The 72,089-nt window shown below is 34.8% G+C and overlaps 3 protein-coding genes across 3 annotated transcripts; 1 reads left to right on the top strand and 2 right to left on the bottom strand.

Annotated features, from left to right (window-relative positions):
* Positions 1–16,007: 16,007 nt before the first annotated feature.
* Positions 16,008–21,125, bottom strand: LOC141713089 (uncharacterized). The gene is made up of 4 exons (XM_074516330.1): positions 20,342–21,125; positions 19,596–19,921; positions 18,534–19,164; positions 16,008–16,150 (listed from the first exon to the last, which is right to left on the bottom strand). The coding sequence occupies exons 1-4, from the start codon at positions 21,123–21,125 to the stop codon at positions 16,008–16,010; spliced, it is 1,884 nt and encodes a 627-aa protein (XP_074372431.1).
* Positions 21,126–33,142: 12,017 nt separating this feature from the next.
* Positions 33,143–34,609, bottom strand: LOC141713081 (uncharacterized). Its single transcript, XM_074516317.1, has one exon. The coding sequence runs from the start codon at positions 34,607–34,609 to the stop codon at positions 33,143–33,145; it is 1,467 nt and encodes a 488-aa protein (XP_074372418.1).
* Positions 34,610–35,824: 1,215 nt separating this feature from the next.
* LOC141713072 (F-box/kelch-repeat protein At3g23880-like) lies at positions 35,825–38,093 on the top strand. The gene is made up of 2 exons (XM_074516307.1): positions 35,825–36,875; positions 37,864–38,093. The coding sequence occupies exons 1-2, from the start codon at positions 35,825–35,827 to the stop codon at positions 38,091–38,093; spliced, it is 1,281 nt and encodes a 426-aa protein (XP_074372408.1).
* Positions 38,094–72,089: the final 33,996 nt, after the last annotated feature.

The raw sequence follows: 72,089 nt of genomic DNA, 5'->3' as shown, positions 1-72,089 counted from the left end.
AGATCTGAGTGAGATTTCTTTGGAAAGGCTCTATGGTGTGTTAAAGACTTATGAGTTGGAGCAGATTCAGCAGAAGGAAGTCTACGGGAAAGGAAGAGTGGTCAGCACGTCTACTGCTCTAGTAGCTGAAGAACAACAACAACAACAATCTCAACAGTCAGAAAGAATGGTACAGTCTTCCAAGGTTGAAGAAAATGTGATAGTAGCAGAATTTGATCCTCCTACTACAAATCAATCAGGAGATGATTTTTATTCCTTGGAAGAACTGGAGCAATTGGAAGATGAGTCAATGGCCCTAATTGTCAAGAGATTCTCCAATGTCAGATTCAAGAGGAATCCCAAGTTCAAGTACAAGTCCAACTACAACAGATTCCAGAAAGGTGGATCTTCATCCTCTAACACCAGCAGTGGTGGGTACAAAACATGGATGGTTGATCAAAGCACCATTCGATGCTTCAACTGCAATGATTTGGGACACTTTGCCACAGAATGCAGGAAGCAAAAACAAGTTAGGAAGAACTCTTATGATTCTAATCAGAAGAGTAAATCTGAAAGGGCTTACCTGGCAAAGGGAAGAAGCTGGGATGATACTGACAGTGAAGATGAAGAAGTTGGGAATCTTGCTCTCATGGCTAGTGATGCGAACACCTCATAGTTAAGAAAAGAGGTAAAATTTAATGATGCTGAATTAGTTTATCATCTAGGAGGTTCCTTAGATTGTGCTCGTCGTGATAATGAAATGTTAAATCAACAAATCAAAGACCTTGAGAAAGAGGTCAATGAATTAAGACTTGTGCACATTAATCAAGATAAATTAAAAGAACAAGTATCTTTTCTAGAGAATAGAGTTGATTGTTATAGACAACTCGAAACTATTCTCAAAGACAAGATCACCGGTCTTGAGGCTAAGGTTAAAGCTTACTTTAATTCTTGTTCGAAGTCCAAAGAGTTTTACAACAAGCAAGCTGTTAATCAAACATCTGGAATATGTTATGATTACAATGTTGCTATTGGAAAATTAGGCATAAACTCCCCTCCTCATGTATGTACTAAAGGTAGGGAAGTACCACATGTGCTTAAGGGTGTTGATGAACCCCTCTATAAAGAATCAATTGCTGAACCATTTGATGAGACCTCATTTATTATTCAAAAAGAAATCCGTGCTGAAGATCTTGCTAATGAGAAAGCTGTTTCCAAGTCAAGTGTGTCAAAGGTTCCAGTCAAAGTTGTGAAAGCAACTGAGACTAACTCAGACACACATTAGTTGGATAAAACAAATGCCATGTCTACCATGCATAAGTTGCCTATTGTTAATCCCTCTCATAAAGCATGTGGTGTTCCTGATTGTATGTCTTGTGCTTTTAATTTGATGTAAGCTTATTTTAATGGTAAGCATGTTTCTAATGATAAGACTACTCTTCGTCAGCATGTGAATAATAGGAAACATGATAGGTCTAAGACTGCTAGTCCTCCTAAAGCTAGAAAGGAGACATTTATGCCTAAGCCTAAACATAAATTTGTCAAGGCTGTTCACAAGGTCAAATGTCCAGTCATTGAGAAAGCTGAGAACATTAAAGTTAAGGATGTTGTTTTGCCTGATAAAGGCCAATTTTACTAGTATGTCGGACCCAACCAAGCTTGGGTTCCGAAGAAGGTCTAATCCATTTATATTGCAGGGCATTAAACAGGTACAACCGGTAGTGTGGATTCTTGACAGCGGATCGTCAAGACATATGACCGGAGATAGAGCCCTACTATCAAATGTGGTTGAGAAAGCTGGCCCAGTGGTTACCTTTGGAGATAACAGCAAAGGTTTAACTGAGGGATATGGCTGTTTACTAACTGGAAATGTTATCATTGAAAATGTTGTGCAAGGACTTGAACACAATCTGCTTAGCATTAGTCAGTTCTGTGACAACGGCTACAATGTTTTATTCGACAAGCTGAAGTGTCAGATTCTGCACAAGAAAAATGAAAAACCCTCCTTGATGGGAATCCGGAAAGGAAATCTGTTCGTACCTGACATGAACTCTGGAAGCAATCCTGAAGTCAATTGTTTCTATGCAAAGGCATCGTCTGATGAGAGTTGGCTATAGCACAAGAGACTTTCTCATCTCAATTTCAAAACAATGAATTCTCTTGTCAAAAGAGAATTGGTCAGAGGTCTGCCTCAGCTGGAATTCTCCCCAGAAGGACTATGTGTGGCTTGCCAGAAAGGAAAGTCAAAGAAAGCAAGTCACAGAGGCACTGACACATCCTCCATAACTGGTGTTCTACAATTATTGCACATGGATTTATTTGGACCAGTTAATGTTCTTTCAATGTCAAAGAAGTGTTACTGTCTTGTGATAGTTGATGACTATTCCAAGTATTCGTGGGTTTTATTCCTTCACTCTAAGGATGAAACACCACAAGTTGTGATTGATCATATAAAGTTGATCGAGTTGGATTCTAATGTCCCTGTTAGAGCAATAAGGTCAGATAATGGAATAGAATTCAAGAATTCACTTCTCAATGGATTCTGTACAGAAAAAGGGATTACCAGACAATTTTCAGCTCCTAGAACCCCTCAGCAAAATGGAGTGGTAGAAAGGAAGAATCGTACATTGATTGAAGCTGCAAGAACGATGTTAAGTGAATCAGGTCTTCCAATGTACTTTTGGGCTGAAGCTGTCAATACTGCATGTTATACTCAGAATCGAACTCTAATCAACAAAGACTTCATGAAAACTCCTTATGAGATTTTGAATGAACAGAAACCTTCTATCAAATACTTTCATGTATTTGGTGCCGGATGTTTCGTGCTCAAGGATGGAGATGATCGCCGTGGTAAATTCGAGGCAAAGGCATATGAGGGTATTTTTGTTGGATATGGAAGAAGATCATACAGGGTGTATATCATTGATCAACACAAAGTAACTGAAAGCATCAATGTTACATTTGATGACACTAAACTCCCTAGTATTCAAACTGAAGATCCTTCTGAGAAACTGAAATTTGATGATATGTCAGATTCAGAATCAGAACATGATCAAGAACCTGAGGTTGTTGCTGGTGAAGAACCTGTTAATCATGATGATACTCAAGGTTATGGTGATGGAAACTTTGGCAACAATGGAGATACCACTGCTACTGACGGAGAATCTTCAAGTCAACATGGCAACAACTCAGGGGGAGATGCTGAAGGATCAACTAGTAGGTTACAACATCCCAATGAATTTCAAGGCGAATCATCAAGATCAAATCTTCCAAGACAGACTGTCTAGAATAAAGCTCATCCTTTTGAGTTGATTATTGGTGATCCAGATGTTGGAGTCAGAACTACGTGCTACTCAAAATGAGTGTCTGTTCTCAGGATTTCTTTCTGAGATGGAACCTAAGAAGATTGAGGAAGCACTGACTGATCCAGATTGGGTGATTGCTATGCAAGATGAACTCAATCAGTTTGAACATCAACAAGTCTGGAAATTGGTACCTAGACCTACACACAAGAAAGCTGTTGGTACTCGGTGGGTATTCAGGAATAAACTAGATGAAGATGGTGTGGTTACAAGAAACAAAGCAAGACTGGTAGCTAAAGGGTATATTCAAGCTGAAGGCATTGATTATGATGAAACCTATGCTCCAGTGGCTAGACTAGAGGCCATCAGGATATTTCTGGCATTTGCAGCATTCTCTAACTTTAAAGTTTATCAAATGGATGTCAAGAGTGCCTTTTTGAATGGAAAGCTGGATGAAGAGGTATATGTAGAGCAACCTCCTGGTTTTGAAGATCCAGATCATTTGGATTTTGTCTACTTTCTTTTCAAGGCTATCTATGGACTCAAACAGTCTACGAGAAAATGGTATGACACTCTCTCTGAATTTCTTATTGAAAATAGCTTTATTAGAGGTGTCAAAGACAAAACTCTCTTTTCTAAAAAGCATAAGAATGATACTATATTAGTCCAAGTCTATGTGGATGATATAATATTTGGGTCTACTAATGATAATCTCTGTAAGAGATTTGCTAAGTTAATGCATAGCAAATTTGAAATGAGCATGATGGGAGAGCTGAAGTTCTTTCTTGGATTACAAGTAAATCAAAGGTTAGATGGAACTTTTATTTGTCAATCCAAGTATCTCAAGGAACTCCTCAAAAAGTACAATCTAGAGGATTCTGCATCAGCAAGGACTCCGTCAACTACAGCTGTCAAGCTTGGACCATGTGAAAACTCCATTAAGGTAGAAGTCACAAGCTATAGAGGTATGATTGGCTCGTTACTCTATCTTACTGTAAGTAGACCAGATATTATGTATGCTACATGCTTATGTGCAAGGTTCCAAGCGGATCCTAGAGATATTCATCTCGTTGCTGTTAAACGAATCTTAAGATATCTTAAGGGAACACCAAATCTAGGTATTTGGTACCCTAAAGAATCTGGTTTTAACCTTGTTGGATATACAGATTCAGATTACACAGGCAGTGTTGTTGATAGGAAAAGCACCTCAGGGAGTTGTCAATTCCTAGGTAGCAGACTAGTCTCATGGTACAGCAAGAAACAGCAAACAGTTTCAAATTCAACGGCCGAGGCTGAATATATTGCTGCTGGAAGCTGCTGTGCTCAGCCATTATGGATTAGGAATCAGCTACGGGACTATGGCTCTGTATTGAACAAAATACCTATTCTATGTGACAATACAAGTGCAATAGCCATCACCAACAACCCTGTGCAGCATACAAGGACCAAGCACATTGACATCAGGTATAATTTTATTAGAGAGCACATCATGAATGGTATTGTTGAACTATTTTTTGTTCCAACAGAAGAACAAATAGCAGATATTTTCACTAAACCTCTTGATGAATCCACATTTACCAAATTAGTTGGTAAATTGGGCATGTTGAATAGCTTTAGTGATTAAACTTGTGAATATCTGAAATCTGTTCTTGAGTGAATTTACAAATGAATTTTTCATAAATGAAAAATTCATTTGCAAATTCATTTTATCATTTTCCATAATACTTGCTTATTTCTATGTAATTTGTATTATCTTATCTTATTTATTTATTCAACTTGTTAATTTTAATGTCTCAGAATATCTTATTTTCTCTAAAAATATTTTTCTATGAATTTTATTTGCTAAAATTCAAAAGAAATCTATTTTTGGACTGAAAATATAATTATCTTTGAAATATTTTAATTGTGTAAATATTTTCTGCCATATCTATATTAGTATTTATTGTAGTTTTCTGTAATTTTCTTTTAATAAGTTCTGTATTTGTTAAAAACTGTTAATATTTGTTTTATATAATATATATATATATATTTGTTTGTTTTAATTTGATACTTGAATGACAATCGACAAGACAATTGAAATTATCTTGCTGAAAGTCATTTCAGTATATTTATATAAATATTTAATTTATTTTATACTAGAATGACAATCGGCAAGACAATTGAAATTGTCTTGCTGAAAGTCATTCCAGTACATATAAGTGTTTATTTTTAATTCAATTTAATTTTATAACTGGCAAGACAATCGGTATGACTATTGATTTTCATGCCAGTAATAAAATTTATATTTGTTTTTATTTTATACTGGTATGACAATCGGTATGACTATCAGATTGTCATACCAGTTATATTATTACTATGTTTTTTTGTTTTGTTTTCTCAATTTGCCTGGTATGACAATCGGGAAGACAATCGGTATGACTTTCCTCGATTGTCATACCAGTTGTCTACTTAATGTTTTTTTGTTTTGTAAATCATTCAGTTCAGTTTTTGTTCAAAATTCCAACAGTCTTTTTTTTTCTCTTATTTCTCTCTCTCTCTCTCTCTATTCGATCTTAATCAAAACGCCTCCATTGTCTTCTTGCTCGAGTTTTTACTCAGCTTCACAAAACTTCACTCATGTGATATATACATACACGTATATACATACAGAAGTGCTGCCCAATTTTTATTTTTTTTTTAAAAAAATTCACTTCATTTTTGTTCCCTTCAAAAATCAGTGTTTGTTTGCTTTTGGGTATTTTTTAGTTATTTTTGTTTTGTGTCTTGTGCGTTTTTCAGATCTTTCATTGTGAGTTAAGAACATTAACGAGATACATTACTTTCTAATTTTTTCGGATATAATTAATTTAATTCGAATTATTAAATTAATTTAATTAATTCGAATTTTCTTAATATTACTCTTAAAATTCTGAAAGTGTGTGTCTTATTATTATTATTTTTAAATGGCTCTCAATTTCCAAATTGTTTTGCATAATCTTGTTGGTTATTTTAATCCAGATAAATGTGATGTGGAAAAATTTAAGCCATAGATTAGATTTTTAAATGACCATTCGATTGTTAGCTCTGCTATTAAATCAAATGTAATTTTAAATGTTGATCTGCTCAGACTGATTTGCACAACCTCTACTGTGGCCGATGATTTTAAATCTTTTTCATTCACCGTGGCAAACACACAGTATGTAGTTGATGAAACAGTCATCAATCGTGCGTTAAATTTTCCATTGGACAATTTCTGTAATTTGCCCTCTGAAAATGATATTTCAAACTTTTTCGATGCTATTCACTATCAGGGGGTGATTAACTTAACCAAGTTGTCTAAATCCAATTTGGTTTCTGAATGGGACATTTTCTTCGATACACTTTCTAAAGTGTTTGCCAACTGCACTAAATCCAACTTTCACAACATCACTTCCACTCTGCAGTATATTGGTCTTGCGGTTGTTTTCAATCAAAGGATCAATTTTGGCAAACTACTTTTACCCATTCTTCTGAGACGTCTCACTACTGCTTTACGTGATCATTCTACAAATCGCAGGGTTTCATGCTACTACGCTCATTTTCTCATGCTCATAGTAGAACATCTTCTCTCACCTGAGCATAAAGCTCTTTTTGCTAACTCTTCAGTAACTGAACCCCCTCCAGTAAGCAAAAAGATTTACACTCGCCAAGACACAACCTTTAAATTCATGCAAGTTCCAGTACTTGTATCTGCTTTCATGGCCACTTACATTCCTTTACCTATCTTCAATCTTCCCGGTCATGAACAACAAGCTCAACCTCCAGTGGTTCAAACCACCCAGGCTCAAACATCAGATGTTCTTCCTCTGCAGGTAATAATTCCTCAAACTCAAACTATTCCTCCTTCTGTTGAAAGACCCCCAGTGGTTGATAGGACTGACCATGAAGTTGTAGAACCACAGCTTCAATCCCAGGTCATAGAGCCAAACACAAAGTCATAACCTATCTCAACCTCTCCCCCACTGTCTAAAATGTTGCCTAGAAGGTTAGTAGGAAGTAGTATGTTGTTGGATGTGAATGAACCCTCAGCTCTGCCTCCACCCAAGAAAAGAAGAATATTTACTGAGGCATCTGAAAGCCCATCCTTGTCCTCCCAACAAGACATGGACTTTAAAATGGCCACTGGAAAGTTACTAGAGACATTCTCTCAACATGATGAATCTATTAAAATTCGCCATAGGGCCATGGCATCCTGTACCGAGTCAAGCACAATTCCATTACTCACAATGGAAGCATACAGACCAATAGATGATACTCAGGACACAGAGCGAGGATTGCACATTGAGTCGGTTAAAGTGCCTGCCATAGTTACGGCATAAGAGCAGTCACATGCTTCTGAGGGAAAATCTGACTCTCAGCCACCTTTAATAGAGTCATTTTCTCCCCTCCCAGATCCAACACCTCTGGCTCCCTCACGGGATTCTCCACTCACAGATTTATCTGGAGAAAGTGGAGGGCAACTCGGTCAATCTATCCCTGAAGCAATTCAGACATCTATTTCACATGAAAAGATAAGTTTGACTGAGGATCGGGACTCGCGAATTCCCATTGCACCACCACTGACCTCTCTTGAAGAGGCTAGGGTGATTTTAAATGCAGGTACAGTAGATCAGCATCAGGAAGACTCCTCACGAGCAATTATATTGAGAGATACACAAGCACGTGAGTTGAGTGAATCAAACAGGAGAGATATTCAGGTGAGCGCACACACAAACACAAACACTGAAAATCTGTTAGCTCAAATTGCTGATCTCAAGGAACAACTTGCAAAAAGTCAGGCTAAAGCTAAATCATTCAAAGCACAAGTGGTTGAACAGTCTTCTTCTTCCACCTCTGTCAATAATCAGCTGGCTCTCATCAGGACTGAAATATCAGATTTGAAGACATCGGTTGTACCAAAGCTTAACTCAATCCAGGCATCTCCAACGTTATCAGCTGAAGACATTTCAAACTTCTGCTCTCTCCATACAAGAATGACTTCTCTTGAAGACTTGGTTGAAATGAATCATTCACTGGATTCCTCCAGATTTCTGAAGATAGAGACGGGTATGGAACATCTGAATGAAGGGATGAAGCACTTGTACTTCATGATCAAAAATTCTCACTGCCCTAATGAAGAACAAAGGACTTTCTTTGAAGGGCCGTCTGATGGAGGCTCAGGCTCTGAAGGTGATGGAGGTGATGGAGGTCATGGAGGATCTAAGGGAAAGTCTGTAGAGGATTCCTCAACTAAGGGGGAGAAGAAAGGGAGAAGTGAAAAGGGAAAAGAAAAAGATACTTCTGCTGAAGGAATATGGAAGCCTGATGATATCTACTATAGTGGAGAACATGATGACTTTGATATTTGTGACGTTCCCATTGAACCAGTCTTGGAAGATAAAGATAAAGATGGTTTCTTTGAAGCTGAGGAGGAAAGTGATTTTGGAGAATGGGAAGAGGAAGCTCCAGTGGATCTTGTGTTTGAGAAAGAGTTTCAGCAGCAGCAGTCAGAGTTGAAAAGAAAAGAAGCTGAACTCGAAAAGGTATCCCAGATCATTGACATGAGGAAAGACATCCAAAGAACAGAAACTCTTCAAAAGCAACGTCTTCATGACATTAAAGCTAAAGAAAGGAGAAGAGATGTCAGACTGAAGATTGGTGAGAAATGGGATGAAGCTAGGAGAGTACTTGATATGCCTCAGCTAAGCACAAACAATGATAGACAGTTTCTACATCTTCTGGACAAGCTGGAGATCTCTAATCCAAACAATGACGTGTACATGAATGCTGTAAATACTGAAGTCTCAAGGATCACAACTGCCTTTGACATATCTCTAAATGAAATGAGCATATTTGTATATTGTCAGAGCGAAGGATCTTTCAAAGTATCACTTCATCTGTTTGAGAATCGTTCTTTATCAGAGATTTGGGTTCTTCTCAACAAAGTCAAGAGAAGCTCAGAATTGAATGAAGTTCTTCGAGAAAGGCTCAAAGAGTTTGCCAGCAGAGCTAGTCCTCAAGTGGTCAACAATCCTCATCAGGTAAGATTCTTTAAGTCTGACTGTCTTCAAATCTGCCAGCTCGATTCACAATCTCTTAAAGACTACCCAGCTAGGCATCTTGTCTGGATGGAACATCACTTATGAACTGCTGGATATTCATCCATGTTGAAAACTCAAGCAGCTGATCTGATTCAAATTTATTTTGAAAAGAATATTAAAAGGTACAATCAGTTCAAGAATAAGCTAAAGTCAGTTGGAGTTCAACCAGTCAGACCAGCCAGCTTCACTTCTGAAAAGGATCGTGTCTTTGGCAAGGAGTTGCTTGAAGATTTGGAAGAAGGTGAATTTGGAAGAGAAGACAACGGAATTCAATAAGCTCAAAACTTAATGTAATATGATTAGGGCTTTATGAATCAAGATAGACTAATGTAGTTATATGTTCAGTCTAGAGGAACAACTATCTTGTATTCACTTGTAAATTTCTTTTGGAATCTGGAAAATGTTAAATATAATCCTGAACTTTTCTGTTATTTACTTTGCATTACTGTTTATATCTTTTTCTTATTTGTTAGTTGAGTTATCCTCTAGGTATTTGTTGTTATTGTCTAACAAACAAATAAGGGGAGATTGAAAGGCATATGTCATAGCCTATTTGTTTATTCGAGGAATTAACTCAACTCAAATAAGGATATAACAAGTAAATAGTGGTTCTATCGTCAGAGAGATCTCTCATAGTAACATATGTCAAAGGATTAAGTAACATTGTTCGTCTACAGACTTGAGGACTTAATTCACTGTAAGAAGCTCAAGAAATTGATCAAGCCTCAGTGATATAAATCAAGATTGTGGATTTAATCAAGTGACATAGATCTCGTCAGGGTATCAATTAACTACAAGGATTTAGTCTGAAGAAAATCAAGAGTATCAAGGTCAAGGCATGAAGAAACGTCATGGAAGTTAGTCACTCATGAACCAGATAGTACATCGAGTGTCAACATTGAAGTGCTGGAATTGATTCATAATTGACAGTGATTTTCAGAAGATTTTCAGAAGAATGGTTGCTACTCAAGATTAGTATTAATTCTCTATTAATTAATTAAGTCATATAATTTAATTAAGAGAATAAATTAAATCTGCAAAGATTAATTTATTGATTAATTGAATTAATTGATTAATTAATTCAGAATTATTATTTGATTAAAATCTGTTTTAATCCAGCAAGACTATCTTTTGTATTAGCAAGACAATCAGTATGACAATCAATAGTCATACCGAAAGTCATGCTAGTGCATTTAGATTGTCTTGCCGAAAGTCCTATCTGTTCAATTGATAGTCCTACCGAAAGTCCTACCAGTTCAAAGGATTGTCATGCTGAGCTAAATGGATTGTCTTGCCAATTAATTAAAATCACAGGATTCAATATAAAGCAGAGCAGCTGTTTTTCAACAAAAAAAGAGCATTGAATGTAAAACACAGAAGAACACAGAACAAAAGAAAAACTGCAGAGAACTTATTGCAATTTCACAGATCATTTATTTCTAGTATTTATTGTTAAATCTAATCCACTAGAAATCCTTTTCTTGTTCTTGTGTAACTATCTAGCGGATCAAAATCCCTAGAACTTAATCTCAAATTACATTTAGCATTTGATCCTTTTTATAACAAAAATAGAAAAAGTTCATGTCGAATTTATTCTAGATTTGGAATAATTTATTTGAGATTAATCCCTTGTAAACGATACCGTTGTTGTAACACCTTTCAAGTTTAATAATAGTTTTATTTAACTTGAATTTTGTTTCACTTTTTTATTCCGCATTTTATTCGATTAAACAGTATTGTTTGTATTCAACCCCCCTTCTACAAACATATTGAGACCTAACATGGGTATATACGCTCATAGTCCAAAAACTCAATTTCTCCAAACCTTTCACATTTTTACTTTGTTTTGTTTATTAAATAAATTTATTAATTATATTTTTAAAGTAAATTAAAGTAAATTATATTTTAGTTTTAAAATAAAGTTATCACAAAGATAATAATATATTTTAAAATTTTAATATGTCCCCCAATCACATATATGTTAATGTATTCTAATTAAAATTTGTATTTTAAAATAAAAAAAATAAAAAAATAAATAATATAAAAAATAAATACACCTATATACATATGTTATTGATATATTTTGGTGCCCCTGTGCGCGGTGGTGCCCTAGGCGGCCGCCTTGGTCGCCTTACCCAAGGGCCGACCCTGTCTAGACCATACACACATTTGAATTTAAAACAAAAAGATACACGAATACATTGTTGTTTTTTCTTTTTCCTGCCAGCCACCTACCCTGGGCAACCTACTCACTCATCTATCTACTTCCCGATCTGATCCCATTTCTTACCGACTTCTAAAATTATTTATTTCTCTCTCATCTTCTCATCGGTCTCCATTTTTACTTTCTTCTTCTCATTTTATAACCTTTTTTCTCACCTGATTTATTTCTCTTTATACATTCTCTTTTATTTTATTAAAACGTTACTTTAGCAACATCATTAGAAATTTAATGTGAAATGATGTCGAAGATTAAGTCCGATTTAAAGAAAGTCAATAGGCCCACGACTTCGATCTAGGATCAATATAAGGAGAAAAAAAAGGCACCTGAAGATTGTACGTTGACCGAAGCTTGTGATTTGATAGCGGTTGGTAATTCTTCATGTGGATAATAATCATTATTTTGTAAAGTTTGGTTGCATATAGTTTTGTGATTTATGTGTAGAAATCTTTGTGATTATTATCAAAGTATTAATGATTAACATGAATTTTGGTTATTTATGTTGATATTTTGATAATTTATATTTTAGTTTTGGTGACTAGTGAATTGATATTATAAATGTTGGATTGGTGATTTGTGTATAATTTGTCGATTGCTTTAAAATTGGGAGATTTTTCAATTTACAGATCATTTACCATAAGTTTGTTAATACTCAAAATATAATTATTGACAGATGTGTTGATGATGAGTGATATAATAACACCCGTGAATAGAAAGATAGATGTAATATATGTTGTATATGTTTAAGTACTCAGAAATTAGTATAATTATAAAAATATCATTACTTATTAATAGAAAATTAAGCTGATTCTTAGCTTTTAATAAGAGGGTTATCATTAGAGTTAGGAGTGAGCATTTCTCGGTTTAGAATTGAGAATCGAGCCGAACCAAAATTTTGGTTCCGGTTCGGGTCTTAACACTACAAGAAAACAGGACAAAACCGACCGTTGAAAATGGTCGGTTAAGAGGCAAAACGGTCGGTTAAAAGGTTCATAACCGACCACGAGGGGTGGTCGGTTTTAGCCTGGTCAGTTATGACCTTTGGTCGGGTTTAAGCCTCATAACCGACCAACACAGTGGTCGGTTAAGTGCTTGGGCATTTTACTAAAATGTGGGGTCACTGTGTACACATGGTAACACGTGTGCACACGTGTCGCCACGTCACTGAGTCATAACCGACAGCAGGTGGTCGGTTATGTCTATTTCTAAATGTTGACTGGAACTCATAACCGACCGTGTTCAAAGTGTGCACATCGGTCGGTTTTATTTCAGAAGCAAACTTAAACTTCATAACCGACCGTCCTAAAACCGACCACCCTCTAAAGACGACGGTCGGTTATGTCTATTTTTAAAATGTTGACTGGAACTCATAACCGACCGTGGTCAAAGTGTGCACATCGGTCGGTTTTATTTCAGAAGCTAACTTAAATGTCATAATCGACCGTCCTAAAACCGACCACTCTCTAAAGGAGACGGTCGGTTTTATAAAGAAGGTGGTCGGTTATGTCACCTGACGGTCGGTTTTCTGGGTTTTGTAATGGTCAAAAGTGGTCGGTTGTGCCTATTGTCGGTCGGTTTTAAGGTCTGATTTTAAAAAAAAATTGCAGGTTTTTCTGCAGCCCCTGGATACCAAACCAAATCAATACACAAATCCAATCCAATCACAACCAAACAACCAAACAACCAAAACAAACAACAATGATAATCATTAAACTATACTACTCAAAATCATTCGCAAAAACTAGTAAATTTCATAATTAAACCATAGTAATTAAATCCAACGCAAACATTCACAAACTCCGATAACCGGAGGATTAAACCGTATCATTACATCATTATAGTCTTAATACCATCACAACGTATTATATTACATCCCATAACCATCAAATTACAATAGTCTTAAAACCGATCAATATAAACTAATCCGACAAATCAACATCGGATGATCCACCGCCATCACCGCCGCCATCACCGCCGCCATCATCAAAGTCTCATCATCGGAGGTCTCATCCTCGGACGTGTAATCCTTATCGACTTCCATAGCACGCCGATTGTTTTCCTAGATACAAGTTTAATTAAACTAGTTAAAAAGAAGAAACAAAATTTACATGTGAATGAAAACAATAAATAAACAAGAAGGTCAGAAATTATACATCCGCACCACGAGCTTCCGTCTTTTGGACGATATCTTCAATCAAGGAGCCCACGATATGCATGATCTCTCCACCGATAAGGTTATTCCATTGCAACCTTTGGCTAGGATCGAAGGATGGATCCGAGGCCTCGAGAGCGATACGTGCGAATGTAGCTATTTCTGCATCGGAAAGTTGGCGAGCAAATCGATTTGGATTAGCACGGATCTCTGTAAGCACATTCCTCACGATGGCAAGATATACATTGTCGGGGATGGCTTCACGTTATCTCGGAGCGGATGAGGATGAGCCGGCTTCATTCCGTGTGGAATCTCGGTATCGGGTAGCAAGTGTAGGCAAGAGATCGGTGGCCCGAGCATTGGGGAACCCCACCACATAATTCTTTTTCGGCTTTGTACCTTGGGCGACCTCCAACGCTTCCATCCACCAATCCCACGGCTCATCCCGATCACCCGTTTTTGTAACCTCCACGGGCATGCGCTCGAGAATGGCGACATATCGTTCCTACAAGTTCATTTAAAATAATTAACGATGCATTTAAAATCAAATAAAAATACATATAAAATCACATATAAAAATGCATTTAAAATCACATAAATACATATAAAATCACATATTAAGGATGCATTTAAAATCACATAAAAATACATATAAAATCACATATAAAAATGCATTTAAAATAACATAAATACATATAAAATCACATATTAACCCTCATTTAAAATCACATAAAAATGCATATTAAATCACATAAAAATGTATTTAAAATCACATTAAAATACATATAAAATCACATATTAAATATGCATATAAAATTACATTAAAATGCATTTAAAATCACATTAAAATACATATAAATCACATATTAAAGGTGCATTTAAAATCACATAAAAATGCATATAAAATCACATAAAAATGCATTTAAAATCACAATAAATACATATAAAATCACATATTAAAGATGCATTTAAAATCACATAAAAATGCATATAAAATCACATGAAAATACATATAAATTCACTTATTAAATATGCATTTAAAATCACATAAAAATGCATATAAAAAACATAAAAATGCATTTAAAATCACATGAAAATACATATAAATTCACTTATTAAAGATGCATTTAAAATCACATAAAATGGTCATAAAAGTACATAAAAATTACCGCAATACGCATGGCGGCAGGTGTAGTGTAGACGGGATTTTCCGGATCGAATCCAACTTTCCTATGACATTTATCCCACACCTCGAGTCTCGTCGGCTTTTTCTTGTTCTTGTTCGTCATTACCTTTCAAAATATTAAATAACTTATATTAGCACGTCCTCATAATTAGTTGATTATATTAAATATGGTGAACGTGTATGTATGTGTGTGTGATAAAATATAATAATATTACCTCCCGAACTTTATTGAATGACCTTGCACCGGCACTATGCAATCTTTCAACTTGTTGTCGGTTGGTGGATCCAACCGATGACCGGTGCAAGTGTCCTTCATTGTTCTCCCAATACTCCAAAAGGTCCTTCCAAAAAGGAACGGACCAATAAGGCGGCTTCAAAGACAACTTGCTCATGCCCTCCTCCCTTGCTTTTCGCTCCACCCTCTTCTTAAGCTCGTTCAAAGTCCTTTTTATCGTCACTTTAATGTGATCTTCCACAATTTTTCGGGCCTTTGAACGGCTTTGCCCCTTAAGATTCCTATAATATTTCTAAAATTACAAATAAAACGAGGATAAATGCATCATAAAATCATGAAATAAATGACAATTACAAAAAAAAAATAACTTACTTGAAACTCCTCGACTCTTGCATTCAACCAACCCGGGTGACGTTCTTCGATATCAGTATAAGTGTAACGCCCAAGAGGCCACTTCTCCCGAATCATAGCCAAAAGCGTTTTCTTAGCTGTATCATCTTCAATACTATATTTAAACAAAAGAAAACAATAAACATTAACAATTCACATAACAATATTGAACAACACCAAAAATATAAACATATAGGAATAATGCAATTTAAAAACTTTTTAACTTACTGTCCATCAGAGATATCAATGCGATATGGCTTCAATGTCGGTTTCTCTCCATATATGCCACTCGAATGTGATCGAGGTCGCCTTCCTCGCCATTCTCGCTCCTCCGCATTTGTCATGTGCCGAGTCGGATCATTCGGGTCCGAATCCGAATCCGTCGGCTCATCCTGCAAATGCAAATTCCCTCCTTTTCCCTTTGCACCCTTGCCCTTGCCTTTCTTACTCGCGACTTTGGCCTTTCCCTTGGCCTTTGCCTTCCCCTTGTCTTTTTATGGCTCCTTGTCTTTCCCCTTCCCTTTTTTCGTCATTGTCAACACCACAAGACTTATCATAACCAATGTCAACATCCAAGCAAAAAGATCCTAAAATAAATAATAAAAATATATTAGCCAATATGAAAACAAACAAATCGATGAAACGATTGCATTAATAAATCACATTACATAAAAAAACATTTAAAATCACATAAAATGCATATAAAATGCATATAAACGTATCCATTTCACAAATTAACGATAAAAATAAACACAACTAATTAGAGCATTATTTAATTACGCAAATTATACAATTAAATCAACTTAACCTATATATACAATAAATTAAAGTTCCAAACTCACATATAAAGTGCAATATTTATCCATTTTCGAGTACGGATCATGTTTACAAGAGCAAACCCCTACAAATTAACCCTAAAAATACATTTATACTTCTAACTAAACGTAAACAAACCGACAAAACCCTAAAATTTATACTTATACATATATTCAACAAATTGACAAAAGCGACGAATCTTTTACAAGCAAAATTTTACATGAAAACTGAAAAATCATATGAACTTCAATTTAATTGAGAATTATCCATTTCGAGTACTTTTATGTGTTAAAAATTAACCCTAAAAATACATTTATACTTCTAAAAAGAGTAAACAAACCAACGAAACACCCAAAAATTATGACTTTAACCTATATTAAACAAATTGACATAACCGACGAATGTTTAACATGCAAAACTTTACATAAAAACTGAAAAATCAATGAAGTTTGATTTGAAGTGAAACACATCAATTTATGTGAGAATAATACTTTAACAAACACAAAAAACATATAATTAACTTTGAATCATATATATAAACACAAAAAATACATACACATACACACATATATGCAATCGAGTAAAAAAAGTGCTTAATCGTAAGAAAATCTTACATCGAGAGTGAAACCGGAGGCAATGAGAGATGATTTGGGGCTCCTTCGTGAATTAAACACCATTGAATCGAAGTTTTTTAGTGAATTAAGTCGGTTTTGAGTGTAAGAGAGAGATAGAGAGAAAATAGAGAGATAGAGAAGGAAATAGAGAAAAGAAAACTGAACCATTCTTTTTATTTATAACAGACTTAAAACCGACCGCCTGGGACTTAAAACCGACCACCAGGTCGGTCAGTTTTAACCTTGAACCCTGTGCAGCATGCAAAACGGTGTCGTTTTGCTCTAGGCGGGGTTTTTTTAATTTTTCACAAAAAAAACCCGCATTTTTTTAGATGGTCAGTTATGACCCAAAGTGGTCGGTTTATAGTATTTAATTTTTATTTTTTTTTTAATTTTAGGGTTTAGGGTTTAGGGTTTAGGGGTTACAAACCCCTAAATTTAAAAAAATCTTATAAAAATATGATTATTATTATTTAAATAGCTTAATTTTTGGTACATTTGCTCATTTTTACCGCGTCGGTTCATCCGTACGGTTCGATCATGTGTATTTTATAATTTATATTTTTTTTATTATTTCACTTTTTTAATCAAATTTGCTATTTTTCTTATAAAAACGTATCTGTGATCGTTCAAATGTGCTGATTTTTTGTGCATTAATATATTTTTACATGAAGTTAACATCCGTACGGTTCGATCGTTAAAAATAAATTTTAAAATTATACTTATAGTATCAAATGGTATGTTCAACTTATTATGTCTACAGAATGCCGACTTTTTATCTGAAATAATTATATTCCATATGATTTTGAATACTATATTTAAAATAGCCTAATTTTTGGTACATTTGTTCGTTTTCACCGCGTTAGTCCATCCATACGATTCGATCATGTGTATTTTATATTTTATATTTTTTTTAATTTTTAATTAAATTTGCTAATTTACTTATAAAAACGTAATGGTACTCGTTAAAATGTGCTATTTTTTTGTGCATAAGCATATTTTGACATGAATTTAATATCCGTACGGTTGGATCGTTAAATATACCTTTTAAAATTATACTTTTCAGATCAAATTCAATTTTTTTAATTTTTAATTAAATTTGTTAATTTACTTTTATAAAAACGTAATGGTACTCATTCAAAAGTGCTAATTTTTTGTGCATAAGCATATTTTGACATGAAATTAACATCCGTACGGTTCGATCGTTGAAAATAAGTATTAAAAATGTACTTTGACCAAGACGGTCGGTGTTATCAAGAAGGTGGTCGGTTTTAGTCAAGGAGACGGTCGGTTTTCTGGGAAATATTACGGTCAAATATTATGATTTTTTTGGCCCTAACCGGACGTAAACGCATAAAAACTTAGCATTAAAACCAAAAATTCACAAATCCATTAAAAATTTACTATAACTTATAAATAAAGTATCCTAATCATTACAAAATTTACTAAAAATCATCTTTAAAATACAAATGACATTATTCAAAATCGTCAAAACCATCATCATCTTCGTCATCATCATCATCCTCATTGTCACCTTCACTTATTTCTTCTTCTCCTTCATTTTCATCTTCGTCATCCTTCAAATCATCTTCTTCGTCTTCTTCTTCACGCCGAATGAACGGTATTTGTCCATATTGTGCAAAATCTACAAAGAGTGAAAACGAGGTCGATGCATTAGATCTATCTTCCTGAAAAGCGTCCTCTATATCATTTTGCGCAACGATAGATTCATCAATTGGGCGACTTTTAGATTTGACCACCGTATATATTTTTGCTTTTGGATCCAATACACTAGGAACATAATATACTTGTGAGGCTTGACTAGCTAAAATAAAAATCTCATTTGACTTCAATCTTGAAGTCATATCGATTGTAACCACACGATTCTTATCAATCCTCACACCATTACCAACACTATCAAACCATATACATTTGAACAAATATACATGATTGCATCCTTGATAAATAAGTCTAATAATTTCTTGTAGTTGACCATAATAATCAAGATTATTTCCGTGCAAATTTCCTTTAACAACAATACCAGAACCGGATGCAAATTTTGTTGAAAATTTATATCCATTAACTTGACAAGTCTCAAAAGTCATAACTTTTAATACCGGCCCTTCAAGTAAGTCCCTAAAATGAGGTCCTTCCACCTCATCTTTATCAACCTAAAAATAATTCAAATCGATGAGACGTTGTAATTATAAGAATTTTAAAAAAAATCATGCAAATTAAAAATAGATAAATACCTTTTGTTTAAACCAAGTTTTAAATCGACTATTGACAATACGATCTAAATCTTGAGGTGTTGTTTTCGGGCGCTGTCTCATAACACGATCTTGGTACTTCCTCAAATATAAAGTAAGATCATGCATGTGTCATTTACAAAAATTATTACGCATATTTTTTAAAGTAAGATTTGGTACCTTAGATAAGGTTGAACTTCAGGAGAGTTTAAAAGAACATATTCTTCCGCTAACTCTCGTTCATCATCACTTATGTATCGAGTTCCTTCCTTTCCAAGAGATTGAATTGAATATTTGAACACTTCTAAATTCTCGGAATTTTGCACATCAAACAAAACCTCGTTACGACGTACCTTATTATGGATCGTGTCAGAGGCAAAATAAAAGGAATAAATATTAAGAATCTCCTCCTCCATATATCGTTCGGCAATTGACCCCTCAACCCTTGCTTTATTACCGACTTTTTGTTTTAATTTTCCAAACAAACGATCAATCGGATACATCCAATGCCAATAAGCAGGTCCAACAAGTCTAATTTCTTCGGCTAAATGTACAACCAAGTGTTCCATCGAATCAAACCAACTTTGAGGAAAAATCGTTTCCAACAAACACAACGCTTTGATAACCGATTTTTCCATTATTTCCAAGTCGGTTTTTATAACCACGGATGAACATAAATCTTGAAAAAAGTTAGAAATTATCGTGATTGCATCGACAATAGGCGCCGGTAGAAGTTCACAAATTGCGAGAGGCAATAATTTTTGAAGAAAAATGTGACAATCGTGCGATTTGAATCCATAAAATATACACTCCTCAACATTGCAACAACGTGATATATTTGAGGAATAACCATCCGGAAGTTTTAGTGAACTAATCCATTCACACAAAATTTTACGTTGTTTTCTAGTAAGGGAATAAGGTGTTTTAGGTGACTTTCCTTTCTCATCGATCCACAAATGTGGTAACACCCCAAAATGCTTGCAATCCGCTCTTGCTTTTTTATGATCTTTTGACTTTGCCGCATTGACAATAGTAAAAAAAATGTTTTCAAAAATATTTTTTTCCGTATGCATGATGTCAATTGAATATTGTAAACTACGTGATGACCAATAAGGGAGTTCGTAAAAGATTGGGACATGAGTCCAATGATGCTCTTCCCCGTATCCGACACTCCTTGCCTTCGAATTAGTCTTTCCGGGTGGTGGAAAAACTAAACCATCAAGCAATTCCTTAACACCCTCACCGGACAAACGACCACGAAATAATCTTCTTTCTTCGTTATCAAACAAATTACTTTTTTGACAGAGTGGATCATTTGATTCAAGGAATATTCGGTTTGTGCCATAAAAACTACATTTTCCACAATATTTTAATTGAAACCCTTGCACGCTTCCAAGACACACTTGACATCCCATCTTTCCTTTGCCCGACCACCCACTTATCATACTCATAGCGGGATAGTCACTAATTGTCCACATAATAGCCGCTCTCATTGTAAAATTTTGTTTCAAAGATTGGTCGTATGTCTTCACCCCGATATTCCACAATATCTTCAATTCATCGATGAGAGGCCTTAGACAAACGTTAATATCTTTTCCAATACTATTTGGACCCGGAACTATATCGGTCATGAACATATTAGGCTTTTTCATACACATCGATGGTGGAAGATTGTAGACAACTATCACCACGGGCCACACACTATATGTTTTTTTCCCGGTAGGGCCAAAAGGGTTGAAACCATCGGTCGCAAGACCGGGCCTTATGTTACGAATCTCTTGAGCAAATGAAGGATACCGACGGTCAAAATTTTTCCACTCTTCTCCATCCGCGGGATGACTTATTTCTCCATCTTTCACATCTCTTTTTTTGTACCATCTCATGTGATCGGATGTATGTCCCGACATATATAAGCGTTGTAATCGAGGGATCAAAGGAAAGTGTCTTAAGATTTTTTTTGCTATTTTTTTACCATCTTTCCTAGAAACATCCTGATAACGATCTTCACCACATATATCACACACAACTTTATCCTTGTCATCTCCATAAAATAACATACAATCATTCTCACATAAATCAATTTTTTCATATTCAACCCTCAAATCCTTCATAATTTTTTTCATTGCATAATAACTTTCGGGTAATGTATGTTTTTTTGGTAACACATCCGTAAGAAGTTTAAGCAAACTATCAAAAGCTTTATTACTACAATGCGAGTTATTTTTGAATTCCAATAATTTGGTGGTAAAACTTAATCTTGTGTACTTTATATTGCCGGGATAAATAGGTGCTCCATTTTCAACAATAACCTCGTACAATTTTTTAGCACTATCATTTGGAGCTTCTTCTACATTCATAGTTTCTGTATCCGTAGTTTCATAAAATTGATAATTTTCACCGGCTAAATCATGTAACATCGCATTCAAATCTACCGGTTCTTCTACTCTCGAAGGTTCCCGAACACAATAACAGTGATGTGATGTTCGACTACGTTTTCTTCCTATTTTTTCACCGTGCGACGTCCACACGGTATAACCCTCAAGCATCCCTTTAGCGAGCAAATGAAATCTAACATCATCAATCTTTAACCAATTCAAATTTTTACAACGTTTATACGGACACTTCATTGTACCATCTTTCATTCCATTTTCGCTAGCAAATTTTAAAAAAATTTCTACACCAATTCTATATTCCGGGGTCAATGAAATTTTATCGCTTTGCAATTGATTACCAATCCAACTTCGATCAATGGCTTCCATCTACAATAATATTTTTTAAAATTAAAAAAATATATATTTAATAAATAATTTATCATTAATCTCATACAACAAATTATCTACAATAAACATTAATAAATAAAATAAACATATTTCATAAAACACACAAACACAAACACTATAATTACAATAAATGAAACTAACTTACAAATTATCTACTACCAAACTTCAATTCTCACAACAAACATTATATAAAAAAATAAAAACATTAAATACATACAACAACATTTAATACATATACCACCAACATAAACACACACACACACATTATTACAAAATATGGAAATAACTTACAATTTTCTGAAACTCCTCCACTTCAATCCTCTGTTTTTTTTAATTTTTTGGCCAAAATCAAGAAATGAGGGATATAACAAAAAATTAAAAAAAATAGGTTAAAACCGACCGTCAGCGGTCGACACCGTTTTCTCTATAACGGGTACGTTTTTTGTGCTTTAAATTAATTTTTTATTATTCTATATAACCGACCACTTGTAGTCGGTCGGTTTTAAAAGTGACACATCAGCAAAACGGTGTCGTTTTTTCTATAAAACCGACCACCAGCTGATGGTCGGTTTTATGTGTGTCACGTCATCGATACGGTGTCGTTTAGTTGGCATATAACCGACCACTGACGTCGGTCGGTTTTAAGGTGACCAAATCGACGTCGGTCGGTTATGTCCGGTCGGTTTTACCCTGTTTTCTTGTAGTGTAACTAATTCTCATTTTCTCATAATTTTGGTTCTTGGTTCGGTTATTAACATCCTAAAACCGTAAGAACCGAATCGAATATACTATAAATATATATAATTATATATTAATATCACGTATTTTATTATTTATCATATATAGTATTATAATAATTTCAAGACAAAAATGATGTTATATTATATTATTCATTTTTCTTAATGTACATAATGTTGTAATTTTTATTACTAATGTATATTTATATTAAATTTGAGAAAGTAATCCAATGCAAAATGTTTTACTCCTAATAAAAATCCTTTTTCTTTAAAATAACTTACCGTTAATATATAATCAAAATTAGTCAAACTTAAAAAATTAGAATAAAAATAATATACAAAATAAATAAATTTTAAATAAAATAATAATTCAGTTATTTCGGTTCGAAACCGAACCTAACCGAAATTTACGGAGCTTCCGATTCGGTTCTTTCATAAAACGGGTCCGGTTCGGTTCTTGAATTTTTTTTATTTCAATTATCGGTTCTTACAGTTCCAGTTTAGTTCTGACCTTTTACTCACTCATAATTACAATAGCCTTCGATTCACAAATTTAATAAGGGTGTTTTACTAATATATCCCGTTTTGAAAACTGATTTACGAAAATGTCCCATTCATAATTGTATTTACAAATATATCCTATATTTAAAATTAACCATGATTAAATTTGTTATTTCATATTTGTAAATGACTTACAAACCCTTATTACTAACAAATGATAGAACTTTTTTTCTTCTATAATTTACCTAATAATGGCATGATTATATATAAGGAGCTGGTACAATATAAACAAGGAATTTTAAGTGATGGTTGATACAAAGTAATACATAAATTAATTATTTAAAAATCAATAATGATGTCCAGGTTGTTAGATTGAAAATTAAAAAAAAAACTTAAGTTTAAAAATGAACAAAAATAGAAATTATTTGAAGAATTTTTTTAAAGACCAAAAATAGAAATTGTTTACATACCCAGGATATAGGAAGTAACAAAAATTTAAGATAGTAGATTATCTAGCCCCAACTATAATACTCACAAGGGTATTATAGTCATATAAAGTATAAAAATATTTATTTTTATAATTTAATATTAGTTTTTAAGTTAATAATGAGTTAAAGATTAACTATACGACATATTTATAATTACTGAATAAAATATGACATGTCTGTAAAGTACCTTATTAATTTGGGATATAATGGATAATTTCCCATTTAATAAATATAAAGTGAACTAATGTTCAACATTCTTAATATTTATACAAAAGGTTAAAAAAAATCTTTGATAATTGAGTAGTTAAGGTTCCCCTGAGATTTTCTACATCATATTTGTCAAAAAAATGTTATTACTTCAAAAAAAATGTGGTTATTACGTTTCGAAAAATGTTAAGGATATCAAATTATTTCAACCCTTACATTTTTCATTACACTACAAGAAAAACGGCTTTTTCCTACCAGCATTTTGGTAGGAAATGGTCTATTTCTGGTAGGAAATGGGGGCAATTCCTACCAAAAGGCTTGGTGGGAGTTGCTCCAGTCAGAATTGCTTTGTGGTAGGAATTGATGTTTGTATTTCAATTGACCCCACTTGCCAAGTGTCAGTCCATGCGGCGTGCCACATAGTACGCCACATCACCTGCCACGTCACCTGCCACGTCACTCAAATATGGACCCCAGTTGATGATTTGGATTGTGGGGCCCAGATACGTGGCATGCCACGTGGCATGTCCCTTTGACAAAGTCAAGCCCTTTTCCTACCAGAATTGGTAGGTTTTGTGTCACTTTTCCTACCAACGTTGGTAGGCTTTGATTGATCAACATTTCCTACCAACCTTTTCCTATTATATATCTTAGTTTATACAAGAACCAAAACCTACCATTCTGGGTTTGTAATGGGCATTCTAGTAGGTTATATTTGGTAGGATTTTATTGTTTATTTGTCAAAAAATTATTTGTTTCTGGTCATTACCATAAACTAAAGCCAAACACAAACCAAAACACAAGTAACCAACATACAAATACATAATCAACAAGCACAAAATAGAATTCAGTACATGATTAATTCATAATTCGAACAATTGTATCATTTCCGGACATAGTTACCGGACACTAAGGATTGACCAACCATCCATAATTAAAACAAAAGCTAAGTTTCCGGCAACTATATCCCTACTTTAGAAATTCACCATTATCCTAATAATGCTTACAAGAGCATAATACTGAAAACAATCCAAGTCTAACCAAAAGCATTTTAACCAAAATCATTTAAGTCTAACAATTTTAACGACAAACTTCATAAAACAAAGAGTTTTAGGGGAGCAGATTTAGTCATCCTCACGATTGGAGCCTTCAAAATTTCCTTCTTCATCTTCGCCTTCAGATGCGCCTTCTTCCCCATTAGCATTCTGACCTTCCCCATCAGCAGCCTCAACATCGCTTTCATCGTCAGAGATGTCTGTTACATCAGTCTCCTCATCAGAACTATAAAGAACCTGCAATACATAACCGATTCGCGATAAATCATCGACGCTGAATAAATGGCAGATTGGTACAAAAATTGCAAAAGAAAATTACCTCTTTTTCCTTCTCCTGATACCTCTTGAACATATCTTCCACAAGCTCTTTCACGAGATGCAGCACTTCATTTGAAACAAACTGAGTGAATTCAGTTCGGTTTCCAGGATCGCTAAGATCAGGGGCAGCTCGAGCAAGATTCTCAACCTCTTCTTCATTAAGTTGTCGCTGATAGGTAGAAGGATTGGTTTTCAGGATCTCAAGAACTCCACCTACCACAGTTGCGAATAACTTGGCAGGGACACCTCTATTACGAGCAGCACCCACAACAGAAGTTTCAGCCCTGTTCTCCGCTTCTTCATCATACTGGACTGACAAATCTTTGATCAGTTGACGGGCGGAAGTTCTCGGAAAACCAACAAGCCTGTTATTCTTAGGCTTTTCACCAGCAGGTACTGTGGCCATCAACCACCACTGAAATGGCTCCACGGCATTCTCAGCTGTAGGATCAAAGTTATTTTCTTCAAGTATCTTTGCATAGCTCAGCTGTAAAAGATTTGGAAATAAAGTGTTACAGCTTCCGACCTAAAATACAACATCTCAATTTTTTGCTATATAATTCAAGAGACTTCGTTCAGATCAGATAAATAAAACAAACTCAGATAAAAATAAGATGTTGATAAATTTCACTATGAAACAAGCCTAAATTTGCATTAAGACATATTAAGACACATTTGCAAAATTCAGCATTATGAACTGTATAGAGCAAATCAAATAAAGTTCTGGAGTTCACAAGATTTGGCTAATAAACATTAAGACACATTTGCAAAATCCAGCATTATGAAACAAGCCTAAATTTCACTATCAAAATCATCTTGAGATATATGGTAGAATCATCTATCCGGCTAATAAAAAAATCCAAAAAAGAAATACCAGTAAATACGTGGGACATTAATTGCTTATATAAACTGTATAGAGCAAAGTCTAATAATGTTCTGGAGTTCACAAGATTTGGCTACACAGTGAGAACATTGATTAATTTCTGGAGTTCACAAGATTTGGCTACACAGTGAGTTTATGCAAAATCCAGCATTATGAATTCCAATATGCATAGAAAACCTGACTTGTATTTCAACATATAAATGCATAATCAAACTCGTTAAAAACTCAGATATATTGTCATTTACTTCTAATAAGTTATATAAAACAAATTATCCAATTTTAATTTCATACCGCAATTTCCTTTGCAGCCTCAGTTGTGTAAATTGGCATGCCATCAGCATCCGTTTCCTTGCGAGTGTGTGTTTTATCCCACACTTCAAGGCGAGTTGGCACAACGCCATTCTTTTTCTCAGTTAAAATCTAACATATAGATGCATAAAGATAATTAATATTAATAAACAAGATTCTAAATCCAAGTTCTATTTTACTAGATTATGAAGTGAATGTTACCTTCTCCACTTGCTGAAAAGATCTTGCACCAGCGCTGTGCAAGGTAGTCACCTTTTGACGATTTGCTTTTCCCTTATCTGATCGTAGCTTGTGTTCATCCGACTCCAAGAAATGAACCATCCCTTCCCATACCGGATCACTGAAGTAGGAAGGTTTAACTTCCAGTAGTGGCTTTTTTAACTTCTCGGAATTTGCATAAGCTCGCTCCTTTTCTTCATGCAATGTTCGCTTAATCAATGCCTTGAGATGCCCAGCTATAGTCCTATAAGCCTCCTTACGACTTTGACCCTTCTCATGTCTGAAATATTTCTGCAATTTATATAAACATAAGTTGTTCAATAGTGCAGAAATTACATGCAAATGATTATAGTAAACAAATTAAATGTTTAAATAAGTATGTAATGCCACCTTTTAACATAACCTTTTCCTCTTAAAACATTTAAATTAGCAATTACCTATAGTTTGATAATAAAATAAACATCAAAAAGTTGAGAAACCAATTTTTTCCTAAAATAATACTCTTATTTCTGTAATACTAATACTGAAACGGAGGAGCGTTTGCCTCTTCATTCTGATTTAATTGCCAAATCTTGGAGCAAACACAAACACAAACACAGTAGCAAACAACTAAACTATCAATTAAAAGTACATGTGTATTTGAAAGTAAATCAAATTCAAGACGATGGATACTTACATAGAGTTCAGTAATAACTTTCTCAACCCATTAAGGATACATATCATTGATATCAGTCCACGTGTAAGCTCCCACTGGCCAGAACCCGCGAACAATGCCCAGAATTGTCTTCTTTGCTTCATCATGCATTATGCTACAAAAATAATAATCGTTACTAATTGGACATATATTAAAGTTAGGTAAAGTAGTAAAGAATAAAATGCAAAAGTCTATAAATTTAGACTTACACTCCATTTGAAATATCAATACGAGTCGGCTTTGCTGGAGGTGTGGAACCAAATAGTCCACGGGAGTTTGCTCGCTTTCTTGGACCCATCCACTCAACTAATTCTGCCCTTGTCTTCCCGCGGGGATAAGACTGTGATATCGCTAAAGCTTTGGCATTTGCCTTTGATGCTGCCGTCACTTTTCCTTTGCATTTTCCTTTGCGTGAACTCGCATTTTTCTTAGACTTAGCGATCTTTCCATTCTTATTCACTGGAACTTTTTTGCCTTTCTTTACAGATGCCACAGGACTCTTACCCTGGAAAACCTTTGCCATTAACCCTGTAAAAAACAATATCAAAATGCTTAAGTGATCTAGCTAGTTAATTCTCATGGATGATATGCATTAAACACATAACTTAATGCATTATTTTTTTGTTTAAGAACCAATAATATGAGGTTTATGAGTGCTCATGATTAATATTAAACATAATTAATTAAGTTACACAAAAAGATTCAGGTGTTTACTCTTAACTAATTAGCTTTGATTTCATAATTTTCATTGATCTGAGAACTAACTGCGCATTTATCTTGTCAGACTAGACAAAACTCTGCATGAATCAGTGGGATTTTCCTATATTATTAGCAGTCTGGAAGTGTCAATTATATATAGTTTCTTGATTATTGTTTACACAGATGAACTTATAATAAAGTTGAAATGGCTGGAGCCCAACTCTAATCCTACATAAAACCCTACTTCAAGACAACAACGTAGTAGTATATCATTGCATTTACTTAACTTGACCTAATGAAATTTTAAACAATTTCAAATTAATTATAAATATCCAAATGCCAACATATATGACGAGGCTCTTCCTAAGCTTCAACCCTAACGGACTAAGCTTCAACATATATGTCTGTTGGCATAGCAACAGACACACACTACGCACATTTTGTCGACTGACCAAACACACACTATCGACCAAACACACACTATTTTACAACTATATATGACTACTACACAAGTGTATGTGTTATGTGTATGTGAATCCACTGCATATTACAATACTAATTCACTGCAACATCATACGTATACCTAAAACTTAATACGTAAACTTAAATAAACATCAAAAACATCAAAATACATATTTAAGCACATAGTTTAGTAAAAAATGACTGAAAAACCCATAGTCAAAGCATAGTTTCATCAAAAATCAATTTTGATGGACTTAAAATCACATTTAAGCACAACCCATATTTAAAGCATGCATAATAAACACAACCCATAAATATTGCATGCATATTGCCCAAAAGCCCCAATATCTAGCCTAAAATCCCCTGTTTAACACCCGATACTCTTTAAAATTGCAAAAGTTAACACCCCAAACACAATAAACATCTAATCCATGATACTCAATACACAATAATGCATACATATGATCATATACACACATAATCATATAAAATCGAATAAAAAATGAATAATAACAAAAGGGAAAATACATAAACGAATAGCTGAAGAAATTAATAGATGAAGAAAGCTTACAAATCGAAGAGATGATGAAGAGATGACGAAGAGATGAAGAAGAGATGATGAACTGGTAGGGTAAACACAGAGAGAGAGAGAGAGAGTATGGTAAAGAAATGGTGAGAGAGAGTATCGAAAGGAAAGAATAATGTTGGTAGGGTATATGTGTTTAACCCCCAATTAATTTTTTAATATTTTATTGTAAGATCAGAACCTACCAATATTGGTAGGTTTTGATCCCAAAACTGGTGGGTTTTGACCTGCGCGGTAAATTCAATTTTTTTGCCAAAAATTTGGCGGAAACGCCAAAAAAAATGAGGTGGGATTCGAACCCACACCCCACAGAATCATTTACAATATACTAACCATTGTGCCAAAATGTTTTTTCTGAAAAAATTGACACAAACAAGTATATCTTAGTTAAAAAAATTGGATAATTTTTATTTAAAATTGAATATTTTACGAAATTATTAAAATAACAATTTAATTATTATTTTCAGGTGTTGCCTTTTCCTACCAGTTTTTAGGTGTATTTCATACCACACTTGGTAGGAAATACCCTATTAGGAAAAGGACAAACAACTTTTTTGGGCAAAACCTACCAATTTTGGTAGGAATTAAAAGTTTGTTTTATATATCTATTATAAAAATATAATAGCTTAATTTTTAAAAATTCAATATTTCGACAACATGTATAAAATTAATGTATCTAATCATCCGTAAGGTTGGATTATTAAAAAAAATAAATCCAAGTGTGTAATCCTCAACATCCCCGACACTTTGAGTTGAAAACCTAACTCAATCTTCGAACAATCTCGACGTTCCGTTTTCTAAACGATTTTCTTAGTCATAATTGTTTTCTTACCCAATTTTTTTTCCTAGTTTTATTTCACTATAAAATGACATTTCACTTGAGAAGTTTTAATTTATCGAACCATTTTCATATTTAATATTTTCTTTTCGTAATAATTATAATTATCCAAAAAACAAATGAAAACACGGGATGTAAGTGTGATCAACTAACTTTTAGAGTTTCACTATTAAAATGAATAGATGTTTATGTTTATAGAGTTTGATCAACGGAAATGTGACAAACTATGGGCAAACAGTACAAAAAATATATTTTTCTTATATTTTTTTTCTATAGATCTATTATAAATACATAATAGCTTAATTTTTAAAAGTTTTATACTTCGATTACATGTATAAAACTCATATATCTAATCATCCGTAAGGTTGGATTATTAAAAAAAATCCAAATGTCTAACTCATCCCCGACACTTTGAGTTGAAAACCTAACTCAATCTTCGAACAATCTCGACATTCCGTTTTCTAAACGATTTTCTTAGTCATAATTGTTTTCTTACCCAAATTTTTTTCCTAGTTTTATTTCACTATAAAATGACATTTCACTTGAAAAGTTTTAATTTATCGAACCATTTTCATATTTAATATTTTCTTTTCGTAATAGTTTTCTCACATTTCCTACCAATATTGGTGGGAAATAGGTGGTAGCCATTTCCTACTAGTTTTGGTAGAAAATAACTGGTTGGAAATACGCCGTTTTTGGTAGGTTTTAAAACAGAAGGTTGGGAACCGCCATTTCCTACCACATATTTCCTACCAAATGTTATTTCCAACCAGTTATTTCCTACTGGAGGTTATTTCCAACCAGTTATTTCCTACTAGAGGTTATTTCCAACTAGTTATTTCCTACTAGAGGTTATTTACAACCAGTTATTTCCCTCTATCAGCATAATAATGAAGATTAAGAAATATTTTAAATATAGAGAATGTAGAAAATTTACCAATATAAAAAATGTAGAAAACTCACCATTAAAATTCATTACTAGTACAATTAAATTTCAAAATACATATCAATCAATATCTTCAAAACCATCGGTTTCTTCATCTTCTTCTTCTCTAATTCTTCTTTCTAATTCTTCTTTCTTCTTCTTCTTCTTCTTCTTCTTCTCTACTTCTTTCAACTTCTTCGTCTTCTTGTAATTCTTCATCTTCTTCCTCTTCTTCTTCCATATTTTGAGTTCGATCAATTCGAATGGGATCATATTGTGCGAAATCAATAAAAAGGACGATGAAGACGCATTTGATACATTCTCTTGAAAAGCCTCTTCATTTGGTTCATTGGTAGTTTCATTAATAGGGCGATTTTTACAATTCACAACGGTATACAAATTGCTCCGAGGATTCAATACACTGGGAGCATAGTATACTTGAATTGCTTGACTAGCCAAAATAAATATTTCATTCGACTTCAACCTTGATTTCACATCAATAGTCACAACACGATTTTTATCAACCCGAACACCATTTCCAACACTATCAAACCAATGACATCTAAATAAATAAACAAAATTTCCTCCTCCATAGATAAGCTTAATAATTTCTTCTATTTGACCATAGTAATTAACAAGAACATCATTGTGAAAAGTGCCTTTAACAAAAACCCCATCATTAACATGAAACTTATATCCATTAACCAAACAACCTTGAAAAGAGAAAATATCGCATACCGGCCCATCAATCAAATATTTGAAAAGGTCATAGTTTACACCATTTTCAACCTATATACAATAAAAATATGTATTATATTAGAATATTTTTATATCAAATGTACCATATAATATGCGGATTAATGAAAGTACCTTTTCTCTAAACCAAGGCTTAAATTTGGTTTTTTGGAGCGACTCCAATCTTTCATTTGATATATGTGGATCATTCGCACGTATGTGGGCATCAAATTCCCTGAAATACAAAAGTAATTAGTAAATTATATATAACACTATACAAAAGACACATGTAGTAAATTAACATTTAATTACAAAAGACACATGTAGTAAATTACCGAATGTACGGTTGAACTTCCGGCATATTTAGTAGCACATAATATTCTGCAATCATCAAATCACTTTTATTTAAATACCCAACAACGTGCTTCCCAATAGTTTGAAGAGGATATCTAAAAACTTCTAAAACATTTTCTTCTTGTGCTTCAACCACAACTTCATTACGACGTGCGGTATTATGAACCGTGTTTATGGAAGAGCGAAAGTAAAATGAAGAAAAATTGATCATTTCTTCCTCAACATATCTCTCCGCAATTGAACCTTCCACCCGTGCTCTATTGCCGAACTTATCTTTCATATGCTTCAACAATCACTCAAAAGGGTACATCCAACGATAGTAAACCGGTCATCCGAGTCTACATTCTTCAATCAAGTGTACAAGTAAGTGTTCCATAATGTCAAATAAAGCCGGTGGAAAGACGGTTTCGAGCACACACATTGTCCTCACTACACGTTTTTCCAAGACATCCAAATCTTCACGTAGTAAAACGGATGAGCAAATATCAAGGAAAATATTTGAAAGAGCGGTGAGAGCTTCCACAATATAAGATGGTAAAAATTCACGAAAAGTAATTGGCATTAACTTTTGCATGAAAATATGACAATCATGCGATTTAAAACCGGTAATTCTTAAAGTATCCCATTTGATACAACGGGATATATTCGAGACACATCCATCGGGAAGTTTAAGTTTAGAGATCCAATCACACAAAAGCCGGAGTTGAGTTCTAGTAATTGTGTAAGGTGCTTTAGGCATGATCCCCTTTTCATCGATCCACAAATCACGTCGTACATCTAGATATTTGCAATCCGCCCTTGATTTTTTTTATCTTTAGTCTTGATACGATCATTTACAATTGTGTAAAATATATTCTCAAACACATTCTTCTCGGTATGCATAACATCAATACAATGTCGTAGATCATGAGATGCCCAATACGGTAGTTCCCAAAACATTGAAAAGTGGGTCCAATGATGATCTACTCCATAGCCCCTAGGCTTGAATTTACTAAAAGTGTTTCCGGGTGGAGCGAAATCTATTTGCAATAAAGAAGATAGTAATTTCTCACCCTTGGTACGACCATCAAACACTTTAAGTTCTGTTGTAGCATATTTTTGATTTTTCTTTCACATCGGATCATTTTTATCCAAAAATGTTCGATATGTTCCATAGAAACAACATTTTCCGCAATTCTTGAGTTGGAAACCTTGTACATTTCCAACACAAACCGGGCATCCCATCTTCCCTTTTGTTGACCAACCACTAAGCATACCTAAAGCGGGAAAATCACTAATTGTCCACATAAGTGCCGCCTTCATGATGAAATTTGTTTTCAAATGTTGATCATAAGTTTCAACCCCGCTTTGCCACAAAATAAATAATTCGTTCATAAGCGGCCTTAGAAACACATTGAGATTTTTTTTCGGATTATCCGGACCGGGAATTAGTAGTGTCATAAACATGAACGGTCTTTTCATACACATAGAAGGAGGTAGATTATAGACGACCACTACAACCGGCCACAATGTGTATACATTATTTCCGGAATTTCCAAATGGATTGAAACCATCACTCGACAATCCAAGTCGAACATTACGAAACTCCTTAGCAAAAGATGGGTATCGCTTGTCAAAATTTTTCCAATCATCTCCGTCCGAGGGGTGACTTAGCTCTCCCTCTTTTATTTCTCTATTCTTGTGCCAAGTCATATGTTTAGCCGTATACTCCGACATGTATAATCGTTGTAAACGGGGAATTAGCGGAAAATGTCTTAACACCTTCTTTGGTATTTTCCTTCCATTTTTTCCCATGATATCTTTGTAACGATCCTCTTTGCAAATGTCACAAACAACTTTTTTTTCGTCGTTATTATAAAATAACATACAATTATTTGCACATACATCAATTTTTTCATATCCCAACTTCAATTTTTTCACCATTTTCTTCATTGCATAATAAGAAACCGGTAACTTATGATCTCGTGGCAACACTTCCCCAATAATATCAAGTAGTAAATTAAATGATTTCTCACTACAACGAGATACGTCTTTGAAATGTAACAATCTCGTAGTGAAAGAGAGTTTTGTATAATTTTTGTTATCGGGGTAAATAGGAGCTCCCGACTCATTGGCATCGGTGTAAAATTGAGAAGCATCAAAATTTGGAGATTCTTCGGCATCATTCATACTACTACTATTACTACCCCTCATATCATTGAAGCTATAAAAATCTTGCCCGGAACTATCTCGTAACAACCCAAACATATCCACTGGTGGTTCCACAATTGGTGGTGCACGTCGTTTACGATGACATGTCCGTCGAGACTCCGTTGTTGGCTCTTTCTCACCATGTAAAGTCCACACGGTATATGATTCAAAAAATCCGGAAGCATACAAGTGAAACTTTATGGTATCTAAATTTTCCCAATGACCATTCCCACAATTCTTACAAGGACACAACGTCTTATCTTTTGTCAACCCAAACCTTTTTGCCGAATCTAAAAATTCTTCCACACCATTTTTATACTCATCCGTTAACGTAATGCGATCACTTTTAATACGGCGTGACATCCAACCACGGTTTACATTTGACATCTACAATATCAACAAAACTACATTTCAATTTAACTTCACTTTTTGGAATTGTTAACATTTCAAGCATATATAAATTATTAACATACAAATTATAACATCTTTCTGACCATCTACAATATTAACAAACACCATTTCATTTTAACTTCACATTTTTTCTCTTCAATTATAAAGCATATACAAATTATACATTCAAATCATACACAATATCATCCTAACTAACATAGAACAAAAAAAAACTTACAATATTGAAATAAAGAACAATGAGATCAAATTATACCTTTACAATGAAAGTGATTCTTGAAGAAAAAAAAACTTCTCCCTTTTCTCCTTCTTCTTCTTCTTCTTTCTTATCTTTCTCTTCTTCTTTCTAAATTTTCATCTTATCTTCATTCTATTAACACCACCCAAAACAAAACTAAAAAGGTGGTGGGTCCATTTTTAAAATATTATTAATTCCAGGCCTTTTCCTACCAAATATGGTAGGAAATGCTTTTCACGGCCAGATGTCCTTTTCCTACCAATATTGGTAGGAAATGACCTGAATTATTAATATTTTTTTATACTTCAGAAAAATGTTTTATATTCTTAATAATATGTGGCCTGCTGATGTGGCGGTGGGGTTATTTTCACAATAAGATTCTACCAAAACCTACCAATCTTGGTAGGAAACACTTTCCCACCAAACTTGGTAGGAAATGGTTCAGATTTAAGATATTATTTCTTTTTTCATAAAAAATTTTAAACAATAAAATAAGTGAGGGCTGATGACGTGGTTGATGGGACCATTTCGGTATCAAATTTTGGTCAAAACCTACCAATATTGGTAGGTTTTGAATTTCCCACCAATATTGGTAGGTTTTGGTGCTTGCGTGTACACAATCTGGGCCCCACCTAGAGCAATTCCTACCAGTTTACGGGTTGGTAGGAAATGCTCTACCATTTCCTACCAAGTTTTTCTGGTTTGATTTGCTTGGTAGGAAAAGGCCATTTTTCTTGTAATGTTAGTCATGACACATTATCTTATAATAATTTTTTATATTATTTTCTGTGCCTCTAATATTACCAATAGGTTTTTACTGCTCTAAATTTTGTAGGGTTAATTGCGGCCATGATTTTTCTTTTCTTTTTTCAGTTTTAATTAGCGGTACTGTGCAGTGCAGTCTATTGTTTCGTCTTCTGTTTATTACTACGGCAGATCGGCAGCAAGCAATTTATATGGAGAAGGCGATACCTGCTTTGCCGGACGACATAATACGTACCAACATATTAACCCGACTAGATGTAAAATCTCTAATACGATTCCGGTCCCTTTGTAAGTTATGGAATTCTGTAATTTGCGATACCGATTTTATTAAAGATCATCTTTATTGCACCTCTCAAAACCCTAATGACGACACTCTCATAATAATTAAAGTCTTCCATGAACATGATCACTATGGTAAGACCATAGCCCCATTCGGTTATTTAGCTATACTAACTTCTTCCGATTTATCGGAAACAAGTCTGATGGATGTCCCTTATTCTAAATACGGAAGCGCTGAGATAGACATGGTTGGTTCAATAAATGGTTTAGTCTGCCTTTTTCATTGCAAGCTAGATCAGTTTATTATTTGGAATCCTGCTATAAGACAAGCTATGAAAATCAATGCACCAGCTAGAAAACCTAGGGAATCTAGATCATTTTTTGGATTCTGTTGGGATGCGATGGAAAACGATTATAAAGTGGTGATCTCTTATAATAAGATAGGGGATTATAGCGTACCTTTAAGCTTGTACGTTTACTCATGCAACTTGGGCTCCTGGAGTTCACCACTTGATTCCACATTTTCGGGTGTGTTCTGGCCTCGTAACCAGATGCCATCTGCAATTGTTATTGGAGTGCCGTATTATTCTCTGCATCCTGTTGGAACCCAACGTCTGATTAAGTTTGATGTCGAGAGTAAAGATTTCAGGGTGCTGCCTGAACTTTATGCTTCTGAGTATCATTTTGTCTGTCTTGTCAATTTGAAGGATTGTCTCTCTGCGCTGGTGTATGGGGGTCGGAATTATAACTACGATAAATCGGGTGACGTACATCGTTTTGATGAGAGGCGTGGTTTTTGGAGTAAGATGTACAGTGTCGGGCCTATAACCGGTGACGTATTTAATTACGATGTTTGGAGGAAGATGAACAATGGCATGCAGATGTTCAATAACACTCCAATATTTGATGAAGAAGTGCTGTGTTGTTTTAGGTACGGTGGGGAGATTGTGTTCTCTTCACGAGGTACATGCTATAGCTGCTACAATCACAAAACTAATAAAGTTGCGGATCTTCAAAACCAGAAGGGGTACAGGAAAAAGTGTTTTAGTAATTATAAAGCAAGCCTGATTTTTCTAGAAGGAATGAAGCCTCAACATCAGGTAGAGTAGAGCCTACATTGTGGAATTAAAATGGCAGCACTCCTATTTAACAAGAAGAAATAAGGTAAAAGTCCCTGCAGAAGTGCCTTTTGAATTGATTGTCTATTTGTTTTGGTTTCAATTCAGATATAATATACTCATTATAAGATTGAAAGTTTGTTTGATTTTTAACTAGTCTAGTATATAATATTGTCTTGGTATATGCCTTTTTCTTCCTCATCTTGGTCGTTTTATATCGTTGAATCCTGCTATTAGACATGGCGCTACCACAGCTGCCGAATAATATAATACGCACAAACATACTCTCGCAATAACCTGTAAATTCTCAAGTCCGGTTCCGCTCCGTTTGCAAGTTAAGGAATTCTGCAATTTACGAGAGCGATTTTATAAAAGATCATCTCTATTACACTACTCAAAACCCTAATGACGACAATTTCATAATAACCAAAATCCAATTCGGTTATTTAGCTTACTAATTTCATCCGATTTATCGGAAACTTATAAACTGATGCATGTCCCTTACTCTGAACTTGGAAGTGCTGAGATAGACATGGTTGGTTCAATAAATGGTTTGGTCTGCCTTTTTCATCACGGTCTAGATCAATTTATTATATGGAACCCTGTTATAAGACAAGCTATGAAAATCAATTTACTAGCTAGACAAACTATGGTTATTAAATCATTTTTTGGATTCTGCTGGGATGACGGAAAATGAATTTAAAGTGGTGATCTCTTATTATAAGACAGGGGATTATAGCTCGCCCTTGAGCTTGTATTTTTACTCATACATGGGCTCCTGGAGTTCACCACGTGATTCCACACTTTCCAATATTCTGTGGCCAACTTATAAGGTGCCATCTGCAATTGTAATGGGAGTGTGCCGTATTGGACGTATTCTCCAAATTCTAATGGAACCCAACGTCTGATTAAGTTTGATGTTAAGGGTAAAGATTTCAGGGTGTTGCCTGAACCTTATGCTTCTGAGGATGAATACGTCCTTCTTGTCAATTTGAAGGATTGTCTGTCTACGTTGGTGTATGGGGGTTATGGTTATAATAACGGTGGACGTATCTCGTTTTGAAGAGAGGCGTGGTTTTTGGAGTAAGATATACAGTGTCCGGCCAATAACTTGTGATAATTATGGTTGGACGGAGATGAAACAGTGGCATACTTACATAGTATTTGATGCCAATACTACAGGGGGTATTTAATTTTTGTTTTCAAAAAGAAACATTTAAGTTAGGTTCTTGGAATTTACAACCTAATTCTATGTATTATGGAGACGAGCGTTTAGTCCAGATGCCATCTGCGGTTGTAAATGGAGTTCCGTATTGGAATTCTGCGATTCTAAATTACCATTCGAATTATTACATGATTGATAAAAAGAAGACCTCACCTATGATTAAGTTTGACGTTGGGAGTAAAGAGTTCAGTATATAGGTGACACTGTGTTCATTGCAGATGGAGCATATAGGTGCTACGATCACAAAACAAATAAAATTATGGATCTTAATTAAAAATCAGAAGAGGTGGATAAGTTAATATTTTAGTTATACTGAAAGCCTGATTTTCTTGGAAGGAAAGAAGTCAGCATCAGGTGGAGCCTGCATTGTGGAAGTAACAAATTGTTAATCTTGAACAGATTTCCTGTACTTCTCATTTGCTAGTCCCCTTCCTGCACCGGTTAATAGATTTTGTTTGTGTACACAATATTATGTCTACTGGTTTTGGCAGGATCATGTACGGTGAAATTGGCATGTGAATATTGTTTTGTGAAGATTAACTATTCTACGAGTCGTGATGGTTGATCGAGAAGCGGAAACACGTGGACTCGTAGAGCATCTCCAACCCTCTGCACCGTTTAGATATAATATTTACGTGTCATTCTCTTAGACCAAATCCAATATAATGTTGCTATATTACAGCACCAAATGTAAAAATAATTAATTTTAAAGGGGTGTCATATTTATATGCAAATATGCATACTTGTATCCATATTCGAAATTAAGGATGTATATATACATCCTTGCCATATAATCTATTACTACAAATGGAGGGGAAAGGTTAAATAATTATTGTTTTGTAGATCTTAAAGTATCAAAATAATATTAAATTAAGGAGAAGTTAAAAGATTTATGAAAATTTGAAACTACTTATGTAAAGAGCAAGTTTTATTTTACTACCAAAATACACTTTTTGATATTATAGCAATAACTATAAGTATTTTGCATTGGACTTGCTTTTATACCTAACATATAAAAAATGGAAAACTCTAACGGAAAAGCCTGTTAGGTATAAATTTAAATAACCAAAGACATGCACGCCATATTAATTTGTTGATTGTTCAGCTATCATGTATAATACTCCACATCATCTCCGGCCTATATTAACTCTAATCTAACCTAAATTTTATTATTTATATTTTTTATAACATGTTTAAGGTTTAAATATATAATATTATAATATGAAAATTATGTATATATCTTTATAATTATTATATATATAGATGTACTGCTTGTATTTTTATTTATAAAAAAATAATATTATGTAATAGTAAGTGTGATAAAGTTATTTTATTGTTAACTAAATTTATAAAAATTCTAATATATTAATATATGTTTTAATTATATATTTTATTTTATATGTAATTAATATTCATAATAATTACTCATTTTTATTTTATAATATAGTACTTTAAAATATTGATATAAATATAAAAATATTATAATATTATAATAGATATCTTTATATTAAATATATTATTTTATTTCCACTAATATAAAACTTAATTAATTAAACTCCTTTTCAAAAAAAGAAATAATTAAACTTTTTTATTTATATATTTAAAATTAATAAAAAGAATAATATTTTAAATATAACTAATGATTATAACTAATTCTATTGGAGCAAAAACGCACAAGTTCAATAAATTTTAACTAATCATATTTTGGCTAACAATTTTAAATGTTAGTATTGTAGATGCTCTTAAAATAAAGCAACTATCTTAATTTGCGAAAATGTCAATATTTTACTTTGTAACTTTCGAAAATGTAGATTAGCTTCAACAATCTTATATCATCATGCATGATGTTCATGCGAAACTTTAATTGATCAGTTCCAGTATACTGTGTTGAATTTGTCGCACATGTTTATGATATCTATATTTGTACACTTGCATTAAAAGATGAAGAACCTTCGCATATTTTTTATGTTTAGCAGGAAAAATTGAATTTGTTTACGTACTTCATCTTGTTTTTGCTATGAAAATATATACGCTCGTCAATTATGAAATATGTGATATTCGATTACGAGTTCGATTCCTAATACATGCGTGTATAATTAAAAATGAATATTTCTTCATGTTTCTTTTTACTTATTTCTCTGGATATTTTAAAAAAAACAGCAAATGAAACTTGATGTAAAACATTCAAATCTCTCACCTTAGACATCGGTTGATGTTATCACCGATGTAAAAAGTATTTTTTACATCGATTTTGCTCAACCGATATCTTTGAATAAAATAAAAATCGGTTTTTTGTATCAACCGATATTATAAGTCTATTTTAAAAAAATGACTCGTCACGCCCCCCAATTTCCCTTCCTTTGCCAAATATTTCATTCCCTCCTAAAACTCCCTCCGTTTTTTACCTTCTAAAATTTTAAGTACTCATTTCCCCCTCTCCCTTTTTTCAACTTTACACTAAAAATTTGAAATCAAAATTACACATATGCTGATCTAAAAACTTAAAACCAAAAAAAATAACTTTCATCTCTCTCGAGTCTCGAAGAATAACTCTCGAAAGAAAAACTTCCTCTCTCTCTCGATATTGTGCTCTACGGAAGGCTCGCTCGTCTCTCTCGACTGCTCTCTTTGTGTTCTCTCTGCTTTCTCTGCTCGCTCTGCTCACTCTTTTCGTCGGAGTTTGAAAAGGACGGAGGTTGAATTGGGTTTAAAGGTTAAAGATGTGAAAATTTAAAACTCAAATCAGAGTTTAAAGCTTAAGTCGTAGGTCAATCTTGAATTAAGTAAGCTTGAAACCCTAATTTTTATATTGGGGGTTTCAGTTTGAACCCTAGTTTTTTAATTATTTGAATTGAGCATATTAATCTTTTTCTAAGTTGAGTAATTGTTTGAACTGTTTATATATATTATATGTGTCGTGTGTGTTATTTTTAGCTAATCTTTTGTCTGTTGCCGAGACTCACTGAGTTATTATTAATGTATATATATGTGTATTTATGTGTTTATTTTGTGTAATTTATCGACTGATGGGTAGATAGGCATCAGCCCCTGCTTCAGCAGCTGCAGTCTTGAGGTATTTGGTCGATTTAGCAAAAATATGTCCTGCATTTTCTGCTATTTTCAGACTGTGTAGAATACCTTGAGATCTGTGTTGAGCTATATTTTTCATGTGCCAGGTCTGTTTGTTTTTCTCTGTGCATAGCACGAGCACGAGTTTCTCTAGTGTGTGTTTGTAGGGTATAGCATATCGTAAAACCCCTATTAACAGTTTTTCTTGTTTCAGGTTCCTGCTAAACCAAACTACAGCCTGGTGCTCTACTATGCTGCCAACAGGCCTATAAATGGAAGTTCATTTCTAGGTCAATTTGTGGACGAGACTGACTTGTTTCGTGATTCAAGATTCAAACTCATTCCAAGTATAAAAGAGGTAGGATGAGCATTTTAAACCACGACTGATCTTTTACACATATGATCAATTGGACTTGCAAAACACAGAAAGGTTTAACTTGGGATCAATTTTTGTAATAATTTATGAAATCACGATAAAAGTATCATACTTCTTGACCAAAGCACAAGGAACAATAAAATAAATTTCTCATCTCCTTATGCTATTTAAACATATTACATACTATAAATAACTTTTTATATGCTACTTCTTTTTTAAAATAATATAAGATGAAAGTAAATTGTTTCTAAATCAACAAACGGTTCGAATACAAAATTTAACATTTATAGTTTCTCACTTCAGATTGAGACTAAATGATTAAGTGGTTTGATGACTTGAACAAGAACTGTTAATACTACACGGTGCCAACTAGTTGGGCCGTGTTTATTGCAGGTTAGGGTCGAATACTCAGATATTGTTAGATATGAATACAACACACAAGGGGGGGTTAATGTGTTTTGGCTTAAATGTTTACTTTTTGATCGACTTTGGCTTTAGCAGTTGGTTGTTATCAATGATTTGGTAGAATAGATGGTAAACATAAATAACAATGCAAATATGTAAAAAAAAGATCTTCAAAACTCACTTAATTTTATATTAAAAATCAAGCAGTGTTTTGCTGCAAAATCTCTAAGTTCTTGGTTTAGAACTGAGCTTCTTTCTTGAGAGAGAATACAAGATTTTCTATCTTGATTGTTACTACTGACTAAGGACCAGTGTTAACTTTATAATTCAGTTAACTGCTGGTTTACACAGTGTGTAATAAGACATGCTATTAGCTTTTCTAAACTGTCACTTGTCATTTCTATTTATAGAAAAACAGATCTTCCATTTCTGGCTTAGCATATCTTTAGCATCCCGTGTTCTGACTAAGGACCAGTGTTAACTTTATAACTCAGTTAACTGCTGGTTTACACAGTGAACAATAAGAAGTGCTAATCACTTTTCTAACCTGTCACTAATCACTTCTATTTAAAGGAAAAGTGAGATTTCCATATCTAGATTAGCATATCTTCATCCACTGTGTATTGGTTGATCCTCCTTTGTCAGTTAATCTTCACCATTAATCTTGCGCATTTCTCAAGCTTCTTTTTGTAGACTTGTCAATTCAGCTGTGTGAATTGTTTGTTGATTTGCAACCTTGGATATTGAACTGTTTTGTAATTCTGTACTTAGAGAAATTTCTTCACTTCGAGATCTCCAATTAAGATGTAGAGAACTCGACATCTCGATAGGCATGTTGGCTTGTCGATATCTCTGAACTTCATTGTTGACTTGACTTATCGACAACTCTGAGTTCTCTAGTGAATTTTGGTTTATCGATAATTCAGAGTTCTCTAATGGACTTTGGCTTATCGATAACTCAGAGTTCTCTAATGAATGTATACTTGTCGATATCTCTGAGTTCTCGAATGGGTATCTGACTTGTCGATATCTCCAATAGCATTTCCTGAGTTCTCGATAGACAATTCCTGAGTTCTCGATAGGTCTTTCTGAGTTCTCGAATGACTTCTCTATAACACTAATTCTATGACTTGTAGAGATCTTGACTTAGAATTTTTTTCACCAAACAGAATTCTTCAACTCCAAGCTTCTTCATAATTCTTCTGAGGCATGACATTCTTGATCTTCTTCCAGATAGAATTCTTAGGCTTGACACTGTTTAGGGAAAAATGCTCCAGTCTGCTCCATTTATATTTTACAGACATTAAGTGTTACAAGTATAAATTACAGATTAAGGTTACAGTACAACTGATCTTAGGGTTGGCCCCAAGCTTAACTGATTGCTAATGACATTGTCAGCATCAGTAATCTTTGACATCATCTATTATAAAACTGATTGCTAATGACATTGTCAGCATCAGTAATCTTTGACATCAGATCATTGAAGATTAATGACATTGTTAGCTCCAGTAATCTTTGATATCATATCATTGAAGATTAATAAAATTGTTAGCTCCAGTAATCTTTGACATCATCTATTATATATTACAATCTCCCCCAACTTGTTCATTATGAAATTATGCACAAGTTCTGATTGATGATGTCAAAACTTTAACTAAATGCAGAAACCAAAACCAATCTTCCCATCAGGTCTTCTTTTTTTGAGTTGCATTTAGATTTATTCAACATCCATTAGCTGTTTTGGCATTTAGATATATATTCTCCCCCTTTTTGACATTATCTCCAGGAAAAAAGATCCATCTAAATGCACATTGTTCAAGCTGCTGTCATTGTCCATTTGGAACACTGTCTGCAGCTTCAAGCTTCATTGAGATTCATGGTGATGAGTTTATCAAAAAAAATAGAAGTTTCGCTTAGATCTGCAGAAAAAGTCTGTCAGTGATAAAAGTCCTAAGCTCTCTGTTCTTTTGAATAAGTAGTCTCACCAATTCTCACTGCACTAGTCTCATGACTTTTGAGAGTCAGAGTTCCCTCACAAGGATTACTAAATCCATACACTCATCTACCTCTCCTTTTGCCAGGAAGGATCATGCCTCTCTTATTCTTTGTTTTTCACTCAATCTTTTCTCTTATCCTCACATGAAAGGCTCAAATATTGTTTGACCTACAGAAATAAGAGGTGGCTGAGAAGAGTTAATCTGTGATCATAAAATTAGAGGAAGACCATATAGGGCTAATCATACTCATTTCACAAGAAAAATGATTTCATAAGCATCTATGACTGGGGTCACAGTTTGACTCACAGATTGCTCTGTGGTTGTGACAGTGTATTGTCCTCCACTTGTAGTGGGAACCTCCAATTGAATTGGAGGGGATTTGAATGGGTTACTGTCATGTGCACCAGCCTCAAACCCTTGTGTGTCTTGCAACACACTGGCACTTGAATGTGCTAAGATTGCCCTTCTTATGACATTGTCATAGGTAATTATTCTTCTAGCTTTGACTGCTAAGACAGCTTCTGCTAGAATTATGAGGGGAGTTGTTCCTTCTTGAGGAACCTCCAATTGAATTGGAGAGGATTTATATAGCTCCCCCTCAGGAGTACTACTCTCAAACCTTTCAGTCTGTGAAGACTGTTTTGCACATCAAGGTGCATAAGAAATACTCATGAAATATTCAGTAAACTGATAAATTTTTATTTTAGGTGGATTCTTTTCTCAAACAACAGAACAATCTGAAGAACATCATAAAATTGTTGTCCTTTTGTAAAACAGGTGGCTTTTGAGAGTCACCTGAGTGGGATTGTGTTTGAGTTTGTGTTTGTGTTGCTGTGCCTGGGTAAACCGCAGTTTGGTTTTGAAATGTTATAGCTGCAGTTTTAGCACTAATACCTGTGAATTGATTATTTGAATTCCCTGTTGATGTCTTGTATTAGACCTGTAATGCATTGAATAAATGTATCTTTTTGGAGTTTCATTAGACAAATACATTGTAAGATATTTTAGTTGCAAGCATTATTGCAGAGAAGACAAAATTTAATATAGATATAAGCACATAGTAGTTATTACACAAACAAGAGATTGCAAGACAGGAATCAAAACTTTCATTAAAAATGGAAACATGGTACATTAAGACATAGATTTAACAAGTAAATCCTAATCCTAACTACTCTAATTCAGACTCCTTCTTCTAGGCCTCCAACCTCCTTCCCCTGCGCTGGTAAGCTCTAGACATGGAGTGTGCAAGAGAGATGATCCTCTCCTGCAACTCCAAAGCAGCAAAGCGTTGCTACTCAGCCACCCTTGCTCGTCTCTTCATCTCCAGAGAGACTTTCTCTTCAAAGAAAAGAATGTTGATTTGATCATTCCACGAGAGTTCGTAAAAGACCTCAAGTGGAATATCAAAGGGGCTGTAAACAACCCCCTTGAGATGGACACGAAGTCCGATAGGATCAAGATAAACTAGGTCATCATCCAAATGATGGACCGGTTAGTAAACTCCATGAGTAAGTCTGTAAAAGACTGGGGCATCCATTTGAGTGAGAGAGAGAGAGAGAGAGATGAACATGAGGTGAGTTTGAAAGTAGATGTTTGTTGAGAATAGGAGAGTAGTGATAAATGATAAAGAGTGAAGCGTTTTAATTTATAGAGGGAGTAAAGATAGAAACCAAGAGACTCTTGAGTTGCCCGGATAATAAGAGTAATAATCACATAAGCATACTTGACAGTTAGAAATGACTAGTTACTATTCCCCATGCAAGTACTCAAGAATATTAGTTTACTTTAAAGAGTGACTATTCCCCATGCAAATAAGCACGTACTCCCTACACAAAAAGTAACTCATCCTATCAGCAATCAGTCAAATAAATTTACCACTATCAGCATACTCAAAATAACACAAATAATGTACTAGTCTACTAACATTGGACTAACTTATTTTCACGTAAACAAGAAATCATATAAGCATGTAAATGTGTCAATAAGTCAGAGAAATTAGAGACAAAGTATGTCAAAAGTATTTTTATGAACAGAATTTATGAATTAAATTTGTTCAGTTTTTCATACTTTTTGCTTCTTTTGATCTGTTATTTATTAAGTTCATATACTGAAGATAAGAAGTAATAAATATTCAGTTTACTTAGAATTTTGAAAAATTCCAAGTTCAAATTGAATTGAGAAGTCTGGGTATTTATAGAAAAAGTAAAATACTTATCGAGAATTCAAATAAATGTTTGATATTAAATTTATCGAGAAGTAATTTTGAATTTGAGAAAGGTACATTCGATAAGTCATTTTATTAATTCTTTTCGAGAACTAAGAAATGATTTATCGAGAACTCTGATAAATGCCCAGTTTGTCCGAAAATGGACAAAAAAAAAATTCTAATTTATTTGAATTGAATCAAATTGAAATCAGAATAAATTTTCCAAAAGTATTTGTCTAAAATAATTCATTGAATTAAATTATTTTAGTTCTGAGTTATTGATAAGTCTCAAAATATCCTTGTCGAGAACTCTGTGAATTAACACTATTAGAGAACTCTACATGGTCTTATCGATAAGTCATAATAGAGCTTATCGAGAAGTCATTCGAGAAGTCTGTAAATAGACTTATCGAGGACTCACTCGAGAACTCTAAAATAACTTGTCGATAAGTCATTTTGACTTATCGAGAACTCAGTTCTCTATACCTTTGAGTACTGTTATTCTGCCTTGTGTTAATTTTACACATTTAAGATGTAAATTAACAACTAAGCAGTTTACTTAGAATTTGAAATATTCTAAGTTAATTTTTGAGTTTTTAAGAAAAATAAATATACAGAGATTCTGAAATATTTATAATTCATATTTCAGTTAATTTCCAATTAAATCAAACTAGGTTGATTTATTAGAAATTAATCTGCTGCAACACATTAGCTGAGTTCTTGCCTTAGGATGAAGAATTGAGCATTCCAATTTCACTCACAAGTCTAGTGAAGGTTGCTTCATCCAAAGGTTTAGTAAAAATGCCAGCTAATTGTTTCTCCGTTGGAACAAAAATGAGCTTAATGGTACCATTTGCATCATGTTCCCTGATAAAATGGTATCTAACATCAATGTGCTTTGTTCTATAATGATTAACTGTATTAGCTACTATAGATATGGCACTAGTATTATCACACATAATAGGAATTTTGTGTAACACTAGACCATATTCCATTAGCTGATTTCTGATCCAAAGCACCTGAGCACAACAACTTCCAGCAGCTATATATTCAGCCTCAGCTGTGAAAGTTGACACAGATTGTTGTTTCTTACTATACCAGGATACAAGTCTTTGACCAAGAAATTGACAGCTTCCACTAGTACTTTTCCTATCAACCCTGCATCCAGTAAAATCTGCATCTGTGTATCCAACAGCTTCAAAACCAGTTCCCTTAGGATACCATAATCCCAAGTTTGGAGTTCCCTTTAAGTATCTGAAAATCCTTTTCACAGCCATCAAATGTGATTCCTTTGGATTGTCTTGAAATCTAGCACATAGACAAGTAGCAAACATGATGTCTGGTCTACTAGCAGTCAAATAAAGCAATGATCCAATCATCCCTCTGTAGCTTGAAATATCCACACTCTTGCCTTTCTTGTCTTCATCTAACTTGGTTGCAGTAGACATTGGTGTAGATGCAGGTGAGCTATCCACCATACCAAATTTCTTCAATAAGTCATTCACATATTTGGTTTGGCTGATGAAAATACCATCACTTCTTTGACTAACTTGAAGGCCAAGGAAGTAACTCAATTCTCCCATCATGCTCATTTCATACTCACTCTGCATTAGCCTAGAGAATCTTTGACAAAGCTTTTCATTTGTAGATCCAAAGATGATATCATCCACATAGATTTGAACTAGGATCATATCTTCACCATGCTTCTTGTAGAAGAGAGTCTTATCAATAGTACCTCTGATAAAACCATGTTTGAATAAAAATTATGACAGAGTGTCATACCAGGCTCTAGGTGCCTGTTTCAATCCATATAGAGCCTTGAATAATTTGTAAACAAAGTTAGGAAATTCTGGATCTTCAAAGCCAGGTGGCTGTTGCACATAAACTTCTTCTTCTAGTTCACCATTAAGAAAAGCACTCTTGACATCCATTTGATACACCTTAAAATTTGAGTGTGCAGCAAATGCCAGAAAAATTCTTATTGCTTCTAGTCTTGAAACAGGAGCAAAAGTCTCATCATAGTCAATTCCCTCTTCTTGTGAGTAGCCTTTAGCAACCAGCATTGCTTTGTTTCTAATAACAATTCCATTTTCATCCATTTTGTTCCTGTACACCCACTTAGTTCCAATTATGCTTCTGTTCTTTGGTGCAGGGACTAATTTCCACACTTTGTTTCTCTCAAACTGATTCAGCTCCTCCTGCATAGCACATATCCAATCAGGATCCAATAGGGCTTCTTCAGTTATCTTGGGCTCTACTTGAGATAGAAAACATGCATGTAGGCATTCATTAGTAGTTGCACTTCTAGTTCTCACACCAGTTGAGGGATCACCAATAATAGCTTCTACTGTATGACTCCTATCCCACTTTCTAGTGTGAGTCTGTTGACTAGTGCCTTCATCATTTTCTTCAGTATTACCATGACTGTCATTTCCCTTCTCTCCTTCTCCCCCTGAGTTTGTGCCATCAAATTCAGCTGTCTGAAGAGAGCTTTCATTCCCATGATTTTGTTTAGAGAGCTCTTCATTTGTCATTTGTTGTGCCACAACTTCATCTTCTTCATCAGAATCACTATCAATGGTTAGATTCTCAAATGCAAGGGCTTCAGCATCATTTATATCAAGGCATTTTAAGCCTGGACACTTGTCATCATCAAAAGTCACATCTGTGCTTTCCATAATTTTCTTTTGATCAATCACATAAACTTTGTAGGCTGTTCTTTCCAATGAATATCCCAGAAAAATTGCTTCAAAAACTTTAGAGTCAAATTTTCCCACATATTCAGAGTTGTCTTTTAGAATATAACACTTGCTTCCAAACACATGTAGATGCTTCACTGTAGGCTTCCTGTTAGACATGATTGAGTAAGGTGATTTGCCATGAGCTTTGTTGATGAGATATATGTTTTGAGTGTAGCATGCAGTATTAGCAGCCTCTTCCCAAAAACTAGTTGGCAACTGAGCATCTTGTAGCAAGGTTCTAGCAGCTTCAACCAATGTTCTATTTTTCCTCTCAACTACTCTATTCTGTTGAGGTGTTCTAGCCGCTGAAAATTCTTAAACAATGCCTTTGCTTTTGCAGAATTCATTTAATGTTGAGTTTTTGAATTCTGTTCTATTATCACTCCTCAATCTTTTCACATTAACGTTTCCTTCAGCTTGCTTCTCAATTTTCTTGATGTGCTCAATTATAATGGTTGGAGTTTCATCTTTAAAGTACATGAACTCAACCCAAGTGTATCTTGAAAAATCATCAGCCATGACAATGGCATATTTGTTCCTTGAAATGGACAAGACATTTACTGGCCCAAACAGGTCCATGTGAATAAGTTGCAGAGGTGCACTTATAGAATTCACAGATTTTGACTTGTGACTTGATCTTTTCATTTTTTCTTTCTCGCAAGCTTCACAAACTTCCAGTTGAGCAAATTCTAGACTGGGCATGTCTCTCACAAGCTCCTTCTTGACTAAGGTGTTGATTGCTTTGAAATTCAAGTGAGATAGCTTCGTATGCCATAATTTGCTTTGCTCTTCTGATGCCTTGGTGTAGAAACAACACACTCCATCCTTATTTGTTGAGTCTAAGTCTGCAATAAACAATCTTCCCTTTCTTACTCCTTTAAAAGCAATTTCACCAGTCTTTTTGCTAATAAAAGCACAATCTTCTTTTTTGAAAACAACTTGAAAACCTCTATATGCAAATTGACTAACACTTAGAAGATTTACTTCTAATCCAGCAACTAGTGCTACATCTTCAATGACAATATTTCTAGAAATAATTTTGCCATATCCCATTGTGAATACTTTGTTGTTGTCTCCAAAGGTCACCAAAGGGCTAGCCATCTCCTCAAATTATGATAGCAGGGCCTTATCACCTGTCATATGCCTGGAACATCCACTATCAATGATCCATATGACCTTCTTTTCTTTGCCCTGCACACAATGAGGATTAAGTGTGTTTAGCTACCCAAGCTGTGTTGGGCACTTTCATCTTGTTAACTGATTTTGCAGAAGTAGAATGATAATTTTCAGATAAAATGGAATTCATAGACTGTTGAGCATTTTCCCTTTCAGATATAGAACCAATTTTTGATTCTATGAGATCAATTCTCAATTTGTGGCAACTTTTCATCACTTTCATGTTGCAGGGAATGCAGTCAAACTTGTCACAAAATGAATAGGGATCATTAGCCTTAGCTTCATTATACTTGCAGACTCCTTCAAGTGGATTGCTAACAATCCTTTTATAAAGATGAGTTAGGTGATTCATTGATCCACAATTCTCACACCTCTTTCTAGGAGTATCTGCAACATAAGCAAAATTATTGCTTTTGTTTATCCCAATCTTTCCATTTTTATTCTTCTTTTTCTTTTTGACCTCTTCAACTTTAATCTCCTTCACAGGCTCCTTAGTTTCTTGATTGGCTTTTAGAGTTTCAACAGAGATGGAAGACTGAGTTGTCTTATCATTTTTCTTTTCCTTGTCCTCATCAGCTATCTCCTGTTTGATGATCAACTCTTCTTCACTGAAGTTCACCTCACATGCCTTGAACAAAGGTGATTCAACTTTCTTCAAAATAATTGGAACATTCTCACTTTCAGTTGATTTTCCTTTGTCACTGACAGACTTCTTTTTGTTGTTCAAACCCTCATAATCAAGACCAATGGCAATGTTTGCACATGGCTTGTTCTTTTCATGATATTGGCCAACCAACTCAGAAGCATTTTCGAAGGATTTCAGCTTCACTTCATTCTTCTCCAGCCTTTCTCTCAATACTGCTTCAATTTCACTTGCACACTTTAATTTGTTCTTTAAGTATGCATTTTCTTGCTTAGCAGCATCAAGCTCAACCAGCAACAATTCGGTCTCTTATTTTTCACTCTCAAGTTTTTCATTGATCTTTTTCAATCTGCTAACTTCCTCATTTGCAGCAACCATGCTTGTATGAATGTGGAACATTTATATGCTCATCTTTTCAACAGTTTCCTTATATTGACTCATATTTAAATCAATTGTGGTAAGAGTTGGTACATGTGATTTAGATGATGAAGAGTCTCCTTGCTCCAAGGCCATAAGTGCATAGTTTCCAACTTCTTCATCTTCATCATTATCTGAATCATCCCAGCTCTTGCCCTCAGCAATATAAGCTTTCCCTTGTTGCTTCTTTAGAAGAGCATCATACTTTGCTTCCAATTCATAATTGGCTTTGTCTTTCTTTGCCTTCTTGGGTTTCCTACATTCTGTAGCAAAATGGCCCAACTCATCACAGTTAAAGCACCTTATGTTTGATCTGTCAACAGATCCAGTTTTGTAGCCAGTTTTGCTATCAGGAGTGTACTTCCCTTTTCCTTTCCAGCTGCTATCTTTGTTGAAGGACTGTCCTTTGCTCTTGAAAAATCTTGGTTTCTTCACTCTAATGTTAGAGAATTTTCTAGCCAAGTAAGCCATTTATTTGTCTAGCTCATCAAGCTCATCAAGAGTGTAGAACTCATCATCTTCATCCAATTCCAATATGCCTTGCTCTTTAGTGTCATTGACTCTTTTCTCACTTGTAGAAATTTCTGGAGTTTGGGATCTTTGCTCATCATTAGAGGTCTGGCCATCATTCACAATCAGTGCACTTGAGCCATCCATTACATATCCTTGACCAACCCTTAATAATTTCTTTTGAATCATTTCAAGTTCATAAGTTTTCAGAACCCCATAGAGCACTTCCAGTGTGATTCTACTCAAATCCCTTCCTTCTCTGATTGCAGAGATCTTTTGTTCCAAATGATCAGGGAGAGTAAGCAAGAACTTCAAATTCACTTATTCAACATCATAAAATTTATCATGAAGCTGCAAGTCATTTATCAGCTTCTTAAACTTTATAAACACATCAGTAATATCTTCCTTTGGTTTAGCCATAAAACCCTCATACTGAGAAATTAATATCCTTCTTTGATTTGACCTAACCTCCTCAGTTCCTTCACAGAGTATCTCAATCTTTTCCCAGATCTGTTTAGCAGTGTCACAGTTGACAATGTTATTATACATTACATTGTCAAGTGACTCAATTAGTATCAGTTGCAAAGCACTGTCTAGGGAAACTTTCTCTCTTTCAATATCAGTATACTCAGAGGCATCTTTGTGAGCAAAATGAGCTGGAATAACCATGTCTCCATCTGTGGTTTCCTCAACTCTAACCATAGGAGTGAAGGGCCCATTCTTGAGGATCTGAATGTAAAGGTGATTGGCCATTCTTATAAACAACAACATTTTCTTCTTCAATAAAGTGTAGTTGGCCTTATCAAAGGGAAGAATCTTGATACTACTGATTTTCAGTGTATTCATTTTTCCAAGATCTAATCTGTTTGCTTTCAGATTTTGCTCTGATACCACTTGTTAGATATGAATACAACACAGAGGGGGGGGGGGGTGAATGTGTTTTGGCTTAAATGTTTACTTTTTGATCGACTTTGGCTTTAACAGTTGGTTGTTTTCAATGATTTGGTAGAATAGATGTTAAACATAAATAACAATGCAAATATGTAAAACAAAGATCTTCAAAACTCACTTAATTTTATATTAAAAATCAAGCAGTGTTTTGCTACAAAATCTCTAAGTTCTTGGTTTAGAACTTAGCTTCTTTCTTGAGAGAGAATACAAGATTTTCTATCTTGATTGTTACTACTGATTAAGGACCAGTGTTAACTTTATAACTCAGTTAACTGTTGGTTTAGACAGTGTGTAATAAGACATGCTATTAGCTTTTCTAAACTATCACTTGTCATTTCTATTTATAGAAAAACAGATCTTCCATTTCTGGCTTAGTATATCTTTAGCATCCCGTGTTCTGACTAAGGACCAGTGTTAACTTTATAACTCAGTTAACTGCTGGTTTATACAGTGAACAATAAGAAGTGCTAATCACTTTTCTAACCTGTCACTAATCACTTCTATTTAAAGGAAAAGTGAGATTTCCATATCTAGATTAGCATATCTTCATCCACTGTGTATTGGTTGATCCTCCTTTGTCAGTTAATCTTCACCATTAATCTTGCACATTTCTCAAGCTGCTTTTTGTAGACTTGTCAATTCAGCTGTGTGAATTGTTTGTTGATTTGCAATCTTGGATATTGGACTGTTCTACAATTCTGTACTTAGAGAAATTTCTTCACTTCAAGATCTCCAATTAAGCTGTAGAGAACTCGACATCTCGATAGGCATGTTGGCTTGTCGATATCTCTGAAACTTCATTGTTGACTTGACTTATCGACAACTCTGAGTTCTCTAGTGAATTTTGGTTTATCGATAACTCAGAGCTCTCTAATGGACTTTGGCTTATCGATAACTCAGAGTTCTCTAATGAATGTATACTTGTCGATATCTCTGAGTTCTCGAATGGGTATCTGACTTGTCGATATCTCCAATAGCATTTCCTGAGTTCTCGATAGACAATTCCTGAGTTCTCGATAGGTCTTTCTGAGTTCTCAAATGACTTCTCTATAACACTAATTATGTGACTTGTAGAAATCTTGACTTAGAATGGTTTTCACCAAACAGAATTATTCAACTCCAAGCTTCTTGATAATTCTTCTGAGGCATGACCTTCTTGATCTTCTTCCAGATAGAATTCTTAGGCTTGATACTGTTTAGGGAAAAATGCTCCAGTCTGCTCCATTTGCATTTTACAGACATTAAGTGTTACAAGTATAAATTACAGATTAAGGTTACAGTACAACTAATCTTAGGGTTGGCCCCAAGCTTAACTGATTGCTTATGACATTGTCAGCATCAGTAATCTTTGACATCATCTATTATATAACTGATTGCTAATGACATTGTCAGCATCAGTAATCTTTGACATCAGATCATTGAAGATTAATGATATTGTTAGCTCCAGTAATCTTTGACATCAGATCATTGAAGATTAATGACATTGTTAGCTCCAGTAATCTTTGACATCATCTATTATATATTACAGATATGTTTGTTAACCAGGAACAGGAATATTAATAATCAGACTCTTAGATAAGTTGTTCTATATTATACTAATTTTAAATATTAGATTATCACAAGGAAATATAAGAGTAAACAACGGATAACCTCTGTATGCAAAGTTGTAAACGCAACCTTAATGTTGTAGGTAGTATGCACCAAGTTCATTTTTTTTAAAAGTACAGCCTTAGGTTTTGCCTAATATATATAATACATTATATTTTCTGTAGTGTGGAATCTAAAATGTAGTCCATGTTGTAAGGAAAATAGAATTAAAAACACAAAGAAAGCATCAATAAATAATGATAGTCTTTTTTTATGGATTTTTTACACTTATAATAAGATATGACACTAGCTTAAAAATCTGCAAACATATCATGTATCAAAGGAGAAAATAAGACAGCAAAATAAAGAGAAAGTTATGCATGATTTATTAGCTTTTACTTGTTTTACTGTATAACAGTTTCGTAGTTGACTTTAAATGTCAACATGCTCAAGACACATAAAGTCAATTAGTGTTTCCCTGGTTTGGTGTTTTATAACTCTTTTTAGCATGAAGTGATGATCCTCCCTAAACCTCCGGCCCTTATATGTAGCTTGTTACTAATTCTGAGCGTGCAAGTACATTAGCAACGACTGATGCTGCTACGCCCACCTTGAGGCGCATAGAGAGAGCTACAATAGCTGCTGCTACTCCAATTACTTATCATTTCAGGTATAAGATGCTTAACATCTCTATCTATATTATTGGATACACCCGTTCTCATGTCTTCTATTTGTAATGTTTCATGTATTTTCTGTTCTCCTTAACATGTTTTTCTCCTCCAAAAATTAGAGAACTTTTACTATTCATTCACGAACACCTACAAGCATCTGGACTGGGAATAACAGCTGCAACACTTTTGAAAGAGGCTCAATTGACACATCTTCCATCACTAGCAGCTCCATCATCTCTTTCACATCAAGCATCCGTGCAGGACACTCCATTAGTACAAGTTCATTGGCCTTCTTGAAACACTTCTTGTGGATTTTATTGTGATAAATATAAACCTGCCTTACTGGATGAAGATTCTGGCATGAAGTTTGATTCAGGTGTAACATCATCAAAGAAGAGATCCTTGTTTTTCTCATCTACACTTGGTTTGCAGCTGGAACCCAAAAAATTTATAAGTACATGACATTTAGTATACACCTGGTTGTTACATACATGTCAAGCACCATAAAATGGGCTTCATTATCTGGAATGTGGTAATGGTAAAATGGGTTGTTGTAGAATATGTAGAGGGATGTTGAGGTATTTCTTTTGATTTGTAACAAACACATATCTGTCAATATCTTCATTTACTTCGATGTTTGTTATATAACCATATTCTTGGATTGTCCCCAGGTTGAAGTGGAAACTATTGATAGATCTGGGACTTTTTTAGGTTCTTTATGGGTGTCAGAGTCTAACGTGGCAGTGACACTTCTTGAACATGGTCTAGCAAAGCTTCAAACTTCATTCAACACGGACAAGATAATAATTTTTCACCAGCTTGCACATGTTGAGCAGTCTGCTAAGAGGCAGAAATTGAAGGTGAGATAAAAATATATGTACTCTAGAGCTGCCTCACATGTCTATGGACTATAGTACTAATACTTTTTTTGTAGCTATGGAAGAGCTATGTTGAAAGACAAGATGTACCTAATGATTAATATAGTAAAAGAATACTGAAAGAAGACTTACAGGTGATTGCTTCATTTGATATATATGAGAAGTACTTGTATTACAGGTGATTACTTCTGCCGCTTTGTAATTCTGGATCAAACACCTGTATAGAACCTAAATATCTGATTTCTAACACTGTTTAATGGAAAATTTGGGCCTGCTACAGATGATGTAACATTATTTAGTCATATACATTCCATACTCTGAGTTTTGGTTGATTGACAAATTGTAGCTTTTTAGTGGGAGTGCATTGACATTGCAATCTGGGGCTAGCTTTCGAGGAGATATCAACATCTTTCTTCTTGGAGATCTTGGAACCAGCAAGTCATAGTTGCTGACTTACACACATAAGCTATCCCCTTGTGGAATTCACACAAGTGGACGAGGGAGCTCTGTTGTTGGATTGACTGCCTATGTAGCCAAAGAACCAAAATCTGGTGATACAGTATGTTTGCAAACAGTATGCTACATAAATATGTGTAGTACTTGATGTTTGGATCAGATGAAAGTGTTGTGTCTGATATTTGGATATTGTTATTGGATATATAGACAATTGGTATTATGCAGTAATTGGTTTTATTAGTTTATTGGTTTGGAAAATTTTGGCATCTATATTTATAAAATGTACATTAATGAAACTGGTAATCAGACATCATTACAATGGAAAATGATGTTAATTTAACACTTTAACAACTGTTATAAAATAAAAAAACTGATGTCTATCAAAACTTAATACATCAGTTTTAGTGGAACTTTGACATTAGTAATATCGAATAAAACCGATGTTAAATACTACAACAAAAAAATCTTAAAACAGAAAACCGATGTTATTAAGCTTTATAGACATCGGTTTGTCACCAATAGATATCAGTTTGAAATAAAGAACCGGTGTCAAAAGTTATGTTTACATCGGTTTATCTTGAAAATCTTGTTACTAGTATTAGTAACATCAGTTTAATGGGTAAATGGATATATTTTGCTTATCTCACATATGTTTAAATTAATAAAAATATCATATTATGATAATATATTAAGATGAGATATGCATTAGAAATTTAATATCTTTAAAAACTGATGTTATATGTATTCTTTAACATCAGTTTAAACCGATGTTAAATGGGGGGTTTTTAACATCACCCACGAAGACATCAGATTTTTTTGTTCATAGACATCGGTTTTTAGCTGATGTCTATTCTACTTTTTCTAGTAGTGTCTGACATATACATTTTATATCTCTTGACATTAATTACATTAGCTAGTCCACTTGTATGGATGTTCACTAATCTACAAGCCTTGGGCGAGACTCTGAGTACCGGAACCTATTTATTTTTGTAACCAGAGAATGAAAGCAATCATGTGTAATAACACTAAAATACAACCAGTTAAAGATGGATAACTATTCTCTTGATCACACATTCAAATTCTATGAAGAAAAATTTATAATTATGACTTTTGAGTCAGAATCTGTCACTTAAATACAGTTTATGTGATTTTCATGATATTGCGTGAACATATAGGATTTAACCAATACATACCTAAAAGATAGCGGATACGGGTTAATTATAATAAAAAAATGAAAATAGACAAAATTCCAATGTTATCATTGATAACATGCAATTTGTTTGCAACTTAGGGGGGCTGGTTTCAAGATGAGTTCTAGACAGCTAAGGGCCCATTTGTTAACAGCAGAATAGAATTTGAATGGGCTGAACTGAACCATTATGTTGTTCAGGCCATTTGGGTAAAAATATTTATTGGGCTGGACCAGTCAAAATCATCTGGACGACACCCCAAATCAGCTGGACGAGTCGTATACAAACTCTTCCCTGAATCGTTCCTAAAATCCATTTTCCATAATTATCCAGAGGCCACTCCTGCATATCCCATCCGGAGGTCGCGCAATTTTTCTGTTATCTATACTCTCTAGTCTCCATCTTCCATACAAATTCTTCAGCTACTCTTGTATATATATATATATATTCAATTACAATTTACAAGTTCTGCTATCTGCTCCCTCCCCTAACTAACAACAGGTATGTTCTTATTCTTATTAATTTAGGTGAGCAAAACTATTATGATTGTTGTATCATATGATATATGATTGTTTATAGGAACTAATTTTTCAATGTTTGCGATCTCAAAATTTTGCATCAGACGAACTTCCTTGCTGTGAACTTGGGAGTGGTGTCCCTGCTATCAACATTTCGGTTGCAAACAAGAGAAAAGGTAATTGCTTAGGTTCTCTTAACCAACTCATTCTTATAAGATGTTTTTACTTGATGTAGGATGCCTAGGTATTTTCTCTTTAGCAATTATTTGAGCAGCTGGTTATTATATTCTTTTAAGACCTTTTGTGATCTGTTCCTTACAACATACTCGGGTTTTATAAGCTGCAAAATTAGTCAGTATGATAAAAAGCAACCCTGCAGGCAGCCTGTATTTCAGACACAAAATATTAATTAGCCTTATTGTTATTCCTAATGAACTAACAATGAGATTTACAGAAGGGGGGTTGAATGTAAATCTCAAAACTTTTTCAAGTTTTGAGCAGTTTCAAAGGCTATGTGTTTAAGATAAACAAGTGTATGAATTGCTTTAAGCTAATACTGAAAGATATATATTCAAACACTAATGTAAAGAACACAACAGACCTTAAAAATTTTTCTGGTGGATTGTTGTTCCACCAGAGATGGTATTTCAGAAAATCTGTGATTCAAGAAGTTGATCACAGCTGCGTCCTAGTACAAACTAGATAATTTTTCTCTCAAGATTTTTCTAAACAGCTCTGGAAAAATTCTCTTCTAATTACTAGCTGCTACTTGGTTTATATATCACCAAGTTTACAAGTGAAGACAAAGATAAAAAGTACAATAATAAAATAAGTTCTCCACTTGTTTCTTCTCCATTTTACTCCAGTGCATTGTTGACTATTGCCTCTTTATACTAGAGTAGAACAGCTGCTTTTTCTGATGTTCCTAAAATAGGCTACCACATCTCAGTTGTCTCTGTTAACCCATGTGCCTCTGTTTGTAGGTACAACTACCACTTGTCAACTGCTATTTAACAGAACATCCGTTGAGGCCTTCATCCGTTGATGGCTTTATCCGTTGATGTGTTAGCAGTTGAAGCTCTATCCGTTGATGCACTCATCCGTTGAAGGATGTTATCCGTTGAAGCTTTAGAGACATCCGTTGAAGCTTTGTTTCTCATCCGTTGAAGGTCTTTAAGTTATCCGTTGACACTATTTCATTTATATAAAATTACAAGGCATGAAATACTTACAATTGGCCTTCCTATCTGCATATCCTCTAGTAGTCAACATGACTTATAATTTCCCTCAACATTTAAGAATTTATATCTCAAATTCAGAGACTGAAATGTGCTACAACACTAGACTTATTTCTAAGTAAAGCTACACCATCAACGGATAGCCAAAATGGTCTTATCCGTTGAGGCTACAAACACTAGATTTCTACTTAAGTGTTTTGTTAAACATATCATCAAACTAATGCACATATATTCCTAACAATCTCCCCCTATTTATGTCTATAAGAATTGTAGACATAAATTCAAGGTTAACTTGATGATAACAAAACACTTAACAAATATATGAACTAAAACTAAGTAGAAATTCAAAAGTGCTGCAAAAGTGTATGTACTAGAAGGTAATTGAAGATTTACAGTATTTCCAAGGATGCTCCTCTAGCCTGAGCAAATCATCTTTTTCTTCTTTGATCCCTGGTTTTCTTTCCTAGCCCTTTGTCATTTTCCTCAATTTGGAGTTGGAGTTGTCTGAAGAATTCAGCTTCATCTTCATCACTGATATCCAACTTAGATTGCATTTCTTTGAGAGTTTCATTGCTGGAAATCTTGAGTTGGTCTTCAAGTCTGAAAAATCTTCTGACTCCTTTATCATCTCTGAATTCCATCAACCAATGAGGTGATTTGTGAATTGTAGTTCCCCTTTCTTGAATAAGTAAGGTTCTGGGCAAGGCATTGGGCTCCCTCCAAGTTTTCCTTATGTTGGCAATCTTGTTGAGAATTTCAGTCTTGGCAGTCCTGGTAAAGCCAGAATCCTTTTGTATGGCTGAAAAGACTCTGATCAAGGTAGAGTAGCCTTCATTCAGAATCCTGTAGAGAGGCCATGTTCTTTCCCCAACTCCTTTGTATCTGAACACCAATCTCTCTGGTAGCTGTCTGTAAGCAGCAATTCCCCTTACATCCTCCAGCTCATCCAGATATAGTTCAATATCTGAAATTTCTTTTATGTCACAGATGTGAACATAATCATCTTTAGAAATGGGTGGCTTAGGGTTAGGTTTATGTTTTTGAGTGAATTTCTTAGAGTTTAGGGGAAGTGTAGATTTGGATTTTCTTTTCTGTTTCTTTGGTAGTGGAAGAGTGGTTAAAAAGGTAGGCAGATTGATGGTGTCCCAATCAATAGGTTCCTCTTTTGGGATGATTGGTTCACCATGGATGTATATAGTGGGATCAGCAACAAAGGGTTCAGGTATGGAAGGTAGAGATTTAGTTTCTTCAGTGTTGCCTTCACTCCTTCTATGTGCCTTGGCCTTTCTTCTGTTTCCCTTCTGCCATTCCTCTTTTTCCTCCATACTGTCACCAAATATACTCCCAAAAACATCATCTAAGTTTGCAATCTTGTCTTCACCCCTGACTTCAATTCCTTTCTCATTTTCAACTAGACTTGACTTTAGCTTTTGTTCAAGCTTTGCTTGTGCTCTTTTGTCAGCCTTGAGTTTTTCAGCTTCTTTCTTTAACCTTTTGGTTTCTTCCCTCTTGGCTATTGAGAATTTGGGATGTCCTTGCATCACACATATGCTCTTTCCCTCTCTAAAGATAATAGCCATGTTTCTCCTTACTGCCTCATCCATGGTCTCCTTGTGTTTTATGATGGCTCTCCTTCCCCTTCCCTTTTACTCTCCCCCTTTTTGTTATCATCAAGAAGAGGGGTCAAGCCCTGTGCTTTTGCCAGCTGCATAAGTAGATTTGTTTGAGATTGTTGGTTGTGAAGAATGGTGGCCACAGAATCTTCAATAACTTGAACTCTGTCTTCCAATTTGGCCAGCCTCTTTTCAGTATGTGATTCCTTTTTCAATCTCAACAAAATGTCCTGCATTGTACCATAGGGCATGACTGAATCCAATTTTTCAGAATTGTAGGATTTCAAGTCAGCAATATCCTTTCTGAGTTCATCCACACTCAGATTTTGTCTTACTTGCTGCAACTTCATGAGATGCAGGGAGTCCAAGTGAGCTGTAAGGATAGCCTTTGTACCAGCATGAGAAGTTTTCTGAATGGCCTGTTTGATAGTACTGATTTGTTTGACTAAGGAGACATTGAATTGCCCTGTTGTAGACTCCTTTGTGAAGGCCCATTCTGGTAGATTTGGAATAGAACTAGGGCCTTCATCTCCCCCTAAGTTCATGCTTCCATCAGAAGAAACAAAGTCATCATCATCAGAATTTACTCCAAATTCTTCAAATGACTCACCAGCTGTTGAAGGCATCTTGTTAATAGCAGCTTTGTCCCTTTGAAGAGATGCGGTTGTATGTACTAGATGTAGTGTCTTTTCTGCCTCCACATTGCCCTGTGCAACCAATAATTGATAGGCTGAAACAGGATGAGTAAAAGTGTCAGTATCCAAGGAAATGTTATCAATAACAGCTTTGTAATGTTGCTGAAATTGTCTTTCCTTTTCAGCATCATTCACAATCATTGACTCACTAGCAATGGCTGGATCCATCCTTATTTCTGTTGTACCTGCCTTTCTCTCATTTTCTCTATGTTCTTGTATCAGGGGCTCCCCCTGGCTCACACAACTCACTCCCTCACCTTCACCTACTAAGGTGGTACTCCTCTCACTTACTTTTGCCATGCTGGAAAAAATAGCATGCATGTTTGAGCTCTCAATCTCTCCTTTTGCCTGGGAGCAACCCAGCCTCTCACTCAAATTGTCACTCCCTTCCCTCAGTCCTAGAAGTGATTGTACAGTAATCAAGTCTTCTACACTTGGAATTGTTTCAGTTGTGTGTGTAGAGACTATCAACGGATGAGGAATAGCCGTTGAAGGTGAAACTGATGGTATCAATGGATAACTGCTGTTAAGCTTATCCATTGAAGAACAACCACTTGTCAACGGATGAGTGATATCCGTTGAAGAAGGAAAAGAAGTAGAAATTGAAAGTGATATAACTGTTGAATCTGTGTAGATTGATATGAGTTTTGGTGACACAGATCCTTCAATTACATCTGAAAGAATTTGCGGGTGATCCAACAAATCATCTAAAAGATGATGATCACCTGTATTTGAGTGGGGCTCCTCCCTGAGTTGTAAAGAGGGAGAATCAGGAATTGATGGGAATAACATATCCATATCTAGAGATGGTGAAGAAGTGTGTGGTGATTGATGTGTGTTAATTGTGAGAGAATGGGGCTGTGACTCCACATTTGTTGGAGCCACATCAAACTGAGTTTGAGAAGGCATAGATACAGATGGATGTATCTGTGCAGTGTGTGCACCCTGTGTAGAAGATTGGGTTCTTGCTCTCTTTCTTCTAATAAAGGCTTTTGTTGGTGAGTGTTTGGCTTTAGTGTCCCTCCCTCGTTTGTTCTGTGTTCCTGGTTGGGAACTATTTTCAATAGTTACATCCTTTTGGGAGAATGCAGCTAGGGATGTGCTAGTAACCTTTTCAACCACCACAGCTTTTTGAGAAACTGTGGTTTGGCTAGCTTGGGAAACACTTATCTCTCCTTCCTTATCCTGGGGGTTTCTTTGATGTTCACCCCTCCCCTCACCACTCACACCCTATTCACTCCCTTCAGGGTTAAGGGTAGGTGTTACAACTATTGTCTTTTGAGAAACAACAGAGGTGGTTTTCTTTGTCTTTGATTTTGAAAGTTTAGTTTTGGTGACCTTGGTAGGAATCTGTTGGGGCATTGTCACAGATTCCATGGCCACACTAGAAGATAAAGAAATAGAGGGGTTGGAAGAAGTAGGAGTTGTAGAAGCAATTACCTCACTTACCTGAGGTGCATTCATGATTGGTAAATATACCAATGGCACACTGCTGTTGAGATCCATTCTCAATAAATCTGCAAGAACTCTTTTCTCTTGTGCCCAGCACTTGAGTTTATTATTCTCATTGGTTATGACCAAACCTTCAGCAACATGGTTAGCCAATAACATAAAGAATCTAGCATAATAGATGTTATTAGATCTATTAGCTTTGTTACCTAATCTAGTACCCAATTCTAGCATAACATAGTTGCTAAAATTAAAATACCTATCAGAAACAAGCATATAGAGCATATTAACAAGAGATGAAGTTATGGCATCAAAATTGCTAATTTTCCCAGAGAAAACCTTGATAAAGGCATCCCCAAGAAAACTTCATTCTTTCCTAAGGCCTTTTCTTTTAATACTCCCTAAACTAGCAGAGTTAAGAGAATAACCTATGGAATCTAACATGCTGGATACATCATTATCAGTGTGTGGTGTCATGGCATTGTTCTCAGGTAATTTAAAACATGCTAGTAAATCATCACAGTTAACACAGTGATTTTTACCTTTGAGAGTGAAGGAGATAGTCATATCTATTGAGTTGAACTCAGCAGTTGTCCAAATCTCCTCAACTACTTCACAGTAAATCGTTGGGGCTTCCAGCATTGCATAGCTAAGTTTACAGTTTTTGATGAAGTCCATCATTTTGTGATAATCTGAGTGGGCTTCATTCTTTGCTACCAAAGCTATGAAATTGTTCTTCTCATAGATGAATCCGGATTGAGACATAATCTTTACTACTGGTGCCATTGTTGTGAGTAGAATTTGCAGAGAATAACTTGAAGGTTTTGCAGAGAGAAAATGGTAAAAGCTTTGAAATTTCAAGAAAGCGTAAAGTAAAAAAATGAAAAATCAGAAGGGCTTATATACTTTCTCAAATTAAAAAGCATAAATAAGAGATTAAACAATAAATATATGTAAGTGAATTTCAGCCGTTTAAGAATAAACTGTAAGTATTCTAAAAACTACCTTTAAAACAAATACATACAGCTGTATGTATGAGTATCAACGGTTAAGACAATAGAATCAACGGCTGTGAAACACTTGAATCGACTGATGTGATATTTCAACGGATAAGGTAAACTGTCATCCATTGAAGAGCACTTCAGTTTTATCCGTTGACGGATAAAAATTCCAGAAATGTATATGACTTTCAACAGATAATGAACATCCGTTGACAGAACAATTTTGACTTTCAACGAATAGGGAATATCCGTTGATGGAATAATCTGTGTTAAAAATCAAATTTGTTCTTGCAGCTAATACATTTCAGGCTTTAATTCAAATTGCAATAAGGACATGAATTTTAAGAGTAATTAAGCATACCTAGCTCACTTACCAATCTTGTGAATGTGGATTCATCAAGTGGCTTGGTAAATATGTCTGCAATTTGTTGTTCACTTGGAACAAAATGAAGTTCCACTGTACCTTTCATCACATGTTCCCTAATGAAGTGGTACTTGATATCAATGTGCTTGGTTCTTGAGTGCTGCACTGGATTTTCAGTAATGGCAATGGCACTTGTGTTGTCACAAAATATTGGAATTTTGTCAACAGTCATACCATAGTCAAATAACTGGTTCCTCATCCATAGTATTTGTGCACAGCAACTACCAGCTACAATGTACTCAGCTTCAGCTATTGATGTGGAAACAGAATTCTGCTTCTTGCTGAACCATGATACAAGCTTGTTCCCTAGAAATTGACAGGTGCCTGTTGTGCTTTTCCTGTCTATTTTGCAACCTGCATAATCTGCATCTGAGTAGCCAATTAGATCAAAACCAGACTCTCTAGGGTACCAAATTCCTAGATTTGGAGTCCCCTTGAGATATCTGAAAATTCTTTTAATGGCCACTAAGTGAGATTCTTTAGGGTCAGCTTGAAATCTAGCACAGAGACATGTAGAAAACATTATATCAGGTCTACTAGCAGTTAAATATAAAAGTGAGCCAACCATGCCTCTATAACTTGTAATATCCACAGACTTTTCAGCCTTGTTTAATTCAAGCTTAGTGGCAGTGGCCATGGGAGTTTTTGCAGGTGAACAATCCATTAAGTCAAACTTCTTTAAAAGATCATAAATATATTTAGTTTGACTAATGAAAATTCCACTACTAACTTGTTTTACTTGTAACCCAAGAAAGTAAGTTAGCTCTCCCATCATGCTCATTTCATATTTACTTTGCATTAATTTAGCAAACTTTTTACAAAGCTTATCATCTGTAGATCCAAATATAATATCATCTACATAAATTTGTACAAGTATCTTAGAGCCATTAACATTTCTAAAGAAGAGAGTTTTGTCAACAGTACCTCTTGTGAAATAATTATCTAGAAGGAACTTTGACAAAGTCTCATACCAGGCTCTAGGTGCTTGCTTTAGTCCATAGAGTGCTTTCAACAGATAATACACATGGTCTGGAAAATTTTGATCTTCAAAACCTGGAGGTTGGCTTACATAAACTTCTTCCTCCAATTCCCCATTTGGAAATGCACTCTTGACATCCATCTGATAGACTTTGAAATTGGCATTAGCTGCATAGGCTAGAAAGATTCTGATGGCTTTAAGTCTTGCAACTGGAGCAAATGTTTCATCAAAATCTATTCCCTCTTGTTGAGAATAGCCTTTAGCAACCAATCTGGCTTTATTCCTTATGACAATGCCATTTTCATCCATCTTGTTTCTGAATACCCATTTTGTGTCAATGGAACTCTTGTTCTTTGGCTTGGGTACCAGCTTCCAAACTTTGTTTCTCTCAAATTGGTTCAGCTCTTCCTGCATAGCTAATATCCAATCTGGATCCATTAAGGCTTCTTCCACTTTCTTAGGTTCCTCCTGAGATAGAAAACTACTATACAGACATTCATTTTGAGTAGCTTTTCTTGTTTGCACTTTAGATGATGCATCACCAATGATCAGTTCAAAGGGATGATTCTTGGTCCATTTCCTTTGAGGTGGAAGATGTGCTCTAGATGAGGTGGCCTCAGTATTGTCGTGATGTGAGACAGAGTGTTGATCAGTTGAAACTCCCCCTAAGTTGTTGGTCCTTTGCAGGAAACTTGGAGTTCTATCAACTGATGATGTAAATCGATTATCCGTTGATGAACTATGATCAACGGATGCTTCATAATGTACTTCAACGGATGATGCACTATGTCTTTCAACGGATACTGCATTGCCTCTTTCAACAGATGCAGAATTCTGTGCATTATCCAAGGGCATATCTTGTATCCCTTTTGAAGTGTCATCTCCATCAATCTCCTCTTCACTATCATCACAATATATCTCAATGTTGTCAAATTTGAGTCTTTCATGGTGTCCCTCATCTGTTAGTCCATCAATCTTTTTATCATCAAACACAACATGCACAGATTCCATAACAATGTTGGTTCTTAGATTGTAGACCCTATAAGATTTTCCAGCTGAGTAACCAACAAATATCCCTTCATCAGCCTTTGCATCAAACTTCCCTTTATGGTCAGATTGATTTCTCAGTATAAAGCATTTACATCCAAAGACATGAAGAAATTTAGAGTTGGTTTTCTTCTCTTGAACAACTGATAAGGAGTCATGCCTTTAGCTTGATTGATCAAAGAAATATTCTGAGTGTAGCAGGCACAATTAACAGCTTCAGCCCAGAAATATGTTGGTAACTTTGATTCTTCAAGCTTTGTTCTAGCAGCCTCAATTAAAGATCTGTTCTTTCTTTCAACTACCCCATTTTGCTGAGGTGTTCTTGGAGCTGAGAACTCATGCATGATTCCATTTTCTTCACAGAACAGCCTCATTGTTAAATTCTTGAACTCAGTTCCATTGTCACTCCTGATATTCCTAACCTTCAAGTCAGGATGATTATTGACTTGCCTGATGTGATTGATAATGATTTCACTTGCTTCATCCTTTGATCCAAGAAAATAGACCCATGAAAACTTTGAGAAATCATCTACAATCACCAAGCAATATCTTTTTCTTGCAATTGACAATACATTGACTGGTCCAAACAAATCCATATGTAGCAGCTGTAATGGTTCATCAATTGTTGTTTCAAGCTTCTTTTTGAATGATGCTTTCTTTTGTTTGCCTTTCTGACAAGCATCACACAAACCATCCCTTGAGAATTCAACAAGAGGAATTCCTCTAACTAAGTCCTTTTTGACTAGATCATTCATTGTCTTGAAATTCAAATGGGATAGCTTCTTGTGCCATAGCCAACTTTCAGCTGAACTTGCTTTGCTGAAGAGACAAGTAATAGATTCTGCATCTGTAGAGTTGAAGTCAGCTAAGTACACATTTCCTTTTCTAACTCCAGTTAGAACCACTTTGTTGTCTTTCTTACTGGTGACAACACAGGCTTCTGAATTGAAGGAAATTGTATTCCCTCTATCACATAGTTGACTGATGCTCAGTAAGTTGTGCTTGAGACCATCAACTAATGCAACTTCATCAATTATGACATTCCTTGTTGAAATCAAGCCATATCCCATAGTAAACCCTTTGCTGTCATCTCCAAAGGTTATGTTAGGGCCAACTCTCTCCTTAAACTATGTGAGCAGGGAGAAATCTCCTGTCATGTGTCTTGAACAGCCACTGTCCAAGTACCATAGATTTCTTCTTTTTCCCTGCACACCATAAGATCAATCAAGTTGATTTTGGTACCCAAGTTTCCTTGGGTCCATTCTTGTTAGCCTTTCTCCTAGACTTCATTCCTCCTGCATCTTTAGACTTAGGTAACTTTGAGTCAACCTTGATCTTAGATGTAGTTGGTTGAGGTGTAGGGTTAGTCACAGAATCATTTAGCACATTTGGAATTTGATAAGGCATGAATTGTGCAAGCATGTTATTCCATATTGGCATATTGTATGGCAATTGAGGCATACTAAATGCAGCAAGGTAAGGATTGTTAAAATATGGCATGTTTGCAAAATATGCATAAGGATTCTGTTGAGACATAACAGGCATAGCATGCAGAGGTGATGTAGACATATTAGGCATGGAAGAGGACACAGGTATGGGAGTTTTCTTAATAGATTTGAAATTAGCAGATAGATGATTAACACTACTACAATGCACACAGCTTTTTCTAGGAGCATACTTATCAGGTGTGTAATTGGTATGTTTGTTAACCCCTACCTTCCCATTTCTATTAGATTTCCTTTTAGTTTCCTTTTTATCCTCAACCACTTTGAGCCTATTCTTTAACTGTTCTAAGGTCATGTGTCCTATATTCACCTTACTGAAATCTTTGGATGTGCTTGCTTCTTCTTTGACAAAGTTCTTGGAAGTTGAACCAAACTTTTTGTTGAGTTTCTTTAGATTTTCACTTTTAGAAACATCTGCCTGTTTTAATTGAGGAACCTTCAACGGATGCTCCTTTTCTTCCTTCAACGGATAATTTTCATCATCCGTTGATTCCACATCCGTTGACAGCCCATCAATTAATTCCATTTTCTTTTTGTTTTTATCCCAGGCAGTTTCACAAAATGATTCAATTCCTTGGACCTTGACAATTTGAGCACTAACATCCCTAGATGTCTTCCAGGCTTTAATCACCTCTTGCTCTCTCTCTAATTGATTAGAAAGTATTTCTACTTTCTTAACAGATTCAGCTAGTTCATTTTCAATAGATATACAATGTAGCTTAGTTTTCTCTAGGTCAATCAACTTATCATCTAACACAACATTTCTATTACTTAAAAACAAATTGTTCTCTTTAATCCTACTATTTTCTTTAGCAAGAGGTTTAAGAGACACACGCAAATGATACAGTTCAGTAGACATGTCATTAAAAGCATCATTGCACTCTTCTTTAGTAAGCTGTGTTAAATCAGTAGTGATTACCTGGTTGCTTGATGAACTAACTTCATTTTCCTCAGAATCAGCCATGAGAGCCAAGTTGACATATTCCACATCTTCATCCTCTTCTTCTCCATCAGCTGCCCAGTCTTTTTCTTGAGTATTGAAAGCCCTCTCCTTTTGCTTGAGCAGATCAAAATATTTCTTTTTGTAATCTACTTGGTCAAATTTCTTCTTTTCAGAAGTTGGCTTTCTGCACTCACTTGCAAAGTGTCCACTTATACCACAATTGAAACACTTGAACTTGGATTTGTCCACCATGTTCTTATGAGGTTTAGTGGCTCTAGTGTTTTTCCTAAATTTCATCTTTGCAAATCTTCTGGACAGAAATACAAGATGCTCATCAATACCATCAGAGTCATCTTGGCTGGAGTTGTCTTCATTCTCAGCAACTTGCTCCTTACCCTTGCTTGATTCTGATTTGCTTGTGCCATCTTTAGAGTTTAATGTTGATCTCACAGGTTCTTGTCTGCATTCTTTCTCATTTTCAGCTACCAAGGCAACTGAACCTCCTTTCTTTCTTCCCTTCTCCAATACCTCATCTTGTTCCAGCTCTAGTTCATAAGTCTTCAAGATTCCATATAATCTTTCAAGAGTGAAGTCCTTATAATCTTGAGAGTTTCTCAAGGAAACAGTCATGGGTTTCCATTCCTTTGGCAAGGATCTTAAAAATTTAAGATTTGAATCCTTCACCTGGTACACTCTACCATACAGCTTCAGTCCATTCAACAGCTTTTGGAATCTATTGAATGTGTCATTTAAAGATTCATTTTCTTCAAAATGAAAATACTCATACTGTTGAATGAGAAGCTGCATTTTGTTTTCTTTTACTTGTTCTGTACCTTCACACAGTAGCTGAACTGTGTCCCAAACCTCTTTGGCAGTTGTGCAATTTATCACATTATCAAACATATCCTTGTCAAGACCATTAAACAAAATGTTTATAGCCTTCTTATCCTTGTGGACTTCTTCTGTGTCTTCCATTGTCCATTCTGCTCTAGGTTTTGGAATGGATTGACCAACAGCAATTGTGGCCGTAGCAACTGTGGCTACTTTGTGGGAAATGTGAGGACCATTCTCAATGCAGTTTACATAACCTTCATCTTGGGAGAGTAGATGAAGGTGCATTTTCACCTTCCAATGGTGAAAACTGTCTTTGTCAAGAACTGGGATTTTTACTCCAATATCCTTCTTACTCATCTTTGTTAGTTTCCAAGAACTTTAAACTCTTTGTGTGTCAAGAGCCTGCTCTGATACCAATTGTTATTCCTAATGAACTAACAATGAGATTTACAGAAGGGGGATTGAATGTAAATCTCAAAACTTTTTCAAGTTTTGAGCAGTTTCAAAGGCTATGTGTTTAAGATAAACAAGTGTATGAATTGCTTTAAGCTAATACTGACAGATATATATTCAAACACTAATGTAAAGAACACAACAGACCTTAAAAACTTTTCTGGTGGATTGTTGTTCCACCAGAGATGGTATTTCAGAAAATCTGTGATTCAAGAAGTTGATCACAGCTGCGTCCTAGTACAAACTAAATAATTTTTCTCTCAAGATTTTTCTAAACAGCTTTGAAAAAATTCTCTTCTAATTACTAGCTGCTACTTGGTTTATATATCACCAAGTTTACAAGTGAAGACAAAGATAAAAAGTACAATAATAAAATAAGTTCTCCACTTGTTTCTTCTCCATTTTACTCCAGTGCATTGTTGACTATTGCCTCTTTATATTAGAGTAGAACGGCTTCTTTTTCTGATGTTCCTGAAATAGGCTACCACATCTCAGTTGTCTCTGTCAACCCATGTGCCTCTGTTTGTAGGTACAACTACCACTTGTCAACTGCTATTTAACAGAACATCCGTTGAGGCCTTCATCCGTTGATGGCTTTATCCGTTGATGTGTTAGTAGTTGAAGCTCTATCCGTTGATGCACTCATCCGTTGAAGGATGTTATCCGTTGAAGCTTTAGAGACATCCGTTGAAGCTTTGTTTCTCATCCGTTGAAGGTCTTTAAGTTATCCGTAGACACTATTTCATTTATACAAAATTACAAGGCATGAAATACTTACAATTGGCCTTCCTATCTGCATATCCTCTAGTAGTCAACATGACTTATAATTTCCCTCAACATTTAAGAATTTATATCTCAAATTCAGAGACTGAAATGTGCTACAACACTAGACTTATTTCTAAGTAAAGCTACACCATCAACGGATAGCCAAAATGGTCTTATCCGTTGAGGCTACAAACACTAGATTTCTACTTAAGTGTTTTGTTAAACATATCATCAAACTAATGCACATATATTCCTAACACTTATTTATAGGAAAGAACCATTTAAACTTTAAAGAAAAAAGGGGAAATCAGGCAATCTGTTAGATGTCAATGAGCATTATGTCTTTCTTTAAGATATCAAACTCTGGTGCAGTTTAGAAGCAATCAATATTTTATCAATAAGACTCTTATATGTCTTTAAGAACTAGACTCTTATATTTCTTTAATACCGACTCTGAAATTTCCATAAGATTCACTTTATCTTTGTTGCACATTGTGTGTTTTCTGTTGATTTCAGGGTTATCGTGAAGTTGAAAACCAAGCATATTGGTCAGCATATGATACTCATTGCCGGTATGTGATATTTAACTCAGTATATTCTTATAGCACTTTTTACTGCCTCTATGTATTGAATGAACTCGTATGTTCCTTCAACTATGCAGTGTAATTATATCGTGAATTTGTGATACTAGTATTGTATTATTAATATACTAGCTTAAATTATTTTGCTGATTTGGGTTTTAAGCTAAAAGATAAAAAGGTTAAATCTTGATCGATGATCTTGAGTTTAGAGTGAAACTGGAGAATGGGTTGAATTTCTTGTAGGTGATTAGGAATGGAAATAAAACAGCAGTAGAAAGCTTCATGCTAGCATTTGAGAACATTCCTGTGTCGTTATACTAGATATTTAGCCCCTATAAGAGCCCTATGTAAAAGAACCAAAAATGAACCTAATAGCACATCTACAGGTAAACTAGAAAATTAGATATTGGGTGATAACTTGGCCTGACTAAGTGTACTAAGCAGTAAAACAGCTACAGTCAATAAACAGGTTGTCCGCCCAGATGTTAGTAACACAAAAATGAGAACATAAATTGC

Source organism: Apium graveolens, chromosome 1 (assembly GCF_009905375.1).
Source record: "Apium graveolens cultivar Ventura chromosome 1, ASM990537v1, whole genome shotgun sequence".
Taxonomy (NCBI): Eukaryota; Viridiplantae; Streptophyta; class Magnoliopsida; order Apiales; family Apiaceae; genus Apium; species Apium graveolens.
This window is presented reverse-complemented; position numbering and strand designations above follow the sequence as displayed.

Bases quoted from the DNA above. Each gene is read 5' to 3' on its own strand.
- LOC141713089 (XM_074516330.1), bottom strand. From the start codon at position 21,125: ATGAGATGGTACAAAAAAAGAGATGTGAAAGATGGAGAAATAAGTCAT. The intron at 19,165-19,595 runs GTACGTCGTAAC...AATTATTTTTAG, and splicing joins CTGACACGATCCATAATAAG to GTTGATAAAGATGAGGTGGA. The intron at 16,151-18,533 runs GTGAAGGTGACA...TATTTATTTTAG, and splicing joins TGAAGGAGAAGAAGAAATAA to GATCTTTTTGCTTGGATGTT.
- LOC141713081 (XM_074516317.1), bottom strand. From the start codon at position 34,609: ATGTCAAATGTAAACCGTGGTTGGATGTCACGCCGTATTAAAAGTGAT.
- LOC141713072 (XM_074516307.1), top strand. From the start codon at position 35,825: ATGGAGAAGGCGATACCTGCTTTGCCGGACGACATAATACGTACCAAC. The intron at 36,876-37,863 runs GTACATGCTATA...CCAACTTATAAG, and splicing joins GATTGTGTTCTCTTCACGAG to GTGCCATCTGCAATTGTAAT.